Source organism: Lissotriton helveticus, chromosome 2_1 (genome assembly GCF_964261635.1).
Source record: "Lissotriton helveticus chromosome 2_1, aLisHel1.1, whole genome shotgun sequence".
Classification (NCBI taxonomy): Eukaryota; Metazoa; Chordata; class Amphibia; order Caudata; family Salamandridae; genus Lissotriton; species Lissotriton helveticus.
The window spans coordinates 1,301,062,651-1,301,134,739 of NC_136059.1; positions in this window are offsets into that span (position 1 = coordinate 1,301,062,651).

Consider the following 72,089-nt stretch of genomic DNA (forward strand, 5'->3'; position numbering starts at 1 on the left):
TGTCGGTGTATATGGTAGGCAGTATTTTAATTATAAATATTTATTATTTTAAAATTATTATGAATTATTAAATTCATAATTATGTAAACTGTGCAAATAATGTGTTTTTTAATTTTTGTTTCAGGTGAGGGCTGTGGGTTTTTTATGGGTACAACATGGGTAGTAAATCATTTTAATGAATGAATAATTGATTATTTAACCCCTCATGAGTCCAACATTTTCGCTACTGTTGCACCGACTGGAATAGGAATAGTACATGTAACCCCTCCTGAGTCCTATGCTTTCCCTACTCTTGCAACACTGGAGTGGGAACTCTAAATTTGACCCCTCCTGAGTCCAAAACGATTCCTACTGTTGCACTGTCTGGAGCGGGAATAGTAAATGTTACCCTCCCTGATCCAATGCTTTCCCAACTGTTGCACTGACTGGTGTAGGAATAGTTAATTTAACCTTTAAAGAGTCCAATGCTTTCACTACTGTTACACCTAATGGAGTAGGTATAATAAATGTAATCTCTCCTGAGTTCAATGCTTTCTCTGCTGTTGCAGAGACAGGAGTGGGAATGATAAATCTAATCCCTTCTCCGCCCATTGCTTTCCCATCTGTTGCCTCGACTGGTGTGGGAATAGTTTATTTAACCCTTAGAGATTCCAAGGCTTTCAATACTGTTACACCTAGTGGAGTAGGTATGATAAATGTAACCTCTCCTGAGTCCAAGCTTTCACAACTGTTGCACACACTGGAGTGGTAATGTTAAAGATTACCCTTGCTGACACCAATGCTTTCTCTACTGCTGTACACAGTGGAGTTGGGAAAGTAAATGTTACCCCTCCTGAGTCCTATGCTTTCCATACTGTTTCACACACTGCAGGGGGAATAGTAAATTTTACCCCTTCTGTGTCCACGCTTTCCCTACTGTTGCACCTATTGCAATAGGAATAGAACATTTATTATTCTTGGAGTTTAATCATTCTTTTAGTATTGTTTACTTATTTATTATTATGTGATTATGCATGTAATTTTATAGTATTAGCTATATAAATGTATGCAATTTTTTATATATTTTCAGGGAAACGTTTTTAATTTGCATGTATTGGCAACTGTTTTATGTATAACTAAATTAGAAATATTTTTCATTTTTGGGGAGTTTTTTTATCATGTTTATTAATTATTTTATATGCATATGTAAAAATATATATATTTATAGATGTTATATATACTTGTTATATTGGTGTATTTAAAAACCATTAACAAATTACAGTATAGATTATATATACGTTTTTGTGTTTGTTTAAATAAGTTTGCACTTATATATGTTGAAATATTACTTAAACATATTTAGTTTATATTACATTAATGTTATATGTTAAAATATTTAATATTTACTGTTTTAACTATATATATACATATATCCATACTAATATTATAAAGAGAGAGCCAAAACTTTGAGGCGGGTAATCTCAGTAACCACAGCACCAATCACAACACCCAATACAGCGTTGGAAAGGGCATTTGCAGCAGAAGGACATAGGCTATGCAGATGGCGACCATATATATATATTTTTTTGCAGAGTTTTATATAGCGCAAACTTGACCCGAACTGAATCAGGTATCAGAGCGCTTTACATAGCACCAGTTACGTTACATGAGGACACACATTAATTTTTGTAACGGGGAGATTAAGTGATTTTCCCAGAATCACAGGATGTTTGGCGTCGTTACCAAGACTCGAACCCAGATCCCCAGGTCCGAGGTCGAGCGCTTTAGCCGTTAGGCCAACTCATCTATACATTTAAAAGGTAAAAGAACCGTGCCAGCAAAGTAGTCTCTTGTCGGCGTGTCTGTGTTGTGCTGTGGGCATGGGTTGGGGGGAGACTAACGCTTGGGGCGTGTGGTACGGCCATCACATCGTGGGCTGTGGGTGTGTGCTGGGGGCATGACAAACACTCGGGGCGTGACAAACGCTGGGGGCATGTGTCCGCCCTTCATGCCATGTGAGTCGTACATACACGCGCCAATTAAGTTGCTTCGCAGCATCAAGGGGCACGCTGGGGGCATGACACACTGGGGGCGTGAGAAACGCTGGGGGCGTGTGTCCGGCCTTCATGCCATGTGAACGCAATTGCGCTGCATCAAGGGGCATGCTGGGGGCGTGAGAAACGCTGGGGGCGTGTGCTACGTTCCTCCCTTCATGCCATGTGGGACATACATTAATCAGAAGATCGTCTGCTGTGGCCGTGTGCTGGGGGTGTGACAAACACGTTCACCTGGAGGCCTGGTAAGTAACGTCACAGCAGCCTCTCCTGCGCGCCGTTACTGAACTCTCTCATTCAACGAAATTACACGCGCCTGCTACCATCAACCAGGGCTCTAGCCGGGCTCAGGTGACGGATCAGTACACTAATTGCGCGCGCCTGATAACATCAACCAGGGCTGCAGCTGGGGCTCAAGCGTGGGAACACGCGCCTGCTAATATCAAACAGGCCTGCATCTGGGCCTCAAGCGGGGGAACACGCAAATGAGCATGTCTGCAGGGCCAATTACTGCAGCCTCTCCTACTCGCTGTCACTCAACTCTCTCATTCAACGACATTACATGCGCCTGCTAACATCAACCAGGGCTGTAGCCGGGCTCAGGCGGCGGATCACTACACCAATTACACGCGCCTGCTAACATCAACCAGGGCTGCAGCTGGGCCTTCTCCGTCCCTATACTAATGAAACAAAAAATGTTGTCTACCGCAAGATTTTAAAATAAATTGCCCTTGCCAAATACACACATTACACACATTCTATTTCATACCTGGACAACGTCGGGACGGGCTGCTAGTATATATATATATAAATATATTAGTTAGTGAACAAGGCGGGAGCAAGCCGCCGAAACGCGTCTGAGCAGAAACTGAGATAAAGAAATAAATCGTTTGGATTGAAATTCACGGAGTCAGCGCCTTCTTTGATTTGAAGTTTGGTGTGGTAAAGAATATAAATATATATATATATATTCCCCGGACGAAACGCGGCATGTTGCCGTTCCCATCGATGGAATAAAGCACTTTATAATCCATTAATTCCTTTGCTGTGGTCTGTACCTGTCTTTGTGTTGGTGCTGCCGGCGGGTCGCACACAATGCAGGATTGTGGAATCCTATATATATATATATATATATATATATATATATATATATATTACCTACTGGCGGTCGCCAGTAGGTATATATAGTTAGGATTTTTTCTCTATGGGTTTTTTGAAAATTCTATGTCTAATAACTTTGGCGTTTGTGGACGGAATTGGCTGAAATTTTCTGGAAAATGGAACATTTTGTTTCTGAGCAGCCCCTGGAAATTTGGGGGGGGGTTCGTCCAGGGGGGGCCGAGAAAAAAGGGGGGTCCCAAAACGTGTTTTTAACATTGAGTTTTCCATAGGGCGGTCTGTCGCACTTTTAGCCCGAACGGCTGAATGGATTTGCACGAAACTTGGCAAAATTGTAGAGACTGGTAGCCCGATGTGCCTTTTGTAGGTCTCAATATATGTGCTCCAGTGGATTTTGAGAAATTAACGTTTAAAAAAAGATATATATCTGTAACAGCGGACTGGGCAGCTCCCGGTTCGCGGACCGGGGCGCGTACCAAAACTTCGCGTAGCGAAGCTGATTGGTTATCCGGCGTCTGTAAACATTCCAAACAGTCCGGAGCGGCCGCCATCTTGTCTCTCGGTAGGATTGAGAGACAAGAGGAGGCCAAAACAAAGGGGGAAATAACCATAAGGGGGCATAGTAGATCCTCCCTGACCCCTTAGGTTTAATGTGGAGGCTTTAAAAGGGCCCCGCGGGGCAAAAAAAAAGAAAAACATTTTTTTGTTTTTTTGCGTGGGTAGCGCCCGGTACGCGAACCGGGAAGCGTTCTGGGCAGCGTACTGCAATGAAAAATGAATGATAGACTTTTCAAATGCTGTATGTTAATTGATTGTTGGTTTTGTTGATTATTTTTTATTTTTTTTTATTTTTTAAGCATTTTTTATTGTGTTTCATAATTTATTAAACTTTCTAACATTTCATTGTCAGAAATTTCAAAATTATCATGGAATATACATTGTAGTCTCTGAGGTTGTAAAATGTCCTCATTTGCAAGGAGGTTATCTACTGCTTGTACACATTGCAGTAGTTCTTGGTCCCAAGTTTCATCCATAAATTCAATCTCATTTGGATCAATGATTTCTGTGTTGGACTCTGGAAGGACAATTTCAAATGAAATTTTTTGTTCGCTTTCCATTTTCCCTGAAATTTGCATAAAAAAAATATATATTAGTAGAGGTAGGGCACTGTTGGGATTAATTTTAGATAGGCAGTTTTTAACAGTGAATTTATCTTTGGGCAGTGTATAGTATCAGAGTGGAAGTAGGAATATAAAAAATTGTATCTAAATTTATAAGTACTACAGAGGGATAGTATATAACTAACAGAAAAAGTTTGCCATATTAACTTAAAGTGCACAATATACTTCAGTTTTAAAAATAACAACTTACCTTTAAAAAGAAGTTGAAGTTATTAATGAAAATCCTATTGAAATGTACACCAGGAAGTAGTAGTCAAAATGGCTGTGTTTCCTTCTCTTCCTTTATATATATTCGGGTACATAACCAATCAAATGTCAGGTAAAAAAAGTAGAAAATGAAAGTAACATTTTAATTGGTTGTCAATTCCAACACTTCAGATGTGTTTTGTGAAGTAATTTACCTCACGGTATTTAGAGAGGTCTACAGGCTAAATGGCTAAATGGAATTCCAATCAAATTTGTGAAAATGGTAGGGATTGGTATGTAGTATGAGCTAATCTATATTTGGTGAAATTGTCTCAAGTGGCTTTTGTGTGAACTACTTTCCCACCTTTTTTGATGGTGCGCTTCCCAGGGAGCGACCCGGTACGCGAACCGTTGAGCGCCCCGGTTCGCGGACCTTAAGCGTTCCAGGAGTCCACCATTTTGTGTTTCGGTCGAATTAAGATACAAGATGGAGGGCAAATAATGTTCAGAATGGGTAGAAGGGGGCACGGTAGAGTTATCTTGACCCCCTAGGTTTTCTGAGGGTGGCTGAGGAGGCTTATATGTGCGAAAAAAAAAAATTTCAAAAAAAATTTCGCGAGGTTAGCTCCCGGTTCGCGTACCGGGTAGCGGCCCCGGTAGCGTATTTTGTTGAAAATTAGTGAAAAATGTTAGAGTTAAATAATAATTGTGAGTGATCAGATGTAGGGTAGCTCTGAGAAGAGCTTTTGGGTTTATGGTACATTTAGGTACTTATAAGTAGGTACCAATGCACATTCTTAAATTCAGAGTGAAAATTCTGTTGCCCTCATCTGAGAAGTGAACTCCATCTCCTCTGTAGATATCTTGCATGTAGTAACGCAAGTTATTGTTGTACAGGGAGCCCATTCCATGGTCTCTCATGTAAGCTGAAACAGATTTGTTTACATGCTTCCTCGATTTCTCAATTTGTGGACAAAATTGGTTTGACCACCTCCATTTCTGTCTTTGGCATATATTTGAATATACCAAGGCAGTCTGAGGAAAAAGTGCCATCAATTGCTCAAAGGTGTCCTTTAAAAGCATTTCCAGACCTACCCCAGTCAAAGTGCCCAAGTCATTACCTCCACAGTGCACAATTAACAGGTCAGGTTTGGGCAAATGCATAAAGGTTTTCACCAATGGTATCAATTGGTGACATTTTAATCCTCTGTGGCCAAACCACTTAATTTCCACATCTTGTAAATTGAGGTTAGGTAAATTCCTGCTTTCAACGTACCTTTGAGCCCAGTGAATATAACTATGACCAACAATCCAGACAGAAAACATGGTGAGAGAAGGTTCTCCTGCAGTCAGATGAAGTGTGGCAATGAAATGGCAGTTGAAAAAATGAGAGTTTGAAATGAAAAAAACTGTGGAGTTTCTGTGTTCATGAAGCAGTAACAGTGATTGGTGGATTTTGATTGCTGAAAACAAAAAGTTAGGGTGCACGGATGTGTTCTTTGAAAGATGTATTTTGAGTGGTCAATAAAAAGTCATTAAATGAAAGAATGCACTGGATATGCAGGTGCACTGAGAGTTCAGAGTTCAATTGCAACATTGTTGTGTGAACTTGCAAACAACAGAGTTCTTCCAGGAGGTGGTTGCCATGCAGATAAAGCAGAAAGGGCAGAGGGGGGATGGGTTTTCATTTGAAAAAAGTGAGGGAAGACTTTTGATTGGGTGACATGAGAGATATGTGTGAAGAATTACAGCATTTCTGTGCTTTTCATAGCTGCAGACTCTGGAGTGCATACCTTTTGCTCTGCTGCAGACAAATTGGTGTGTTTCTGAGACTGTTTTCAAACTCAAAGTATTTGCTAAGGTGAGAAAATATTTCTTTACTTTAGATAGAGAATAGTGTGTTTTAAGGAGAAAATTATGATTTATGTGGCGCAAATTGCTTGTAAATATGCTCTCACATGTGTATGGAAAATTTTGATTTTGAATGTTTGTGTTACATAGCCATGTTAAAAGTGACCCAACCATGCTGGAAAGGCAATCAAAAAATGCTTTCATGTGTTTTATTGACATTTTAAGTCATTTTCCCATGTGCAGTGTTTAGAAATTATGATTTGAAAATCGTTTTTGGGGAAAAGGAATTGTTTTTAAAATCATGACAAGGAGATAATGGTGTATACTTCTTTATAAGGCTATTGACTGTCCTTGATGTTATTTTTTTCATTTTAGTGTAAGACCTTTCTCTGTGGCGCAAATTGCTTGTAAATATGCTCCCACATGTGCATGGAAAATTTAGAGTTTGAATGTTTGTGTTACATAGCCATGTTAAAAGTGACCCTACCATGCAGGGAAGCCAATCAAAAAACGCATTTATGTGTCTTAAGGACATTTTAAGTCATTTTCCCATGTGCAGTTTTTAGAAATTATGATTTGAAAATCGTTTTTGGGGAAAAGGAATTGTTTTTAAAATCATGACAAGGACATAATGGTGTATGCTTCTTTATAAGGCAATTGACTGTCCCTGATGTTATTTTTCTCATTTTAGTGTAAGACCTTTCTCTGTGGCGCAAATTGCTTGTAAATATGCTTCCACGTGTGCATGGAAAATTTTGATTTTGAATTTTTGTGTTACATAGCCATGTTAAAAGTGACCCAACCATGCTCGAAAGGCAATCAAAAAACGCTTTCATGTGTTTTAATGACATTTTAAGTCATTTCCCCATGTGCAGTGTTTAGAAAATATGATTTGAAAAACGTTTTTGGGGAAAAGGAATTGTTTTTAAAATCATGACAAAGACATAATGGTGTATGCTTCTTTATAAGGCAATTGACTGTCCCTGATGTTATTTTTCTCATTTTAGTGTAAGACCTTTCTCTGTGGCGCAAATTGCTTGTAAATATGTTAAAATTTATGTGCGCCATATGACCCCAAATTTCTTTTTCAGGGGTGCAGCAGGGTGTTCTTGAGATACCCCTGCACGCTTGAAAAAAATCCTATTTTGTGATGAGCTAATTGCTAATCACAAATTGCAACCTTCATTCCTATGAGCCTCCTAGCCCATGGAAATGAATGGTTAATTTGCAATTAGCAATTTGCTCATTGCAAATTAGGAATAGTAAAGAATTGCTATTTATTCCTTAAAATTTGCTATTTAGGAAATGCAAAATAGTTTGATGGTACATATGGTGGTTCATCTGTAACAAGATAAGAAGCTTAGGGATACATTTATGATGACTAGCGCAATAAAGTGCACATTACTTACTTCATTGGTAGGCCTTTACATGTATTATCTCCTCTGTATTCTTCATCAAGCGTAACTTTAATCTGCAATCCTGAGTAGGCCTCACCTTAAACAAACCTCTGGATAGGACACACTTTATTGTCATCCTGGATTAATCATTTAAAATGGTAGGGACAGATTTATGATAGGTGTATGCCTCTTTTGTGCCACTGTGCGTCACTTTTATGATGCAGCGGTGGTGCAAAAGATTTGCTATGAGGCGACAACATTACAAATTGATGCATTTAGGCAGATATGTCATGGTGTAAAAAAAACGTACCACATAAAACCCAAGCAGCAGTGATGCAAAAGATGCACCATGCCGCAAGACAGGCCTCACTTGGGGCCATATGTATGAAGGTAATTAGCATTTGCAAAGATCAAAATTCTACGAATTTCAGCCTTTGTTAATGTTAATTAGACAAATGGTATGTATCAAACAAGTTTGATGCAAAATAAGGAGTAGCAAAATTTGCTATTCCTTATTTTGCAATTGCACTGAAGGATTTGCAAATTTTGTGATTCCTTAAATGCAATGTATCAAACAAAAAATATGTAAAAAATGACATTAAGGATTTGGAAACTATTGTGGTAAATTGGTGGTAATTTGTGAATTCTTTTCAAAAAGCTTTTTTTCAAAAAAACAAAAGGTGCTATATGACGCCAACACATGCCCTTAGGGCATGTATGTGTGCCATATGCCCCCAATTTTCTTTTTCAGGGGTGCAGCAGGGTGTTCTTGAGACACCCCTTCACCCTTGGAAAAATTCCTAATTTGTGATGAGCAAAATGGTAATCGCAAATTAAACCTTCATTCCTATGAGCCTCCTAGCCCATGGAAATGAATGGGTAACTTGCAATTAGCAATTTGCTCATCGCAAATTAGGAATGGTAAAGAATCGCTATTTATTCCTTAAAATTCGCTATTTAGGAAATGTAAAATATTTTGATGATACATATGGCAGTTCATCTCTAACAAGATAAGAAGCTTAGGGATACATTTATGATGACTGGCGCATCACCAGGGATGTGACAGTCATCCTGCGCCGCTGTTCCGCCACCCATGGTGTGCTGCATTTACAATGCGGCGCAGCATGGGGCAAAAATGGCACAGATGCGTGACGCATATGTGCCGTAAAGGTGGCGCATTGCTGGAGTTGTATTGCAAGTGCGATGCAGCTCCAGCAAGGCTCAGGGGTGCCGCATCTCCACAATGCTGCGTCAAGACCTATGCCAGCTTCAAGCAGGCGCAGGGTTTTGACGCAGCTTTCTCCTATCTGATTGTAAATGCGGCACACCATGGGTGGCAGAGCAGTGGTGCACGTTAACTGGTGCATGCCTGGGGATGTGCCATTTAATATAAATCTGCCCCTTTACATTTAAGTATGTGCAGGGGACACAGAGTCGGTGAGGCTTATCCAAGGTTAAGAAGAGATGAGTCCTGTTCAGTGAATAATTAGACATAGGCTTCACCTGCTCAGCATTGCTGGACATGGCTAAATAATAGCTGCTAAATGTTAATCTTGTTAAACAATTTTACTAATATAATCTCTGAGATTTGTCTCTTACTCTGCAACATCTCATTGTTGTTATCTTTCTTTAAAGATAAAGACAACCTCAACATGAGCGACAATCTGCAATCAGTTGATTTTGACCTCATCATTGAACTTGTAATTGAAACATCAGTGGATGTTGATCCTTTGGATGATTTAAATGCTGAGGATGAAGAAGAGCGTGATGAGGATGCAGATTTGTCCGAACTATATGATATAGGATGGGAAGCTGACCTGCTTGAGCCTTTGGAAATATAAACATTTATTTTTAAAATTTATAATTAATAAAAAGTAAAAAGGTAAACCGTTTAATTTAAAAATAAAGACACCTTCAAAAACAGGTTATGTGTAGTGTCTTCAATAAAATATTAAAATATGTTCATAAAATTAGATCAGATTCACATATAAAATAGCATAGATTCTTTTCTGGTATTTTTGTATTGTAAGATTGCCAATGACTAAAAAATCTTCAAATTAAAATGTCAAGTAGTGTGTTAAGTTTTTGATCACTGTTACTGATTTACTGTTTGGTAATAATGTTTATTAACATTTTTTATTATATTTTTCCTCAGATTCAACTGCAGATCATTTCAAGATTTTACCATGCCTACAATACAAAGACAGATTAAGGCTGCAAAACGTCAAAGACAGCAGGTGAAAACAAAAACCCAGCAGTCCTCTAACAAAAAGATTTCTCAAGCCACGAAGAAAGCACCGGGTAAGAGCTCTAAATATTTCATAAGAAATATTTGTAATAAAAAAAATATTACTACAGAAAATGTTTCAGTCCATAACACGAGAAGGAAATCAAATGGAAAGAAAAGGACAATGAAAAATGTTACTGCTAGAGCAAGAGATAAATCTGTGCATGATAGTAGAAGGAAACAACAGTTTAGGGAGATTCGTAAACGAATGTTCCGCAACAGGATAATTGGCAATTTGTTAAAAAATATTAAGAAAGGTCAACAGAAACTAGTTTTTTATAAGAGAAAAAAAATAGTTGAGAAAGTTATTGATCAGGCATTTGAAATTAAACGTAAGTTATTTATTTTGACAATCAATAGAATTAGGAAGCTAAACAAGGCAATTTTTGATTTCAAAAGAAATAGTAGATGGAAGAGAATAGTTAATCGTAGTAATTTTTGTGAAGTTTTTTCTGGAGAATGGATGCATAGTTCAAGCTCAGGCATTTTTTAATGAGGAGAGTTATTTCCAGGATAATGATTTGGTGCATGCAGTTGACACCAGTGGTCGTGCTTATGAAGTGAAAGATGGTTGTCCAGTTGAAAAAGAAAAACTTGTGACAACAGAGGCAGAAGAGGTGTTAGGTAATGAGGTTTTAGGAAGACGTGCTAAGGGTCCTGTGTACACCTGGAAGTGTAGTAGTATTTGCAGTGTGCGACAGGATTCCATCAATTTGCTTTGTGATTTTGTACGGTCATTTAACAAAAAAAGTTTGAAGCAGAAAATGATGTTGTTGCAAGAATTAGATCCTTGCAGAGTAAGAGAAGTGACAGGTTTGCATGGTCATTCACTGGCTTGTCTTTCCAGGAGAGTATGCCAGAGTGTTTTTCATCATTTCAGGATGCTAGCAGTGCATCATAACAAAGTGAGGATATTAGTTAGAATGTTGTATTATGCTAAGAGTCCAGCAATTATGCTGAAACAATTATGCGCTGCTCTTTTGCATGGTTCTGAAATAGATGTGAAGAATATGTGTGAAGAAATTGAGTTTTGTTACTTTGGAAGTAAAGAGGAGAATGTTGAAATTGAGCAAGAAGTAGAGGGTCATGTGGAAGATAGTGTACAGGTTTCCAGTACAGATAATTTCCAGAGGGAAATTGCGACGTTTGAGGTGAAATCAAGTGAGAGGCCTAATTTCACTTGTGTGTGTTGTCGACGCACTTATTATAAGAATCAGACTAAGTTAGTGGATTTATATGCAAAAAGTGAAAGGGAAAATAATAGTGAATGGAAGGATTTTGCAACATACTTGATGGTAGAAAATTGTTTTGATTTGGGATTGGATCAACGTGTGTGTACTTATTGTTGTAACAAATTAAAACAAAACCAGATGCCTGCTAGAGCAGTTCATAATAATCTGGAATTGGTTGAGATTCCTTCTGAATTGAAGGACTCAAATACTTATGAATCTATTTTGATTCAAAGTATCCATCCCTTTCAGGCTATTGTAAGAATGGAGCCAAAGACAGGGAAATTGCCTCCATCAGATTTACAGAGAGGATTAAAGGGAAGAGTTGTTTATTTGCCTCTAGATTTCAAGAAAAACATTAACACAATTGGAGTAGAAAAAGTGGAAGAGGAACCTCTGGTTATCTTAGTTAATGGGGTTCCGACAAAGAATAAGAAAATATGGCAAGATTTAGTAGATGTTAGGAAAGTTAAAAAGGCAACATTGTATTTGAAAAAAAATAATAAATACTATAAGAATGTATATGTTGCAGAAGAGGAAGTAAGTGAGGAAGAGGATAGCGATTTGTGTGCTGGTCAAATTGAGAAAGTAGAAACCTCTACTAGTGAAGAAATATATGAACATTATAGTGTTCATCCTTTGCATTCCAAGGAAGTCATGGGGAATGCTATTGAGTTGTTTCAAATGAAACAAGCCAAAGGGAGTCCCATTAGTGTTTGGGAGGAAAGTTTGGAAGCTCGGTGTTTCCCACAGCTTTTTCCAACAGGTCAGGGAGGAAGATATGATGAGCGACCTCATCAAATTCCTGCTTCTGAATACCGGACTTTGCGATTGTATGCAGGAGATGCTAGGTTTCGACAATGCATTCCCTATTTGTTTCATCTCCTGTTTGAAAGCGATCTGTCTGGACTGTCATATGCAGTGAACCACATCTTGAAAAGTGGTATACACATGCAAAACATCTCGGCAAGTGACTTTATGGATAAAGTCAATGTCCAAGATAGTATTTTGGATTCTCACCTGATTAATCTCATGGCGTGTCAGCGTGGTACTAATGAGTACTGTTACCGTCGTCATGGTGATTTAAAATGTATGCTGAGGAACTTAGGTACTCCCACATGGTTCCTCACTCTGAGCTGTGCCGAGTATGGCTGGGAAGACTTACTTGAATTTCTACGAGAGGCAAATGCTAACGTAGATAACATCGAATTCAAGACACCCGGAGAACTGTGCTTTTTGGATCCAGTCAATGTATGTAGGTACTTCAATCATAGATTTGAAGCTATGATGTCTTTCATCATGAATAAGAAGAATCCACCTCTTGGAGAGGTGTTGGATTTCTTCTGGAGAAAGGAGTACCAAGCAAGAGGTGCTCCTCATATACATATGTTGCTGTGGATCAAGGATGCACCTAAATTTGGAACGGATCCAGAAGACTCAGTGATGAGTTTCATCCAACAGTATTCTACGTGTGCTGTTCCAAACGCAAAGGAGAAGAAAAGCCTAAGAGAAAAAGTTCTGCGTTTCCAAAGCCATCGATGTGGAAAGTACTGCCGACGTAAATTCCGAAACAAAGACAAGTTCTACACCAAATGTCGTTTCGGCTTTCCACGACCGGTGATTTCTAAAGGAAGAGTAAACAGTTTGATGTCTTCGCTGCGACACAATGTGATGAAGAAATCACCTAAAAACACATACAATTTGAAGAGGAACGAAGAGTCCAAGTACATCAACGACTACAACCCGGTGATTTTGTCCATGTGGAATGCTAACATGGATATACAGTTTGTGGCTGATAACTGTATGGCTGTGGCTCGGTATGTGACGTCTTACATCACCAAAAAAGAGAAGACAGAATTGAAGGATATGTGGGAGGACATTTCCCATGAAAAGAGCCTCAGCAAGAAGTTGTACAGTTTCAGTCTGAAGATGTTGTCGCATCGAGAAATCGGAGCGTACGAATGTTCTGACCGGTTGTCTTCAGCAAGTCTCTATGCCAAGTCCAGGAGTATCGTTTGGGCGAGTCTTGGTCTTGCTGCAACGCGTAATAGAGTTCTCAAACCTGTGCGGGAAATTGAGTATTTGGCGGAAAAGGAGCCAAACAGTACCGACATTTTGAAGACAAACATGTTGGATACATATTATCCAAATCGAAGCAGTCACCTCGAGAATGTTTGTCTGTATGAGGTTCTGCAAAATTACATATTCAAGAGGAACATCAAAGAAGATACTGAGAAAGGAGTGTATGCTGTAATAGGAAGTGAGGGATGTCTGGTCAAGCAAAGAAAATGCCACTTGATAAACCATCGAAAATTGAGTGGCGAATCTCCTGAAAAAAAGGAGTTTTTCTATTTAGCACTTTTGCAACTTTTCAAGCCTTGGCGTGCAGAAGAGGAACTGCTTGGAGATTTCCTCTGTTACGAAGACTCTTTCAATGCCGCCAAGGAGACCATAGAATGTCCTGCTTTTCCCAAATATGTAGAAATGTTGAATGCGGAAATTGAGCAGGAAGCAACAATTGCAGCCGAGATTGCCAGAGACAGTTCTCAGGACAGTCAGAGTTCTGCTTCATTGAGTCAGGATCCACTAGGAGGACCTCTTATCGAAAATGAAGCTGCCACTGCTATGAATGAAGTGGAAAGAGCCATGGCACATGCTCAAGAGGATGCGGTTAACTTAGAAGAGTTGGAAAGGCAACTCAACGTTGAGCAGAGGAAAATATATGACGAAGTTACCATGCAAATTGATCATGGATTAAGTCATGATAAGAAAGAGTGCTCATGTACGTCGTTGAAGCCTGTCCGACTGTACGTGAGTGGAGAAGCGGGAACTGGAAAAAGTTTCCTCATTAAAGCAATTTCATGCTATTTGCAGGAAAAGACAGAGTCATCGCTGTCTTGTGTTGTCACTGCTCCAACTGGACTGGCAGCACATAATATTAAAGGGATTACTTTACATCGTTTACTGATGCTGCCAGTGGAGCATGACAACAAATTAGAATATCACAAGCTATCTGGAGATGCTTGTTTTGAAGTTTCAAGAATCTTGAGGAAAATGAAACTTCTTATCATTGACGAAGTAAGCATGGTTTCCAATGTCATGCTTGCCTTTGTGCATTTGAGGATGCAAGAAGTTCTCAAAACAGAGTATGATGTGTTATTTGGTGGCAAACACATCATTGTTTTCAGAGATCTTTTGCAGCTGACACCAGTGAAAGGGCAACCTGTGTTCAAAATGCTCACGCATGAAGATACCAGGAAGTGCCTAGGCAGCATTGGCAACGTCAATATATGGTTAAACTTCAATTATGCTGAACTGCATGAAAATATGCGTCAGGCGAAGGATGAAGTTTACAAGACTATTCTACAAGATGTTAGAATTGGAAAAGTGACCGAGCATGGGAAAGAAGCTTTACATGCACGATTACTGTCAAATTAATATCCAGAACAAGATGTTGTGCCTGAGAATATTTTTCAGAAAATTACTGAAAAGAAATCTGGAATATGTTTGATGCCAACTCTTGCAGAATGTGCCAAATTTAACAACAAAATGTTGCATTTAGAAAAGGAAGAGATTGTGAAACTGGAAGCTATTGATAGAGTAGAGCATATGGGATCAACAATTATTTTGTCTGAGAATCTGAAAACAAAATTGGATTCATTAGAGAAGAGTATATCTAAAACTGCAGGTTTTGAAAAGACTCTGAATGTGTGCTTGAACTGCCGTATAATTTTAAGAAGGAATTTACATGTTGAAAGAGGTCTGGTAAATGGATCAATGGGTAATGTTGTTGATTTTGTGAAATACAGAAATAGAGATGGAATTGAATTTTTAAAAATTAAATTTGATGGCATTGAGGAAGTACAGCTAATTGCTCGTTGTTCTGCTAGATTTTTGCTTGTAAAAGACTTATATGTTCGCCGTAAGCAGTTTCCAGTTTGCTTGGCATATGCGGTGACAATCCATAAATCGCAAGGTTTAAGTGTAGACAGTGCATTGGTGAATATTGGCAGTTCTGTGTTCAAGGAGGGTATGGCATATGTGGCATTGTCACGAGTTAGAACTTTATCGGGATTGTACTTGATTGAGTGTGATGTCACAAACATTTGTGCAGATCTAGATTGTGTTAAGGAATACAATAGGTTAAGAAGAGAGTATGCGCCACATTTGCCTCAGTTTCCTTTGTTTGAGAAACGTCTGGTAGGCCGGAAACGAAGAAATGAGAACAATACTGGGGAGGTTATAGCAAAAAGACAAAAAGTGAATGAACCTAAAATTACAAGCAGAAACAAAAAGGATTCTGTTGAAGATGTTGTTGGTTTTCAGTTTGAAAACAGTTCTGGTGTCAACTGCTATGCTAATGTAGTAATTAATGTTTTGTTTTCTCTAAAAAATGTAAAAGAAGAGATTGTGGTCAATTCTGATCAAAGATTTTGCGGTTTGTTAAATTCTGTGTTAGAGAAATGTACCACTGATAGAAGAAACATAGAAAGTGTGTCTGAAATTCGAAATCTGTTAGACAGATGTTCAGGCCAAACACAATTCTCTCAAAATATTCAGCAAGATTGTCAGGAGTTTTTAATGTATATGCTTGATGTATTACATGCTGAAGGTGTAGATGTAGATCAGCTGTTTGGGCTTTCTTATCAATGGCAGCATGACTGCGAGAACTGTATGATATCAAGTACTACTAGTGTAGACTCAGAAAGATTTATATATTTAACTTTGCCAGACAGTAAATCAGTCTCCTTTAATAAGCTAGTAAAAGCTGCTAATCACAACATGGAGTGTAGCCAATGTAAATCTGAAATGATGTCCACATTATTTATACGAACATATGGCCAGTACGTCATTTTAATGTTCCAACGATGTAGGCCTGATGGAACAAAATTGACAACTTTAATAAAAAAATTTGTAGCTTCGCAGTTGTCAATATCAGGAAGGACTTTTGTAACTACAGCAATTATATATCATGACGGCCCTTCAATATCATCAGGACATTACACAGCTTATTTAAAGTCTAGAAATGGCTGGTCATTCTGCAATGATTCTGTTTTAATTTTGAAAAAAAAATTGCCGTATGACCTTAAAAACTCTTACCTGGTGTTTTTAAAACCAAAATTTTAGGGAAATAATCTCGGGATGTGCTCTGTGGAATTTCAAGAAGTTCTAATGGCTCCTACACAATTTGGCCTTGAGGATAAGTGTAGTTCAGAGACACAACTTCTAATCATAGGACTGGACATCATGGAGATATATGTGCACTTTGAATGAGTTCAGAAAAACTGTTTCTTTTTATAAGCTAATTGAAGCAGCCAATCAAAACATGGAGTAGAGGGAATGTAAGTCTGCAATGCTGTCTACTGTTTTACATTGCTTTGTGATTAAAAGTGATGTAGAGAATTAAATAATTGTTGTAGTCATAGAGGTAGTGTAAGTCTGCTTCATATTAAGCAGTATCAGTGTCATAGGAAATGTAGAACATGACTGAGCAAGAAGGGGAAGATATTACTATTCCAGGATTGTGAAAATGATCTTCAACATTTTAATTCTGAAAGTTGCGGGAATGCCAAATGATGGGATTGGCTAACAAGAAATCCAAGAGTTATACATGGCTCTGACAAGATTTGGCCTTGTGGAATCTTGTGGTAGAGAGCAAGAAGTCATTTATTGTATGTAACATGTTTTTAAAAACGATGGAGATTTTCTTTCAGAAAGTGGCGGGCTGAAAGTAATAACAGCACAAAAGAGTGTAAGCTATTCATAGGACATCCTTGGACGTCATGGAAAGTAAGTTAACTTTAAGGAGTTCTGATTTTTGATTTCTGATGTTGTATGGGTTTTTTAAACACAATCATTTTGATTGTGTTTTTTTTTCCCCGCTGTTACATGATGAATACCTTCAAGTCACTGTTTTTAGTGAATTTTGATACATTCTGAGAACAGCAAAAATAAACCATTTAACATGTATAATTAATTCTGTACTGTTTGCATTTATGATGTATATGTAGAACTGTGTAGGAGGCATGGAGAAGGTGAGGCTTCTGTAAGTGTCAAAGTTGTTGCATGCAGTGCTGCACTTCTGCGTATTCTTTGATATGCTAGACTACATCTGCACAATGAGATACCTAAGCAAAGGAAACACAAGTGATGTGATTGTGAAATGAGCAAAATAAATTGCATGTATTTCAATTACATCATGTGTGTTTCCTATCATTACGAATCACATTGTGCAGATCAAGTTTAGGTCTGTCCAGGGAAACATAGGAGGTTTGGACTTTGTTGAAGATTGCAGTGGACATGACTCACTTCATTGGTAGACCTTCACATGTATTATGTCCTCTATTCTCTTCAACAACTCGAAATTTCATCTACAACCCTGAGTAGGCCTCACCTGAAACAAAACTCTGGATAGTAGACATCTTATTGGCATCCTGAAGCATTTATTTTAAATTTTAGTGTCTTGCGACACTTTTCTGACACAACAGCAATGCAAAAGATGCACCATGTTTTAAGATAGGCCTCACTTCATCTGCATCAAGATAGTGTTAGTTTAAAATGTATATCTTTAGGACTGTGTAGCTTCTGTAAGTGTCAAAGTTATTGAAAAACTGTTTGTCCTTCAATCTTTGCCCTTGTCTTTTGTAATTTTTTAATACATGTTTTTATATTTTTCAAATGTTTGTTCTCTCTTTCACAGATTGAAAGTATAAAAATAAAAAGTGAGGAATTTAACGACAATTATAAGGTAAGTATTTTGTACTCTTTTCGTTACATTTCTATCACATTGAACTACTATTAGTTCCACTGCTTCATTTCTTTAATCCTCAGTTTCCTGCCTTTGCTACTTCCCTCATTCCTTTCTCTATTACCTACTTACTCAACTCCTTCCACTCTTTTTCTCAGTCCCTCTCTTCTCATAGTTCCTCACTCTTGTTCACTCACTCCGTCTCTATTACTCTTAGTGTCTTTGACTGATCACTGTATCACTATTTGTTCATAATGCTTTCTCTGTGTAGTTGAAGCACACTAAGGGGCATATTATGAATGCAGCCAATAAAATTATTGCTCTTTTTATTGGCAGAAAACTGGTGCAAAAGCGGCTTTAGCGGCAGTTTTCTGCCGCAAAAGCAGCTTTAGCGACACATTTCTGCCGATAAAAGCTGCAAAACTTTTATTGCCTATGTTGATAATATGCCCCTATGTTATTTACATTAGGGCTATATTGTCCAGTATAACAATCAAAATTGCTCTCCAAAGACACCAGGCAAAGCAGACGCTCCCTCAAACAGATCACCAAGCGCAATTTACCCTACTTACAATCTAGCCTGTTCTCTGTCGAGACTTTAGCAATCTTTAGAGCACAAGATAAGATTTTTTTACATGGAAGAGCCATACGTATTGCAATTCTACTTAAGAAACAAGCATTGGCATAGACAATAGGTCTCGCCTTTGGGACCTTATACGTGTTTAGCCATGCAACAGTTGATGTTGCTGCACCAAGGATATTATGCTGCATAACTAAATACTTAGAAGGTCCCAAAGTCGATACCTATTGGCTATGCCAATGCTTGTTTTTCTTTCACTTCGTTATCTATTTTGTTTTTCACAATTATACCCTCTTCTGTCTGTTCTTTGGTAAATAGATCTATTAAACAGTATCTCTTCTTTACTCCCTATAGCTGTCTTTCTTGAAACATCACTCTCTGTTTACTTTCCTTATACTTACTCTTTTTTTTTTTTTTTTTTAATTTTTTTGGTTAGCTCCCGGTCCGCGTACCGGGAAGCTAACCCGGGAGCGAACCAAAAGAAAGAGAGCTTGCCAGAGTGCTAAACATGATAGCAATTTTTTTGGAAAGGGAAGGTAGTTCTGAAAAGAACTTTTTTTTTTATATTTTTGTTGTTTTATATTTTTTTTGTATTTTTTGAACATTTTTTGTTTTTTTTGTATTTTTTGAACGATTTTATATTTTTTTTGGTTTTTTTGGGGGGGGGAAACAACAAAAAACAGGCGTTGAAAAGGGCTCAACAGGAGCAAAAAAAAATTACTGGGGGCGGTTAGGGCAATCATGGTGTTCATACGCCAGGTTCAGTGCATTGATGCTCATGTTGCCACAAGCTAATAATGCACGACAGCGCATACATAAGTGTATCATGTTCCCAAAATTGGGTTGGATATTTGGCACAGTTTCCCGTGCCTCCTCTGGTGATAAAGAAACCGATGTTGCTGGTCTCGTCACAGGAGTTGGTCGAGGATTGTCCATCATATCCCTTAATTCCGCCCGGCTGTAATTTAAGGGATGTTTCCTCGTCATGTGCCTATGCATGGTATGATTACCGTAGCTGTATTTTTTGTCCGTCCCTCTGGACAATTGTTCCTTGCATATGAGGCATGTTGCGTACCTGGCATTGACCTTTTTTTGGCCACGAGGGATGGAAAAAAACTGCCAGATGAAACTGGGTTTCTTTCTTGAAACCCGGGGCAACTCTTCAAGAAATTGTGTTTGTTCTCCCTCCTCATCCATCTCTTCATCTTCCTCCTCAGTGTTGGTAACCACCTGGGGAGGTGGTCCTCTCTTCCCATGAGGAGGTGGAGGTGGTGGTGGGGGTGCACCAGCTGAAGCAATCAGTGAAGCCATTTTCATACAATCAAAATAGGTCTTCCAAGAAGCAAAATAGGTCTTCCTTTCACAATAATGAAAGTCAGAGTGAGGAAAGAAGGAGTGGTTTTCATCATTTGGAAAAAACAATACTTCTCAACCAATGAAAAGTGTTATTTTTAGGTCACCTGACCTAGCCTTCCATAATTATGAAACTAAAAGTGAAATGAACCAATGAAAAGCTTTATTAACAAGTCACATGACCTCTAACTTTCATGTTACGCGCTGCGGAACGCTCCCCGGTTAGCTTCCGGTTCGCTGCGCTTCGCGCCTCGGTCCGCGCCCCGGGACACTTCCGGGTGCGCTAACGCGATACGTCACAAGACGCATTTCGCGGCAACGCGATACGTCGCGCTTTCGCGCCGCGGATCGCTTCCGGGGAGTTGCGTTTCGCGCCTCGGTCCGCGCCCCGGGGCACTTCCGGGTGCGCTAACGCAGTACGTCATAAGACGCATTACGCGGCAACGCAATACCGTCACTATGTTGATTTGTTACCGGTTCGCGGACCGGATCGCGGAATCGAATTGAGCTAACGGGAAGCTTCCCGGTTAGCGGACCGGGAGCGAAACAAAAAAAATATTTAAAAAAAATTATTAATAAACATATAAAATATATTTTTGGATTTAAAGAAGAATACATTTTACTTCTGTAGATATTAGCTTTTAAAAAACCAATGAAATTCACTGAAAAAACCATAGGTTATAGACCATATATAGTTAGGAATTAGCATTTACAAAACCTTGAAAATTCACTGAAAAAACCATAGGTTATACACCATATATAGTTAGGAATTAGCATTTAAAAAACCTTATTTTACTCACACAAAACCATTGAAATTCCATATATAGTTAGTTGTACTAACTATATATCGCGCACCCGCAATCCACTGCTGATGATGTCACATATTACATCATTCATGACATGGTCAGTGACATCACTGATGACATCACTGATGACATCTCAAATGACATCACTGATGACATCACTGATGACATCTCAAATGACATCACTGATGACATCACTGATGACATCTCAAATGACATCACTGATGACATCACTGATGACATCTCAAATGACATCACTGATGACATCACTGATGACATCTCATTTGACATTACTGATGACATCACTGATGACATAATTCATGTGATAATACGATGAAGCTCTTCAGACTCTAATATAACCTTAGATACAGTAAGTGTAAACAGACACTCACAGACTGTCACTCATCCATAGAGTTACACACACACCTAGTCAGTCATGCAAAGAATCAATCACACATCCATTTTCTCAACTATACAGTTATACACACCTTACTTATTCAAAGATATACTAACACATATTTACTCTCTTATACAATCCCTGATACAAGTTCACAATGATCCATACAGCCACTCACACATTCACTGGCTCTTATGCACAGTTATTTATATATGCCAACTCTCACATGTACTGTGTTTTACATATGTACTTACTTTGACATGTAGCACTGAGATATCCATTCACTCACCCATACACTCATGCACACAGTCAACCGCCCATACAGCTGTTTCCACATGCACTTTTGAACCCATACATCTAGTGAATCAACTGCTCACACATCTATGCACAGTCATACACCTCCCAGCCACCCATACACACTCTCAGTCTCCCATACAAATACGTAGGCAACCAATCAATAACGCATATAGTTAATCATATAGCTAATGATCAACACATGCAGCAGTTTATAGAACAACAAACATAATGATGCACAAATTGAGACAGTTTAGTCACTAACCCATGCACTCAGTGAGACACATTTAACCACTCACTCATACAGTCAGTCATGCACCTAATAAATCCTTCATCCAGACATTTATACATCCACTAATTCTTAAATATGTAAGACATATTTTAACTTTACAGAATTATACAGTCACTGGATGACGTCATCAGTGATGTCATCAGTGATGTCATTTGAGATGTCATCAGTGATGTCATCAGTGATGTCATTTGAGATGTCATCAGTGATGTCATCAGTGATGTCATTTGAGATGTCATCAGTGATGTCATCAGTGATGTCACTGACCATGTCATGAATGATGTAATATGTGACATCATCAGCAGTGGATTGCGGGTGCGCGATATATAGTTAGTACAACTAACTATATATGGAATTTCAATGGTTTTGTGTGAGTAAAATAAGGTTTTTTAAATGCTAATTCCTAACTATATATGGTGTATAACCTATGGTTTTTTCAGTGAATATATATATATATATATATATATATATATATATATATATATATATATTACCTACTGGCGGTCGCCAGTAGGTATATATAGTTAGGATTTTTTCTCTGTGGGATTTTTGAAAATTCTATGTCTAATAACTTTGGCGTTTGTGGACGAAATTGGCTGAAATTTTCAGGAAAATGGAACATTTTGTTTCTGAGCAGCCACTGAAAATTTGGGCGGGGTTCATCAAGGGGGGGCCGAGAAAAAAGGGGGGTCCCAAAACGCATTTTTCCCATGTTAATTTCCATAGGGCGGTTGGCCTCACTTTTAGCCCGAACGGCTGAATGGTTTTCCACCAAACTTTGCAAAATTGTAGGGACTGTTAGCCCGATGTGCCTTTGCTAGGTCTCAAGATATGTGCTCCAGTGGATTTTGAGAAATTAACGTTCAAAAAAATATATATATCTGTAAGCGCGCTCCGGGCAGCGCCCCGGTTCGCGTACTTGACGCGTAACGGAACTTCGCGAAGCGAAGCTGATTGGCTCTCCGGTGTCTGTCAACATTCTAAACAGTCCGGAGCGGCCGCCAACTTGTCTCTCGGTAGGATCGAGAGACAAGAGGAGGCCAAAACAAAGGGGGAAATGACCATAAGGGGGCATAGTAGATCCTCCCTGACCCCCTAGGTTTGATGTGGAGGCTTTAAAAGGGCACCGCGGGGCAAAAAAAAAAAAAAAATGTTTGTTTTTTTTTGCGTGGGGAGCGCCCGGTTTGCGCACCGGGAAGCGCTCTGGGGAGCGTACTATAAGGAAAAAAGAATGATAGACTATGATATTTTGAAATATTTATTGATTGTTCTTTTTGTTGTTTTTTTTTGTTTTTTTTTTAAGTAGCAGTATTTATGATTATTAAATATAAATTTATTTTTGTGATTGTGCACAGTATACTATAAGTCTGACCTTACATTATAATCAATTTGGTACTAGTTTATGAATTACATTTAAAAATGATTAAAGACTCAAACAATTTTTTAATATTAAATATAATTTTATTTTTCTGATTCTTTTTCAAAATTTAATAGAACGTCTAACATTTGACTGTCCGATATGTCCTCTTGTTGAGTGAACATAACTTCCCACATTTGACCGTCATCATAATGAAGTAAATAATCCACAGATTCTACACATTGTAGAAGTTCATGGTCTCGTGATTCATCCATGAATTCCAAGTCAATGGGTTCAATTATTTCCTCATTATTCATGTCTAGGACAATTTCAAAGGAAACGTTCTGTTCTCCTTGCATTTTTGTGCTGAAATTTGAATAAAAAATAAATATATCAGTAGAGATAGGGCACTGTTGGGTTTAAGTTCTGACAGGTACTTTTGAGGCATGAAGTAGTACTATTAAAAAGTGCCTGTGAAAAAGCCTATGTAAATTCAAAATTATACCACAGACACCTAAATCAATCCATAATTATAATAAACAAGCCTTTCTCAATGTCTAACTGTTACAGAGGGATATTATATAACTATCTGAAAATGTTTTGAAATTTATAAAATAATATCTTACCTTTTAAAAACAAGTTTAAGTTGTGAGTGAAAATGATCTTGCAATGTAGTTCAGGAAGTAGTAGTCAAAATGGCTGTGTTTCTCTCTTTTTTTATATATATTCAGGTACATAACCAATCAAATGTCAGGTAAAAAAAGTAGAAAATGAAAGTAACATTTTAATTGGTTGTCAATACCAACACTTCAGATGTGTTTTGTGAAGTAATTTACCTCAGGGTATTTAGAGAGGTCCACAGGCTAAATGGCTAAATGGAATTCCAACCAAATTTGTGAAAATGGTAGGGATTGGTATGTAGTATGAGTAATCTATATTTGGTGACATTGTCTCCAGGGTTTTTTCTGTAAATTACTTTCCCACCTTTTTTAATGGAGCGCTTCCCAGTGAGCGCCCCGGTACGCGAACCGGCAGCGTTACGGGAGTCCACCATTTTGTGTTTCGGTCGAATTAAGATACAAGATGGAGGGCAAATAATGTTCAGAAGGCCTGTCTTGCAACATGGTGCATCTTTTGCATCACTGCTGCATTGCTTTCATGTGGCACAGGATTTTACAGCACGACACATCTGCCTAGATGCATCAAGTTGTAAATATGTCGCAACATAACGCATCTTTTGCGGCGCCGCTGCATCACAAAAGTGACGCACATCGGCGCAAAAGAGGCACACGGCTATTATAAGTCTGTCCCTAACATTTTAAATGATTTATTCAGGATGACAATGAGGTGTGGCCTATCCAGAGGTTTGTTTGAGGTGAGGCCTACTCAGGGTTGCAGATGAAATTTAGGCTTGTTGAAGACTACAGAGGAGATAATACATGTGCAGGCCTACCAATGAAGTGAGTCATGTCCACTGCACTCTTGAACAAAGGTCAAATCTCTTCTGTGTCTGTGAACAGGCATAAACCTCATCTGCACAATGTGATTCGTAAAGTTAGGAAACACAGGTGATGTAATTGAAAAATGTGGAATTTCTTTTGCTCATTTCACAATCACCTGTGTTTCCTTTGCTTAGATATCTCATTGTGCAGATGGAGTCTAGCATATCAAAGACTACGCAGAAGGTGAGCACTGTATGGAACATGGCTATGTGACTCAAAGAATCAAAATCTAAATTTGCCAAGCACACATGGGGGTGTATTTACAAGGACCTTCCACCACGGGGAAATGTCTTTAATTAAAATGGGAAAAATAACATCAAAGGGACTCAAATGCCTTTTAATATACCCCAAGCAACCTTTGAAACTCTAGCACTACATATCAAAAAACCTAATTGATTTAAAAAAACGTTTTTAAACACATCATGTAAATCAATTATATACCTACATTCAAGGGGAAATGACTTAAAATGCCCTAAGACACATGAAAGCGTTTTTTTAAGGCCCTTGCACCATTTTTGGGTCACTTTTAACATGGCTATGTAACTCAAAGAATCAAAATCTAAATTTGCCAAGCACAGATGGGGGCGTATTTACAAGGACCTTGCACCACGGGGAAAGGTCTTAAATTAAAATGGGAAAAATAACATCAGAGAGACTCAAAGGCCTTATAAATATGCCCCAAGCAACCTATGAAACTCTAGCAGTACATATCCAGAAATCTAATTGATTTCAAAAAACGTTTTTAAACACATCATGTAAAGCAATTATATACCTACATTCATCAGGAAGTGACTTAAAATGCCCTAAGACACATGAAATCGTTTTTTTAAGGCCCTTGCATAATTTTTGCGTTACTTTTAACATGGCTATGTAACTCAAAGAATCAAAATCTAAATTTGCCAAGCACACATGGGGGCATATTTACAAGGACCTTGCACCACAACGAAATGTCTTAAAATAAAATGGGAAAAATTACATCAAAGGTACTCAAAAGCCTTTTAAATACACCCCAAGCAACCTATGAAACTCTAGCACTACATATCAAGAAAACTAATTGATTTCAAAAAACGATTTTAAACACATCATGTAAATCAATTATATACATACATTCAAGGAGAAATGACTTAAAATGCCCTAAGACACATAAAAGCGTTTTTTAAGGCCCTTGCACCATTTTTGGGTCATTTTTAACATGGCTATGTAACTCAAAGAATCAAAATCTAAATTTGCCAAGCACAGATGGGGGCGTATTTACAAGGACCTTGCACCACAGGGAAAGGTCTTAAATTAAAATGGGAAAAATAACATCAGAGAGACTCAAAGGCCTTATAAATATGCCCCAAGCAACCTATGAAACTCTAACAGTACATATCCAGAAATCTAATTCATTTCAAAAAACGTTTTTAAACACATCATATAAATCAATTATATACCTACATTCAAGGGGAAATGACTTAAAATGCCCTAAGACACATGAAAGCGTTTTTTTAAGGCCCTTGCACCATTTTTGGGTCACTTTTGGCTATGTAACTCAAAGAATCAAAATCTAAATTTGCCAAGCACACATGGGGGCGTATTTACAAGGACCTTGCACCACAAGGAAATGTCTTAAAATAAAATGGGAAAAATTACATCAAAGGAACTCAAAAGCCTTGTAAATATGCCCCAAGCAACCTATGAAACTCTAGCAGTACATATCAAGAAACCTAATTGATTTCAAAAAACGTTTTTAAACACATCTTGTAAAGCAATTATATTCCTACATTCATGGGGAAGTGAGTTAAAATGCCCTAAGACACATGAAAGCATTTTTGTAAGACCCTTGCACTATTTTTGCGTCACTTTTAACATGGCTATGTAACTCAAAGAAACAAAATCTATTTGTAAAACACTTGACACAAAGCAACATTTTAAATACACAACTTTCTTCATACTTTTCTCCCTAAAGCATACTATTCTCTATCTAAATTAAATGAATCTTTTCTCACCTTAGCAAATACTTTATGAGTTTCAAAACAGTCTCAGACACACACCAATTTGTCTTTAGCAGAGCAAAAGGTATGCACTCCAGAGTCTGCAAGCAACAATGCCACAGAAATGCTGTAATTCATCACACATATCTCTCATGTCACCCAATCAAAACTCTTCCCTCACTTTTTTCAAATCAACACCCTTCCCCCCTCTGCCCTTTCTGCCTTTTTTTCCATAGCAACCACCTCCTGAAAGACCTCTGATGTTTGCAAGTTCACACAACAATGTTTCAATTGAACTCTGAACTCTCAGTACACCTGCATATCCAGTGCAATCTTTCATAAAATGAATTTTTCTTGACCATTCAAATTACATCTTTCAAAGAACTCATCCATGCACCCCAACTTTCTGTTTTCAGCAATCAAAATCCACCAATCACTGCTACTGCTTCATTAACACAGAAACTCCACCGTTTTTTTCATTTTAAACTCTTATTTTTTCAACTGCCATTTCATTGCCACACTTCATCTGACTGCAGCAGAACCTTATCTCACCATGTTTTCTGTCTGGATTGTTGGACATAGTTACATCTATTGGGCTCAAAGGTATGCTGATAACAGAAATTTACCTAACCTCAATTTACAAAATGTGGAAATTAAGTGGATTGGCCACAGAGGATTAAAATGTCACCAATTGATACCATTGGTGAAAACCTTTTTGCATTTGCCAAAACCTGACCTGTTAATTGTGCACTGTGGAGGAAATGACTTGGGCACTTTGACTGGGGTAGGTCTGGAAATGCTTTTAAAGGACACCTTTGACCAATTGATGGCACTTTTTCCTCAAACTGCCTTGGTATATTCAAATATATGCCAAAGACAGAAATGGAGGTGGTCGAACCAATTTTGTCCACAAATTGAGAAATCGAGGAAGCATGTAAATAAGTCTGTTTCAGCTTACATGAGAGACCATGGAATGGGCTCCATGTACAACAATAACTTGCGTTACTACATGCAAGATATCTACAGAGGAGATGGAGTTCACTTCTCAGATGAGGGGAAAAGAATTTTCATTCTGAATTTAAGACTGTGCATTGGTACCTACTTATAAGTACCTAAATCTACCATAAACCCAAAAGCTCTTCTCAGAGCTACCCTAACTATGATCACCATAAACAAATTTTAAATGTAAATTTTTTTTTACCAATTTTCACAATTTACGCTTTCTGGAGCGCTACCCGGTACGCGCACCGGATGCTAACCGCGTGAACTTTTTTAAAAAATTGTATTTTTTTCGCACATATGGACCTCCTCAGCCACCCTCAGAAAACCTAGGGGGTCAGGATACGTCTACTGTGCCCCCTTCTACCCATTCTGAACATTTTTTGCCCTCCATCTTGTATCTCAATTCTACCGAAACACAAAATGGAGGACTCCCGTAACGCTGCCGGTTCGCGTACCGGGGCGCGCTCTGGGAAGCGCTCGATCAAAAAAGGTGGGAAAGTAATTTACAGAAAAACGACTGGAGACACTTTCACCAAATATAGATTAGCTCATACTACACACCAATCCCTACCATTTTCACAAATTTGATTGGAATTCCATTTAGCCATTTGGCCTGTAGACCTCTATAAATACCCTGAGGTAAATTACTTCACAAAACACATCTGAAGTGTTGGAATTGACAACCAATTAAAATGTTACTTTCATTTTCTACTTTTTTTACTGACATTTGATTGGTTATGTACCTGAATATATATAAAGAAAGAAAGAAAAACACAGCCATTTTGACTACTACTTCCTGAAGTACATTGCAAGATCATTTTCACTCACAACTTAAACTTGTTTTTAAAAGGTAAGATGTTATTTTATAAATTTGAAAACATTTTCAGATAGTTATATACTATCCCTCTGTAAGAGTTACACATTGAAAAAGGCTTGTTTATTATAATTATGGACTGATTTAGGTTTCTGTGGTATAATTATGAATTTACTTAGGCTTTTTCACAGGCACTTTTTAATAGTACTACTTCACGCCTCAAAAGTACCTGTCTGAACTTAAACCCAACAGTGCCCTATCTCTACTGATATATTTATTTTTTATGCAAATTTCAGCACAAAAATGGAAGGAGAACAGAACGTTTCCTTTGAAATTGTCCTAGACATGAACAATGAGGAAATCATTGAACCCATTGACTTGGAATTCATGGATGAATCACGAGACCATGAACTTCTACAATGTGTAGAATCTGTGGATTTGTTACTTCATTATGATGACGGTCAAATGTGGGAAGTTATGTTCACTCAACAAGAGGACATATCGGACAGTCAAATGTTAGACGTTCTATTAAATTTTGAAAAAGAATCAGAAAAATAAAATTATATTTAATATTAAAAAATTGTTTGAGTCTTTAATCATTTTTATATGTAATTCATAAACTAGTACCAAATTGATCATAATGTAAAGTTAGACTTATAGTATACTGTGCACAATCCCAAAAATAAATTTATATTTAATAATCATAAATACTGCTACTTAAAGAAAAAAAAAGAAAAAAAACAACAAAAAGAACAATCAATAAACATACAATATTTCAAAATATCATAGTCTATCATTCTTTTTTCCTTATAGTACGCTCCCTAGACCGCTTCCCGGTGCGCGTACCGGGCGCTCCCCCAAAAAAACAAACAATTTTTTTATTTTTTTTGCCCCGCGCGGCCCTTTTAAAGCCTTCACATCAAACCTAGAGGGTCAGGGAGGATCTTCTAGGCCCCCTTATGATCATTTCCCCCTTTGTTTTGGCCTCCTCTTGTCTCTCGATCCTACCGAGAGACAAGATGGCGGCCGCTCCGGACTGTTTAGAATGTTGACAGACACCGGAGAGCCAATCAGCTTCGCTTCGCGAAGTTCCGTCACGCGTCAAGTACGCGAACCGGGGCGCTACCCGGAGCGCTGTTACAGATATATATATTTTTTGGAACGTTAATTTATCAAAATCCACTGGAGCACATATATTGAGACCTAGCAAAGGCACATCGGGCTAACAATCCCTACAATTTTGCCAAGTTTCGTGCAAATCCATTCAGCCGTTCGGGCTAAAAGTGAGGCCAACCGCCCTATGGAAATTAACTTGGGAAAAACACGTTTTGGGACCCCCCTTTTTTCTCGGCCCCCCCTTGACGACCCCCCCCCCCAAATTTTCAGGGGCTGCTCAGAAACAAAATGTTCCATTTTCCTGAAAATTTCAGCCAATTCCGTCCACAAACGCCAAAGTTATTAGACATAGAATTTTCAAAAATCCCATAGAGAAAAAATCCTAACTATATATACCTACTGGCGACCGCCAGTAGGTAATGTGTATATATATATATATATATATATATATATATATATATATATATATATATATATATGTTCATCCAAACGCTCTGCAACGAAGAATCACTCTGCAGCAGATAGGTACCAACACCTTATTTTATTTTCCATAAAGGTGAATTTCCATCTGTAATTCAGTTCCTTTCCCCAACGCGTTTCAAAGCTGTGCGCTTTTTCTTCAGGGGGCTGAAGCTTTCGCAGCTGTACAAAGTCTCACGTGTATTAATGGCTTCTCTGCTTAGTAGCATGCATTGTGGGACTTGTATTATATCAATTCACCCACGGTGGGTTCTGCAGTTTAGCTTCACTTTTGCAAAGGTTCACAGTGATTTATCCCCACCTCACCGTGATATTCAAGCCCCCAGTGGGCCCCAGCATGAAAATATCACCTTTGTTAATTGCTCGTACTGCTGCTCCATCTCGCACTGGAAAGTTCGTGTGCAGACGGCCCCATACTCCAGCGGCTCCGTCCTCATTAGCTGGGTGGTGCTCCTTCCACGACGAAGCTGTCGTGTAAATATATATATATATATATATATGTATATATATGTATATATATATATATATATATATTCACTGAAAAAACCATAGGTTATAGACCATATATAGTTAGGAATTAGCATTTAAAAAACCTTATTTTACTCACACAAAACCATTGAAATTCCATATATAGTTAGTTGCACTAACTATATATCGCGCACCCGCAATCCACTGCTGATGATGTCACATATTACATCATTCATGACATGGTCAGTGACATCACTGATGACATCACTGATGACATAACAAACAACTACAAACTTAGGGGTCTAATTATGGATTCAACCGTAATCCTCTGCTCGTCATCACCTTATCAATAGTACAAGGGTACGAACACAATAATACTAACAAACCAAAACACAAGATGTGAAGAACCAGTAACGTGAGTCACCCCTGGTATAGGATTCCCATCAACAGTCTTGTAATGATCAATATTATCATTTGGTAGTCCTTATCGGGTATTGTGTCACTAGATCATTGAGACCGGCATACCCCGATAACCAGATACGGGGTAGCGACCCACAATCACTCGGTACTACCACATGGTGTTGATGTGATGGGAAGTGCAGTGTAAATAAAAATAAGTGGTGATCTTAAAAAAGGATAGGGAACTCAACCCAAAAAACTTTAATGATTGTTGGCCCCTTCCTTAATAAAAACAAGAACAGTATAATATCATCATCGCAGTCCACACAAATAGCTGCGAGGAGACCAACATGTTTCAGCCACTAAAGGTTAACTCTTTCGGCTTTCGTCAGGGTTTCTGTTCTGTAATAATACTACTGCATTAGATGTGATTAAAGTGTGAAAAAATATGGAAAAACACACAAGTGAAAACCAGTAAAGGATATAATGTTCCTTCGACTGTGTCAAATCCTCTCTTCGGCACCTGGTTGAATATGTACCAGTATGTCCGGGGAGTGGACCTCACCTCTTCCTGTCACGGCTCGAGATACCGACGGACAGAGCGGGGTCTCATATATCCTGAGCCAGGTCCAGGAAGAGGTGAGGTCCACTCCCCGGACATACTGGTACATATTCAACCAGGTGCCGAAGAGAGGATTTGACACAGTCGAAGGAACATTATATCCTTTACTTGTTTTCACTTGTGTGTTTTTCCATATTTTTTCACACTTTAATCACATCTAATGCAGTAGTATTATTACAGAACAGAGACCCTGACGAAAGCCGAAAGAGTTATCCTTTAGTGGCTGAAACATGTTGGTCTCCTCGCAGCTATTTGTGTGGACTGCGATGACGATATTATACTGTTCTTGTTTTTATTAAGGAAGGGGCCAACAATCATTAAAGTTTTTTGGGTTGAGTTCCCTATCCTTTTTTAAGATCACCACTTATTTTTATTTACACTGCACTTCCCATCACATCAACACCTTGTGGTAGTACCGAGTGATTGTGGGTCGCTACCCCGTATCTGGTTATCGGGGTATGCCGGTCTCAATGATCTAGAGACACAATACCCAATAAGGACTACCAAATGATAATATTGATCATTACAAGACTGTTGATGGGAATCCTATACCAGGGGTGACTCACGTTACTGGTTCTTCACATCTTGTGTTTTGGTTTGTTAGTATTATTGTGTTTGTACCCTTGTACTATTGATAAGGTGATGACGAGCAGAGGATTACGGTTGAATCCATAATTAGACCCCTAAGTTTGTAGTAGTTTGTTGATTCCTACGGGGGATAATACTTAGGCATGGTCTATAAATATCCCTCCAGCCCTGCAAGAGATTGTGTTTTTATCACTGATGACATCTCAAATGACATCACTGATGACATCACTGATAACAACATCCAGTGATTTTATGTTTCTGTAAAGTTTAAATATGTCTTACATATTGAAGAATGAGTGGATGTATAAGTGTCTGGACGAAGGATTTAGTAGGTGCATGACTGACTGTATGAGTGAGTGATTAAATGTGTCTCACTGAGTGCATGGGTTAGTGACTAAACTGTCTTAATTTGTGCATCATTATGTCTGTTGTTCTGTAAACTGTTGCATGTGTTGATCAATAGCTATATGAGTAACTATATGGGTTATTGATTGATTGTCCAAGTATTTGTATGGGAGACTGAGTGTGTGTGTGGCTGGCTGGGAGGTGTGTGACTCTGTGCAGATCAATGTGTACTTATATCAATGATTGTATAACAAGGTAAGTATGTGTTAGTATATGTTTGAAAATATAAGGTGCTCTATGTTTAACTGTATAGACAAGAAAATGGAAGTGTGATTGATTCTTTACAGGACTGACTAGGTGTGTGAGTAACTCCATGGATGAGTGGCAGAGTGTGAGTGTCTGTATAGGTGTATGAGTGCATATGATAGTGTTGTAAAGATGAGTGATTGTATGTATGAATGATTGTATGGGTGAATGAGTGAATGTGTGTGTAGACGTAGGAATCAGTGAGTACATATGTAGTAACTAGTATTGGTGTGTCAATGGTTTCAAAAATTATACTCTGTATTTAACACTGGGTGAAACAGAGGTTATATTAAAATATGAGGAGATGCATTGTATTGTCACATGAATGATATCATCAGTGATGTGGTCATTGATGTCAAATGAGATGTCATCAGTGATGTCATCAGTGATGTCATTTGAGATGTCATCAGTGATGTCATCAGTGATGTCACTGACCATGTCATGAATGATGTAATATGTGACATCATCAGCAGTGGATTGCGGGTGCGCGATATATAGTTAGTGCAACTAACTATATATGGAATTTCAATGGTTTTGTGTGAGTAAAATAAGGTTTTTTAAATGCTAATTCCTAACTATATATGGTCTATAACCTATGGTTTTTTCAGTGAATTTTCAAGGTTTTGTAAATGCTAATTCCTAACTATATATGATCTATAACCTATGGTTTTTTCAGTGAATTTCAATGGTTTTTTAATAGCAAATATCATAAGCTGTCGAATGTCAAGTACGTGGTAAGTGAAAACATTTTCGTGTTTATGCACACTGATCTGCTTTGAATGGTGCCCCCCCCTCATTTCTATTAGGAGTACTCTCTCTTTGCACATAGTTAAGGGTAGTCAACGCAGGCCTTTGCCCCCGTTGTAATACGTCGTGCCTGCTTCTCTCTCCATTTGATTGATTGTTATCCAAGTATTTACTGTTTTAGAATTGGTTCTCTTTGGTTCATTCTCTATTTACAAACAAACACAGAGTCGCAATACTCTGTTTAGTCTTTGCAGATAACGAAAAATCGTGTAAAAAAAAAAGAAAAGGAATCGAGCAAAATCAGTAGGCCACTAACGGGATCTCTTTTTGACCTCGCTAAAATAGAAACATTAGGAACAACCCCTCATGACAAATACAAAACTAGTGAAATGAACTGAACTCCACACAATGATGGCTGCAAAACAGCTCGGCTCCGCCACCCACCCCGCCCAAAATAACGATAAAGAGCGGCTGCCATGATTGGTTGCGGAATGGCCACGACGGAGCTACGAAATGGTACTGCTCTCATGCTAACCCCAGCTTCAGTCTGAAACATCCAGAAACACTGTAGACTACCAATTCGATCAGTTCCGGTAGCGCCCCAATGTAACCCGGTAGAGAAGAACTAGCCCTCCCCTCTTTGACTGATGTTTCTTGTTGCCTGTCCCTTCTGTTGTCATTTAACAGAACTATTTAGCCTGCTGAAAGGGGTTGTGTTCCGACCGCTGGTTGGTGGAGACATTTTGACTATATTCTGGACCTGCATTGTCGCGTAATGCATCATATGACGCGCCGCGTTAGCGTATCCGGAAGTCATCCGGGGCGCGCAGCACGTAACGTAAGCATAACAAGTCATGTGACTTGTTAATAAAACTTTTCATTGGTTCATTTTACTTTTCTTATTCTAATGATGAAAGGCTTGGTCATATGACCTAAAAATTACGCTTTTTATTACTTCCGAACATTATTTTTTCTTAAATATATGTTATAATGTTCCAGGCTAATGTACTTTCCCGGAAAATTTACAACTGTCCTGCAAGTAAAATATATTCTTTTTTCGAGAAAAAGAGCGTTTCTTCGTCCCATGACGGAGCCGTTGAGCAAAAGAGGGTCGACCTGCTGTCTTAGTCGCCGATACGCCTGAATATGAGATTCTTATCGATCACTTTATGTTGCAGGAATAGAAAACACAACAGCCCTTGACCATTTATCTTTACTGCGTTCCTTCGTATTATACCTTTTACCCTTCATGTAATTGGTCTGCTTTATTTCACTTGCCTTTTAATGATTCTAAAACAGTGACTATTATTAAAAACTTTACCAATGTATATACTACTACCATGTTTTCTTTTAAAAACCTTTATTGTGAAAATTTCATTATACAAATACGAGCCTATAACCACGTGGGCCGGCCACGGAGCAAACTGTAATCGTATATGATGAGTAGACATTTACACTGTAGAGGAACGTAACGGGCGGGCCATTAGGTTGCAAGAACTAAGGTGTCTAACAGTTACGGAATCGGTGGACGTACATTTTATAATTAAAATACGACAGGGCCAGTTACAATAAAATTATCTAGATATACATTTGCGGGCAAGTACCATGGGTGACGTTAATTCGAACTTTCAATAGTACAGTAATCAATAACACATCAGAACTTAATATCAATAGGGATGTCGAAATATTCAATCAATTCTCGTCCCCGCCCGCCATGTGCTTCAAAACTGCATACGTATCTCGTGATTTCAAGGTTCTGCAACCAGTACACAACAAGGAGTTACGAGTCCCATTTATTCTGGCACCATTTTGGGCGAGGACGGGCAGGTCCAGGATATAGTCAAAATGTCTCTACCAACCATCGACTATGATGATGTTCATATGCTGTATTTATTAGAGTAACACTCATCTGTCCACATGACATTAATTTGCCACAATCTAAACATGTCATTTTAATCTTTCCAAAGTTCTTCTAAATATTTGGGACCGTTTCCCTTGCCTCTGATGCTGTCAGTGCCACTTCTTTGATGAATGTACTAGCAGGTCAGGGGTTCTCCTCCAAATCTCTCTTTTATGCAGCACTATAATTAATTGGTGCCACCTCTCCATATGACGATGCATGGTATAGTTACCATAACTATATTTTTTTTCGGTTCCTCTGGAGAGTTCATCGTGGCAGATGAAGCGTGTAACGTACCGGGCATTTACCTTTTTTTGCATGTACAGGAAAGGAAAAAAAAATCGAGCGTCCGAGTTCTAAGGTGTCCCAGGGCCATTTTAGTGGACCAGGCCCAAATCCAAAGAACAGGCCGCCATTTTGAGAGTCCTGTTGCAGCCGCCTGTCGCTGTAGCATCAAGAGCAGCCGAAACTCAGCTGAATGGCAACTGAAACGGTAAAGGGGCGCCCCACTACAGCAGACGAGCCTCCACCTAGGAAGGCCCGTTCACGCCGCCTCCCCCCACCCCCCTTCGGGCACCCCACGCCGTTATTCGGAGCAGTATTGTAGGATGGCCACACCAGTGCGGCAACTTGCTAGACATCACCTCGGTGGTAACCGAATCTCAACGCCTTGTGGTGTCTTCTATTCAGAAAACATTGTTATGCTGCCTTCGACCTATTCGCCGCAAGTGCGCACACAACTCAACTGCATAGCTTGCTAGACACCACCTCGGTGCCATCCGGATCTTGGAATCTCAGCGCCTTTTGGTGTCTTCTCTTCAGAAAATATTGTTGCGCTGCCTTTGGCCCCATTCGCACATCGGTCCGCTACTGACGCCATCTCACAGGCTAATGGGGCGCCCCACGCCGAGTTTCAGCATTGTAGGATGACCACACCAGTACAGCAACTTGCTAGACATCACCTCGGTGCCATCCGGATCTCGGCGCCCCACTGCAGATGAAGTGCCTCTCAACTATGAAACCACCACGGTGACATCCGGATCTTGGCGCGTTGTGCTGCCTTCGGCCTATTCGCACATCGGTCCGCTACTGACGCCATCTCACAGGCTAATGGGGCGCCCCACGCCGAGTTTCAGCATTGTAGGATGACCACACCAGTACAGCAACTTGCTAGACATCACCTCGGTGCCATCCGGATCTCGGCGCCCCACTGCAGATGAAGTGCCTCTCAACTATGAAACCACCACGGTGACATCCGGATCTTGGCGCGTTGTGCTGCCTTCGACCTATTCGCACATCGGTCCGCTACTGACGCCATCTCACAGGCTAATGGGGCGCCCCACGCCGAGTTTCAGCATTGTAGGATGACCACACCAGTACAGCAACTTGCTAGACATTACCTCGGTGCCATCCGGATCTCGGCGCCCCACTGCAGATGAAGTGCCTCTCAACTATGAAACCACCACGGTGACATCCGGATCTTGGCGCGTTGTGCTGCCTTCGGCCTATTCGCACATCGGTCCGCTACTGACGCCATCTCACAGACTAATGGGGCGCCCCACGCCGAGTTTCAGCATTGTAGGATGACCACACCAGTGCACCTTACTAGACACCACCTCGGTGCCATCCGGATCTTGGCATCTCAGCGCCTTGTGGTGTCTTCTATTCAGAAAATATTCTTGCGCTACCTTTGCCCCATTCACACATCGGTCCGCTACTGATGCCATCTCACAGGCTAATAGGGCGCCCCACGCCGAGTTTCAGCATTGTAGGATGACCACACCAGTACAGCAACTTGCTAGACATCACCTCGGTGCCATCCGGATCTTGGCATCTCAACGCCTAGTGGTATCTTCCATACAGAAAATATTGTTGCGCTGCCTTTGGCCCCATTCGCACATCGGTCTGCAACTGACACCATCTCACAAGCCAACAGGGCGCCCCACGCCGACTTTTACCATTGTAGGATGGCCACACCAGTACAGCAACTTGCTAGACATCACCTCGGTGCCATCCGGATCTTGGCATCTCAACGCCTAGTGGTATCTTCCATACAGAAAATATTGTTGCGCTGCCTTTGACCCCATTCGCACATCGGTCCGCAACTTAGACATCACCTCGGTGCCATCCGGATCTTGGCATCTCAGCGCCTTGTGGTGTCAGTCAGAAAATATTGTTGCGCTGCCTTTGGCCCCATTCGCACATCAGTCCGCTACTGACACCATCTCACAGGCCAACAGGGCGCCCCACGCCGACTTTTACCATTGTAGGATGGCCACACCAGTGCCACAACTTGCTAGACACCACCTCGGTGCCATCCGGATCTTGGCATCTCAGCGCCTTGTGGTGTCTTCTATTCCGAAAATATTGTTGCGCTGCCTTTGGCCCCATTCGCACATCGGTCCGCTACTGCCGCCATCTCACAGGCCAACGGGGCGCCCCACGCCGACTTTCAACATTGTACGATGGCCACACCAGTGCGGCAACTTACTAGACACCACCTCGGTGCCATGCGGATCTTGGCGCGTTGTGCTGCCTTCGGCCTATTCGCACATCGGTCCGCTACTGACGCAAACTCACAGGCCAACGGGGCGCCCCACGCCGACTTTCAGCATTGTAGGATGGCCACACCAGTGCTGCAACTTGCTGGACACCACCTCGGTGCCATCCGGATCTTGGCGCGTTGTATTGCCTTCGGCCTATTCGCACATCGGTCCGCTACTGACGCCGCCTCACGTGCCAACGTATTTTCTCCGCATTTTATACCCTATGCCGCATAACAGGTCATGTGACTTGTTTATAAAACTTTTCATTGGTTCATTTTACTTTTGGTTTCCTAATGATGGAAGGCTTGATCATATGACCTAAAAACAACACTTTTCATTGGATGAAAACTTTTTTTTTTTCCCAAACGATGAAAGCCCCACCTTGTTTCTGGATGTTTCAGACTGAAGCTGGCTTCAGCATGAGAGCACCACCATCTCGTAGCTCCGTCGTGGTCATTCCGCAAGCAATCATGGCAACCGCTCCCCACCAGAAGCCTACAGGAGTCGGGGGCCCCCAAAACTTTTGATAAATCCTCAAGGCGGAGGGGACGCTTTCGAGAATGGGGTCCAAGACCTAGCAGACAAGCGTCCGATTTCCAAGGTGTCCCAGGGCCATTTCAGTGGACCAGGCCCAAAAAGGAAAGAGCCTGCCGCCATTTTGAGAGTCCTGTGACAGCCGCCTATCGCTGCACCGCAAGAGTGGGCGCAACTCAGCTGAATTGCGGCTTTGACACAGTGGACCAAAAACGGACGGAATGGCAACTGAAACGGTAAAGGGGCGCCCCACTACAACAGATGACACTCCACCTGGAGAGGCCCGTTCACGCCGCCTCCCCCGGGGCGCCCCACGCCGTTATTCGGAGCAGCATTGTAGGATACCAAAACCAGTGCGGCAACTTACTGGACATCACCTTGGTGCCATCGTTCTGCTGCCTTGGAACTATTCGCACAACAGTTTGCTACTGATGACCCACCCCGCGCGACGCCCCACGCCAGAAATCTGGACGTTGTGCTGCGTTGGGACTATTCGCACAGCCGACCGCTACTTCGTTGTTTTTCCCTAAAAATGTTTATATGTTATTACTGTTTTTGTTTTCTTGTATATATTTATAAGTTATTAAAGTTTTATAATCTTACTACTTTGTTGGAGTGCTATATATTTTTAATGTGACACATAATTGTAAAAACTTTGATGTACTAAGAGTCATCCCTGGAATCTTCCGCTTCAGGCTCGGTCCCCTCCCCAATCACAATACAGGATGGTTTTCAGATAATAGGAACGCGTCTGCTGTGACGGATCTCATCGAGTGTGGGCCTTGATCTACTATAACTCCTTTGAAGAGGGGTGATTCTTTACAGCTGGGGCCATAAACTACATCTGCAGGGCTAGCTGATACCCTAGGACCGGCCTGGACAATCGGACACAGAGGAAAAGGAGTGTCAGAGGGTGCGGTAGTGAATAGGGCGAAAGGGAGGTGTCGGGCGGGCACAGGGTGTGATTCTCAGGGAAGAGCAGCGCAGATGGGGGGTGGTTTATTACCCATGCATAAGACAGAGAGCGGGGTAACCACTGCCTGGGGGAGATGCTTGCGAGGGTGGGGAGTCATGCTAAGGATCGACAGCGTTCACAGAGTGGGTCTGGTCAAGGCATCTAAAATGACTGCCGTGCACGACAAACGTGTGGCATTTGAAAAAAGGCAAGATGGCGCAGACAATGTTTTTCAACACTTCCTGATTTCCTTCGAATCGAACGTTAACAGACGTTGGGGCATATTACCAAAGTTAAGCGATATTTATCCCTAACGATGCTTAGCAACGATTTTTTTACCGCTAAGCATCGTCAGAAATTATCGCAGATAAACCTTGCTATTATCAAGGTTTATCGCAAATACGATAAAAAACGACCGCAATGCATTAATATCGCTGAAAACTCAGCGATATTCATGCATTACCGAGCTAATGCTCTTAGCCATGTTATCCACCTCCCATTGGATAACATGCCTTAGAACTGCTCAGGGCAGGTGCTAGCTTTTGGAGATATTCGCGCTTATCGCGAATATTTCCAAAAGTTGATAATAGGAGATAGCGATGTTAGCGACTGTTTCCAGTCGCTAACATCTTGGCATGCCCACTTTGCATGTCATTAGTGATAAATATCACTCACATGCAAAGTGGGGCCCAAGATGGTCGCTATCTCCTACTAGCCGTCGCTAACTGGTGTTAGCAACAGCTAGGTAATACAGATATAATTTTATCTCCGCGAAGCGGAGCGCTGTTACAGATATATATCTTTTTTTGAACGTTAATTTCTCAAAATCCACTGGAGCACATATATTGAGACCTAGCAAAGGCATATCGGACTACCAGTCCCTACAATTTTGCCAAGTTTCGTGCAAATCCATTCAGCCGTTCGATTATTATTATTTTTTTTTTTGCCTCGCGGGGCCCTTTTAAAACCTCCACATCAAACCTAAGAGGTCAAGGAGGATCTACTATGCCCCCTTATGGTCATTTGCCCCTTCGCTTTGGCCTCCTCTTGTCTCTCGATCCTACCGAGAGACAAGATGGCGGCCGCTACGGACTGTTTGCAATGTTTACAGACGCCGGAGAACCAATCAGCTTCGCAAACCTCCGTTACGCGAAGCGGAGCGCTGTTACAGATATATATCTTTTTTTGAACGTTAATTTCTCAAAATCCACTGGAGCACATATATTGAGACCTAGCAAAGGCACATCGGGCTACCAGTCCCTAATATTTTACCAAGTTTCGTGCAAATCCATTCAGCCGTTCGATTATTATTATTATTATTTTTTTTTGCCCCGCGGGGCCCTTTTAAAACCTCCACATCAAACCTAGGGGGTCAGCGAGGATCTACTATGCCCCCTTATGGTCATTTGCCCCTTCGCTTTGGCCTCCTCTTGTCTCTCGATCCTACCGAGAGACAAGATGGCGGCCGCTACGGACTGTTTGGAATGTTTACAGATGCCGGAGAACCAATCAGCTTCGCTTCACAAAGCTCCGTTGCGCGAAAAGTACGCGAACTGGAGCGCTGCCCGGTCCGCTGTTACAGATATATATCTTTTTTTGAACGTTAATTTCTCAAAATCCACTGAAGCACATATATTGAGACCTACAAAAGGCACATCGGGCTACCAGTCCCTACAATTTTGCCAAGTTTCGTGCAAATCCATTCAGCCGTTCGGGCTAAAAGTGAGGCCAACCGCCCTATGGAAAACTCAATGTTAAAAACACGTTTTGGGTCCCCCCTTTTTTCTCGGCCCCCCCTTGATGAACCCCCCCCAAATTTTCAAGGGCTGCTCAGAAACAAAATGTGCCATTTTCCTGAAAATTTCAGCCAATTCCGTCCACAAACGCCAAAGTTATTAGACATAGAATTTTCAAAAATCCCATAGAGAAAAAATCCTAACTATATATACCTACTGGCGACCGCCAGTAGGTAATATATATATATATATATATATATATATATATATATATATATTACATTTATATATATATATATATATATATATATATATATAAATATATATATATATATTCACTGAAAAAACCATAGGTTATAGACCATATATAGTTAGGAATTAGCATTTACAAAACCTTGAAAATTCACTGAAAAAACCATAGGTTATAGACCATATATAGTTAGGAATTAGCATTTAGAAAACCTTATTTTACTCACACAAAACCATTGAAATTCCATATATAGTTAGTTGCACTAACTATATATCGCGCACCCGCAATCCACTGCTGATGATGTCACATATTACATCATTCATGACATGGTCAGTGACATCACTGATGACATCACTGATGACATCATCTAGTGTCTGTGTGTTTTTGTAAAGTTTAAATACGTTTTACATATTGAAGAATGACTGGATGGATGGAAGACTGAGTGTGTGTGTGGCTGGCTGGGAGGTGTGTGACGCTGTGCATATCAATGTGTACTTGTATCAGTGATTGTATAAGAGAGTAAGTATGTGTTAGTATATGTGTGAAAAGTATGGTGTTCTGTGTTTAACTATAGATGAGGAAATCGAAGTGTGATTGATTCTTCACAGGACTGACTAGGTGTATGAGTGCATATGATAGTGTTCTAATAATTGACTGTATGTATGAGTAATTGTATGGGTGAATGAGTGAATGTGTGTGTAGACGTACGAATCAGTGAGTGCGTATGTAGTAACTGGTATTGGTGTGTCATGATGTCATCAGTGATGTCATTTGAGATGTCATCAGTGATGTCATTTCAGATGTCATTAGTGATGTCATCAGTGATGTCACTGAAGTATGGTGTTCTGTGTTTAACTGTATAGCTGAAGAAATGGAAGTGTGATTGATTCTTTACAGGACTGACTTGGTGTGTGAGTAACTCCATGGATGAGTGGCAGTGTGTGACTGTCTGCATAGGTGTATGAGTGCATATGATAGTGTTGTAATAATGAGTGACTGTATGTATGAGTGATTGTATGGGTGAATGAGTGAATGTGTGTGTAGACGTAGGAATCAGTGAGTGCGTATGTAGTAACTGGTATTGGTGTGTCATGATGTCATCAGTGATGTCATTTGAGATGTCATCAGTGATGTCATCAGTTATGTCATCAGTGATGTCATCAGTGATGTCACTGACCATGTCATGAATGATGTAATATGTGACATCATCAGCAGTGGATTGCGGGTGCACGATATATAGTTAGTGCAACTAACTATATATGGAATTTCAATGGTTTTGTGTGAGTAAAATAAGGTTTTCTAAATGCTAATTCCTAACTATATATGGTCTATAACCTATGGTTTTTTCAGTGAATTTTCAAGGTTTTGTAAATGCTAATTCCTAACTATATATGGTCTATAACCTATGGTTTTTTCAGTGAATTTCATTGGTTTTTTAACAGCTAATATCTGTAGCTGTCAAATGTATTCTTCTTTAAATCCAAAAATATATTTTATATGTTTATTAATAATTTTTTTTTTAAATATTTTTTTTTCTTCGTTCCCGCTTCGCAAATCGGGAAGCTTCCCGTTAGCTGACCTTGATGCCGCGAAATAGACCGCGAGCCGGTAAACGTTTCTTTACCGCAACTGCCGCGTTAGAAAACAACATCGTGACGCCTCCCGTCCGCATGACGTTTCGCGTTGTCGCGTGATACGTCATATGACGTGCTACGTTAGCGAACTGGTACGCTTACCGAGTCGCAAAGCACAGGTTTCTGGAAGCAAACCGGGAGGCCCTGCAAAGCGCTTAACGTAAACACAGCAGGTCATGTGACTTGGTAATAACACTTTTCATTGGTTCATTTCACTTTTGGTTTCCTAATGATGTAAGACTAGGTCATATAATCTAAAATGAACACTTTTCATTGGTTGAGAACTATTGTTTTTCCCAAATGATGAAAATCCCTCCTTCTTTCCTCACTCTGACTTTCATCATTGTGAGAGAAAGACCCTTTGTTACCAGTGAGCAATGGCTTCTTTAGTAGCTTCAGCTGGTGCTTCCCCACCACCTCCACCACATCCAAGGAAGAGTGGACCACCTGCTCAAGTTATAATTCAGCAAGAAGAGGAAGAAGAGGAACAGGACGACGAGCACGAAGAGAGACACTTTTTGCCTGAGGAGCCCAGGACGTCTCACCGGAAAGAAAACTTCATTTGGCAATTTTTTAAAATTCCCAAAGGTCAGAAAAAAGTAAATGCAAGATACGTAACTTGCCTTATATGTCAAGATAGACTGTCCAGAGGGACCGACAAAAAATACAGTTTCGGAAACTACACAATGCATCGCCATATGACTAGGTGGCATCCTAACAACTACAGTGCTGCACAGTTTCGTAACGACCTAGATAATCTCCCTATTATGGCCAGAAGATCTGTTGTACCGGAAGTAACGGGACCAGAGGGCAGGGAGATGGTGCCAAATATTCAAACGAGATTTCATGAAGTAAAACACGTCTGCGTATATTGCAATGGATTCATTTGCTACGGAGAAAGAAGCATCACTCTGATCAACAGAGCTATTGACTATCATATGCAAGTTTGTACGAAACGCCCCAAATAATAAATACTTTTTTTTTGTTTTGTTGCTCCTGTTGAGCCCTTTACAATGAATCGTTTTCATTGCCCCCTGCAAGAAAAACCCCCAAAAATATAAAACTGTTCAGAAAAATTCAAAAAAAGTAAAAAAAAATTCAGAAAAATAATAAAAAAAATATAAAACAAAAACAATAAAAAAAAAGTTCTTTTCAGAACTACCTCCCCGTTATTAAAAAATTGGTACAATATTTGGAACTGTGCCAACCTCTATTTCTCGTAGTTCGCTTCCCAGTTCGCTCGCCGGTACGCGAACCGGAAGTGAACCAAAATTTTTTTTTAAAAAAAAGAACAGTAAGTATAAGGGAAGGAAACAGACACTTATGTTAAAAGAAAGACAGCTATAGGGGAGTAAACTAGAGATACTATTACCCGTAATCCACTGCTGATGATGTCACATATTACATCATTCATGACATGCTCAGTGACATCATCAGCAGAGGATTGCGGGTTTTTTGGCAACGTGCCTTATCCACGGTTTAATAACGCTGCCTTTTGCTTTATATAAGTTTTCAAATTGTATGAAATATATACCAATAGGTCGTTATGAACCTTTAGGTAGTGCTTTTCTTCATGAGGTCTGGTCGCTTCCATACACATACAGATGTTTCAAAGATGATCAAGAAGTTTATCTGAATGGAGAGGAATGCACTGAGACGCCAGATCATTCACTAATGTGTAGGCACATACAGTTACACGGTTCATGCAACAAACACCGACCAAATATGGCTTGCGTGTTGCAAGGCACGCCAGTTCCTGCTATCATCCCCACGTTCAAGTTGTTGGAAAATGGTAGTTATTTGATGCTCAATAATGAAGATTGTTCTGGGTTAATTAAAAGTATTCCTTTTATCGTAACAGTAAGTGAACGGGTTATTTGCTGCAGAAATGTTCTATTTCCTCCCACACATGAACATAGGGAGTTTTCAATCTGGCCACAAATACCAACCTTGGGAGCAGATTTCAACGGCATGGCAAGAATAAGAGCTCTTTTGTCTCAGAGAGAGGTGGCCTTGAGTTCGGCCCGTGAAACTTTCGTGCTTCACATAGCGAACACCCGTACAGAGGTGCAGACCCTTTTCAATACAGATTCGCCTTTCCATTTCAGCAAGATGGTTCGGACTATCTTTAACGCGTCCTCCACAAAGGGCCTGGCGCACTTTTTTAAAGTTGTTACCAGTGGTCTCGTGACTTCATTTGAGAAAATCTTTGGAGTCATCCCTGCTTTCTTTCATTCTATTTTTTTCCACTGTGCTTCGTGGATTCCCATTTTTACTTGCATTACCAGCGGACGCTCTTGTGCTTTTTTACATTTTTAAATATGGATGTCCCTCCTGTGCAAGCTCCCGCCCTGCAGCTGCTGACACTGTTCCGCAATCGCATGCTAGAATATTATGGCACAATGCCGTTGGCGATATTAAGCACGGCATATGGATTATCTTTTCGATTCTCCTACTTCACCTGTGTCCAGCCTGTATTTCACTGCCTGACCTGTGATTTCGATTGGGCCATTGATTTGTGTCTCTGTGGACCGGTTTCTCCTGACGTCGACTTTAATCAGCTGATGACTCCTATCATTACTCACGAGTTGGTTTGTCCTGGCGAAAGGATTATGGCTGTGGCATTGATGCATGGACTAATTGGTCCCTGGAATTTACTGGCGGCAACACAGTCTTTCTTGGAACAGAGCTTTCTTGAAAACCCACCGAGCTGTCCTCTGATGGTGATAGAGGATCCGGTGCTGGGAGAGCACGTATGTTCTTTTCCGCTTTTAAATTGGATGGCTGAACTCTTTTCGGATGAAGACGGTGACTTCCTATTGGAGGCTGTTGCAGCTTATTTTGCATACACAGTTATGTCATAGACCTTTTTCATGTTTGATATGCTGAGTACTAGCATTTCATTGACAATTCATTGACTTATTTGTCAAGTTTTTATTATTTAGCTTGCCTATTGGCTTAAGACTCGATAAAGTACTTGGCTGTTTTTATTTTTCTTTAGCATTAAATTTTCCTAGTTTTTAATGTTTTACCTTGCGGACCGTCCACATATAAAGTTGCAATCTGCTCTCATGAGATGGCACTTCTATTATCTTATTCAGTTCGTTTCCGGATCATGGGGAGGTGTCATCTAGGTCCTGGATATCTTTACACCGTGTTAAGTTAGCATGGGCTCATTACCGGTTTAAACGCTATTTTTCCTTTTTTGCAACTTCTGCACACGACACTTAGTTGTTGCTTTAGCTTTCAACCTAGTAGTTCATCGTGGTTTACATGAGAATAATATGTTATTGCTCTACTATCTGCTTTGCTTGTTAAACTATATCTGTACAGCGAGTGCTGAAGTTTCAAGAACAACACGATACAGAATTGTTATGAGGTCTGATCTCCACGACTTCATACTCATAACATAAGTGCAGCTTCTGCCAATTCTGGGCATGAGGCGGGTTTTATATTGCTTTGCCGAACACACATACACAACAGTTGATGCGGTTCACATGAAGAGAGTGCTGGTGTATGCTGATGTGATTCCTTCAAATCTAAGACACTAAAGTATGGGCACGCCCTAAACCAACACAAACAGACCTTCTTAGCAAATAATATAATATGTGTATTAGGGAGGGTGAGATATAAGCAGCCGCGGGCCGTGGAGGGAGTTACGGTGGGGCAGGGAGGCGGGGAGGGGGAGGGGCAGGGTGGAGCCCTCTCCACCCTGCCCCTCCCCCTCCCCGCCTCCCTGCCCCACCGTAACTCCCTCCACGGCCCGTGGCTGCTTATAAGTGTTGCTAACTCTTATTCATTTACAGCATGTTAATATACTGTCACCATTCGCTTTTTATGTACTAGTAAATATGCTGGTAATTTTGCTACTGATAATATGTGTACTTGTATTATCTAAGATACTACGCCTGCGAAGACGGCATTAGTAAATAAACATTTCAAATACACATGTGTTCTTCTTAACTCCATGTTCTGGTTTCTAAGAAATATATAACGACCGACTGTTCATGAGTTCCACGTATCCTGAGGTACTATAAGTTCATATTCTGGATTGTCTAAACATTGAGAGTTTGTTAAATCCAATGTGACACTGTACCTAGCTTGCTAAGGGGTTTTTTGATTACTAAGGTGAGTTTTGGGGCACCCTAATTCGCTGAGGTTCCAATCCTCTGTCCACAGTTCTGTGTGAGAACAGAAACCCTGCGACAGGGGCACCCCCGACCCTTGCTGGAGCTTCATCACACTTGCGATACAACTCCAGCAATGCGCCACCTTTACGGCACAGATACATCACGCATCTGTGCTGTTTTTGCCCCATGATGCGCCGCATTGTAAATGCAGCACACCATAGGTGACGGAACAGCGGCACAGAATGACTAACACATCCCTGGTGATGCGCCAGTCATCATAAATCTATCCCTATGCTTCTTATCTTGTTAGAGATGAACCGCCATATGTATCATCAAAGTTTTTTGCATTTCCTAAATAGCGAACTTTAAGGAATAAATAGCGATTCTTTACCATTCCTAGTTTGCGATGAGCTATTTGCTAATTACAAATTACCCATTCATTTCCTTCATTTCCATAGGGCGGTTGGACTCACTTTTAGCTCGAACGGCTGAATGGATTTCCACGAAACTTGGCAAAATTGTAGGGACTGGTAGCCCGATTTGCCTTTGCTATGTCTCAAGATATATGCTCCAGTGGTTTTTACGAAAATTAACTTTGAAAAATATATATTGGGCTACATTGGCCTATATATATGTTGGAGCCCAAATGTAGCCCAATGTAGCCCAATGAAGCCCAATGAAGCCCAATGTAGCCCAATGTAGCCCAAAGATGGCCGCCAGAGACAAAAAAAACAAATGTAGCCCAAATATCAGCCAGATGTAGCCCAACTATAGCCCAGTGACAGAATGACCAATCAGCTTCGCAAACCTCCGTTACGCGAAGCGGAGCGCTGTTACAGATATATATCTTTTTTTTAACGTTAATTTCTCAAAATCCACTGGAGCACATATATTGAGACCTAGCAAAGGCACATCGGGCTACCAGTCCCTAATATTTTACCAAGTTTCGTGCAAATCCATTCAGCCGTTCGATTATTATTATTATTTTTTTTTTTTGCCCCGCGGGGCCCTTTTAAAACCTCCACATCAAACCTAGGGGGTCAGCGAGGATCTACTATGCCCCCTTATGGTCATTTGCCCCTTCGCTTTGGCCTCCTCTTGTCTCTCGATCCTACCGAGAGACAAGATGGCGGCCGCTACGGACTGTTTGGAATGTTTACAGACGCCGGAGAACCAATCAGCTTCGCTTCACAAAGCTCCGTTGCGCGAAAAGTACGCGTACTGGAGCGCTGCCCGGTCCGCTGTTACAGATATATATCTTTTTTTAAACGTTAATTTCTCAAAATCCACTGTAGCACATATATTGAGACCTACAAAAGGCACATCGGGCTACCAGTCCCTACAATTTTGCCAAGTTTCGTGCAAATCCATTCAGCCGTTCGGGCTAAAAGTGAGGCCAACTGCCCTATGGAAAACTCAATGTTAAAAACACGTTTTGGGACCCCCCTTTTTTCTCGACCCCCCCTGGACGAACCCCCCCCAATTTTCAGGGGCTGCTCAGAAACAAAATGTGCCATTTTCCTGAAAATTTCAGCCAATTCCGTCCACAAACGCCAAAGTTATTTGACATAGAATTTTCAAAAATCCCATAGAGAAAAAATCCTAACTATATATACCTACTGGCGACCGCCAGTAGGTAATATATATATATATTTATATACATATATATATATATATATATTATATATATATATATATATATATATATATAGATATATATATTACCTACTGGCGGTCGCCAGTAGGTAGTTATAATTAGGATTGATTTCCATAGGGAAATCACAACATTCTATTGGGAATAACTTTGGCGCCGGTTGAGGAATCTGCCTGAATTTTTCAGCAACTTTGCCTCGCGGCGCTCCGGTCCTTCCCTGCAAGTTTGGGGGGGATTCGTCAAGCAGGGACCGAGATAAAAGGGGGTCCCAAAACATGTTTTCCCCATGTTAATTTCCATAGGGCGGTCGGTCGCACTTTTAGCTCGAACGGCTGAATGGATTTTCACCAAACTTGGCAAAATTGTAGGGACTGGTAGCCCGATGTGCCTTTGCTATGTCTCAAGATATGTGCTCCAGAGGATTTAGAGTAATTTATGTAAAAAAAAATGTATATATCTATAAGCATGCCCCGGTACGCGCACCGGGGAGTGCTCCGGGAGCGCCACGCGACTTGCGCACGGAAAGCTGATTGGCTCTCGGGTGTCTGTAAACATTCGAAACAGTCCGGAGCGGCCGCCATCTTGTGTCTCGGTAGGATCGAGACACAAGAGGTGGTAAAAACAAAGGGGGAAATAACCAAAAGGGGGCAGGGTAGACTCCCCCTGACCCCCTAGGTTTGATGTGGGGGCCATAAAAGGGTCCCTCGGGTAAAAAAAACCTATTTAATTTTTTTCGGTTTTTGCGGGGGGAGCGCCCGGTACGCGCACCGGGGAGCGTACCAGGGAGCGTACAATGGGGAAAAAAGAATGACAGAGGTTTTAAAAAAATTTAGTATTTTTTTAGAAATTAGAGGTAGTTCTAAAAAGAACAGTTTTTTTATTTTTGTTGTTTTATATTTTTTTATTGTTTTTTGAACATTTTTTATTTTTTTGGCTTTTCTGAACAATTTTTTATTTTTTTTAGTTTTTCTGGGGTCAAACAAAACACAGGGAATTGCAAACAGCTCAACTGGAGCAAAAAAAATAGAAAAAAATTAAAGTTGCTTACTGCAGTGATGGTTGTCTGCAGCTCGATTGAGTAAAGTGATGCTTTGCTCACCATATGAAATTGTTTTGTTGCAATATATGCAAACAAATTTAAATTTTGCAAACTTGATTTGTACATTAGGGACCATCACCCTAGCCTCTTCACCCAATGGAGGGGGTTGATTGGAGGCGCTTGAAGAAGAAGGATGGGGAGGGTTCCTGGTCAGTTCCCTGACCTCTGCTGCCGAATAATTGATCTGGTGCTTCCTCTGCATATGTCGGATCATAGTGTGGTTCCCAAAAGAGTACTTCTTCTTTGGGTTCCCTCTTGACAGTTCTGCGCCACAGATGAGGCAAGTCACCTTAGCTGCATTCACTTTTTTTGCACCCCTTGGCATCTTGTAAAACTGCCAAATAAAATGTTCCTTGGGTCTGTATGGGGGATTGTCCTCACGCAGAAAGTGCCTCTCCTCCTCCTCCTCTTCATCCTCCTCTTCTTCTTGACCACCAATGTAGTCTTGTGGTGATCCTTGTGGTGGTGGTGGAGGTGGTGGTGGTGCAGATGCACCTGCAGCTGCTACTAGTGAAGCCATTTCTCACAGAATGAATGCAGGTCTTCTTCACTCAAACAACAAAGTGAGAATAAGGAAAAAGGAGGGGTCATTTGGAAAACAAAACTCTTGTGAATAAATCAAAAGTGTTATTTTGAGGTCACATGACCCGACGCGCTTATGCTACACGCCCCGGGGCGTGCCCGAGGGTGCGTCACGTAAGCGCATCAGGACGTTGCGCGATCGTATGCGCTCGCGTGCTTCCGGGTGCGCTTACGCAGTGCGTCATATGACGCATCACGCGTTTACGCGAAATGTCACGATGTTGTTTTCATTCGCGAGAATAGCGCTAACGGGACGCTCCCCGGTACGTGCCCCGGGGCGCGCCGTAACATTGCGCTTACCTGTGCATTCACCGGTACGCGCCCCGGGAGCGCTCCGGGCAAAAAATATTTAAAAAAATAAATAAAATTACATAATTATACAATATAAAATTCGTTATAAAAAACATTATTTTTCATACCTATAGAGATTTGCTATAAAAAAACATTGAAATTCACTGAAAAAACCATAGGTTTCACACCAGTTATAGTTAGGAATTAGCATTTAAAAAACCTATTAAATTCACTGAAAAAAGCATAGGTTTCACACCAGTTATAGTTAGCTGGAAATTTTACTGGCGTTACTTGTGATGGTGAAACACCTCCGTGCAAGGTTGGATGCTGGTCAAACGGCGGCGCTTATATTGTTAGACCTTAGCGCCGCCTTTGACACGGTATCTCATAGCATCCTCCTGCATCGGCTTGAGGAGTATGGCATTGGCGGTCTGGCGTTGCAATGGTTCCGCTCCTTTCTTGATGACCGCTCCTTTTGTGTTGCCATTCCTCCCTTCAAGTCCAAAATCCAACCGCTGGCCATGGGGGTTCCGCAGGGGTCCTCGCTGAGTCCCACGTTTTTCAATCTCTACGTGAGACCGCTGGCTGATGTCGCTAGGCAGTGGGGCCTAACTTTGGTCTCATATGCCGACGACACACAGCTGGCGGTTACTCTCAGCGGGGATGCGGCGACTGAGGCCCCTAGGTTTCAGTCTGGACTGAAGGCGGTGGCTAGCTGGTTGACAGGTAACTGTCTCCAGCTAAATGCCACTAAAACAGAGGTGATGGTTGTCGGTAAGGGAGTGGAGCTGTGGGGCGACCAATGGTGGCCTTCAGAGCTGGGACCCACATCGACCCCGGTGTCGGAGGTGAAAAATCTGGGGGTCTGGCTGGATGCGGGCCTCACCTTTGTAGGGCACACCAAAAAAACTGCTGCCTGCTGCTTTGGTCTGTTAAGAGGCTTGAGACCTGTTCTCAAGTTCTTCGACGCCCCGACCAGGCAGCTGATGATCCAGGCAACTATCATCTCTCGCCTGGATTATGCTAGCTCTCTTCTGGCCGGGGCCAACCAGGCCGAGTTAACTCGCCTGCAGCGGGTTCAGAATGCTGCGGCTAGGGCGATTGTCGGCCTGCCCAGATTCTGTTCGGTGACAAATGTTCTGTGCTCCCTACATTGGCTTCCCGTAAGGAAGCGTATCCTCTTTAAGGTTTTGTGTCTTGCTTTCAAGATCTTGAGAGGTATTGGTAGTTGTCTTTCCTTTTATGTTCCCACCCGTACCCTCCGTTCTCAGGGTTTGGCCCTTGCTGTGGTCCCCAGATTCAGACTTAGCCGTATGGGTGGCCGCTCTTTTAGTGTAAAAGCTGCAGCAGCTTGGAACTCCCTCCCTGTGGAAATTCGCCTGTTGGAGGACCTTTTGACCTTCCGGAGGGCTATAAAAACATTCCTGTTTTAAGGTTTTTTCTGTATCATCATTTTCTTGTTGTGTTATGTACTACCTTGTCTCTGCGCCGGGACGCTCCTTGGCTGGAGTATCTGCGCGCATAATAAATTAATATAACATAACATAACATAACATAACATAAAACCAATGAAATTCCCACGTTATAGTTAGTTGGACTCACTATAACTTGCGCGTGTCATGAGTGATGTAATATGTGACGTCATCAGCAGTGCATTGTGCGCGCAAGTTATAGTTAGCTGAGCTAACTATAACGGAGGAATTTCAAAGGTTTTGTATGAGAGAAATGTCCAGCTAACTATAACATGGGTGAAATTACACTTCTGCAAAGAAAGTTCCTCACTAAATTTATTACAGCTTCAGTTTTACCACCGTTTAATCAAAAAGAACATACTGCTGAGTGGCTCACTACAATACTAAGTAACAATGAAGGAGGCCCCCTACTGGTAATGATTATGGACCAGGGGAGAACAGAGAGCAAAAAGCAAAAGAAATGGGGTCCTATGGGGAGCCACAAAGAGTGGTATCCGTGAAAAAACTACCCGTACTTAATCGCACCTTAGTCAATGATACCAATCACACAATGGACAAAGAAACCTCAAAATGTTCAGTTGTGTTTACCTTCTAGTGGTCAAAGTAAAACATTTGGTTGGACCTGTTATATAATATTCAAAGTGATGCATGCAGCAGACTTAGTAAAAATTAAGTACATAAGTAACAGTAAAAACAACAAAAATATTTATCCGGCAAGAATATTTTTTAATCATAAAGGGTTGATTCATTTATACAAAAAAGTACACAGTAGAAAAATCAAACACAAGGCATCATATTTAAAACGGATGAAATAATGTAAAATACTCAAGATGCACACTACAGAAAGAGAAAATGATAAAAATTTTCAAGAGGAACAGTTGTCGACGCGGCGTTTCGGTACAGTGTTAAAAACCTTCATCAGGACAGTTTCTGTTAAAGAAACAACAAAATTACTGTGTGTTTGGTTTACATATATCATCATTTTTTTTAAAAATTACAGACAAGCTGTTATAACCCAAAACATAATTCCAAACTGTTTGTTTTACATTTTTTTGTCTCGTTTATTCTTCACATTATTGCACTGCAACAAGGGGCCAATGCTACACGCCCCGGGGCGTGCCCGAGGGTGCGTCACGTAAGCGCATCAGGACGTTGCGCGATCGTATGCGCTCGCGTGCTTCCGGGTGCGCTTACGCAGTGCGTCATATGACGCATCACGCGTTTACGCGAAATGTCACGATGTTGTTTTCATTCGCGAGAATAGCGCTAACGGGACGCTCCCCGGTACGTGCCCCGGGGCGCGCCGTAACATTGCGCTTACCTGTGCATTCACCGGTACGCGCCCCGGGAGCGCTCCGGGCAAAAAATATTTAAAAAAATAAATAAAATTACATAATTATACAATATAAAATTCGTTATAAAAAACATTATTTTTCATACCTATAGAGATTTGCTATAAAAAAACATTGAAATTCACTGAAAAAACCATAGGTTTCACACCAGTTATAGTTAGGAATTAGCATTTAAAAAACCTATTAAATTCACTGAAAAAAGCATAGGTTTCACACCAGTTATAGTTAGCTGGAAATTTTACTGGCGTTACTTGTGATGGTGAAACACCTCCGTGCAAGGTTGGATGCTGGTCAAACGGCGGCGCTTATATTGTTAGACCTTAGCGCCGCCTTTGACACGGTATCTCATAGCATCCTCCTGCATCGGCTTGAGGAGTATGGCATTGGCGGTCTGGCGTTGCAATGGTTCCGCTCCTTTCTTGATGACCGCTCCTTTTGTGTTGCCATTCCTCCCTTCAAGTCCAAAATCCAACCGCTGGCCATGGGGGTTCCGCAGGGGTCCTCGCTGAGTCCCACGTTGTTCAATCTCTACGTGAGACCGCTGGCTGATGTCGCTAGGCAGTGGGGCCTAACTTTGGTCTCATATGCCGACGACACACAGCTGGCGGTTACTCTCAGCGGGGATGCGGCGACTGAGGCCCCTAGGTTTCAGTCTGGACTGAAGGCGGTGGCTAGCTGGTTGACAGGTAACTGTCTCCAGCTAAATGCCACTAAAACAGAGGTGATGGTTGTCGGTAAGGGAGTGGAGCTGTGGGGCGACCAATGGTGGCCTTCAGAGCTGGGACCCACATCGACCCCGGTGTCGGAGGTGAAAAATCTGGGGGTCTGGCTGGATGCGGGCCTCACCTTTGTAGGGCACACCAAAAAAACTGCTGCCTGCTGCTTTGGTCTGTTAAGAGGCTTGAGACCTGTTCTCAAGTTCTTCGACGCCCCGACCAGGCAGCTGATGATCCAGGCAACTATCATCTCTCGCCTGGATTATGCTAGCTCTCTTCTGGCCGGGGCCAACCAGGCCGAGTTAACTCGCCTGCAGCGGGTTCAGAATGCTGCGGCTAGGGCGATTGTCGGCCTGCCCAGATTCTGTTCGGTGACAAATGTTCTGTGCTCCCTACATTGGCTTCCCGTAAGGAAGCGTATCCTCTTTAAGGTTTTGTGTCTTGCTTTCAAGATCTTGAGAGGTATTGGTAGTTGTCTTTCCTTTTATGTTCCCACCCGTACCCTCCGTTCTCAGGGTTTGGCCCTTGCTGTGGTCCCCAGATTCAGACTTAGCCGTATGGGTGGCCGCTCTTTTAGTGTAAAAGCTGCAGCAGCTTGGAACTCCCTCCCTGTGGAAATTCGCCTGTTGGAGGACCTTTTGACCTTCCGGAGGGCTATAAAAACATTCCTGTTTTAAGGTTTTTTCTGTATCATCATTTTCTTGTTGTGTTATGTACTACCTTGTCTCTGCGCCGGGACGCTCCTTGGCTGGAGTATCTGCGCGCATAATAAATTAATATAACATAACATAACATAACATAACATAAAACCAATGAAATTCCCACGTTATAGTTAGTTGGACTCACTATAACTTGCGCGTGTCATGAGTGATGTAATATGTGACGTCATCAGCAGTGCATTGTGCGCGCAAGTTATAGTTAGCTGAGCTAACTATAACGGAGGAATTTCAAAGGTTTTGTATGAGAGAAATGTCCAGCTAACTATAACATGGGTGAAATTACACTTCTGCAAAGAAAGTTCCTCACTAAATTTATTACAGCTTCAGTTTTACCACCGTTTAATCAAAAAGAACATACTGCTGAGTGGCTCACTACAATACTAAGTAACAATGAAGGAGGCCCCCTACTGGTAATGATTATGGACCAGGGGAGAACAGAGAGCAAAAAGCAAAAGAAATGGGGTCCTATGGGGAGCCACAAAGAGTGGTATCCGTGAAAAAACTACCCGTACTTAATCGCACCTTAGTCAATGATACCAATCACACAATGGACAAAGAAACCTCAAAATGTTCAGTTGTGTTTACCTTCTAGTGGTCAAAGTAAAACATTTGGTTGGACCTGTTATATAATATTCAAAGTGATGCATGCAGCAGACTTAGTAAAAATTAAGTACATAAGTAACAGTAAAAACGACAAAAATATTTATCCGGCAAGAATATTTTTTAATCATAAAGGGTGGATTCATTTATACAAAAAAGTACACAGTAGAAAAATCAAACACAAGGCATCATATTTAAAACGGATGAAATAATGTAAAATACTCAAGATGCACACTACAGAAAGAGAAAATGATAAAAATTTTCAAGAGGAACAGTTGTCGACGCGGCGTTTCGGTACAGTGTTAAAAACCTTCATCAGGACAGTTTCTGTTAAAGAAACAACAAAATTACTGTGTGTTTGGTTTACATATATCATCATTTTTTTAAAAAATTACAGACAAGCTGTTATAACCCAAAACATAATTCCAAACTGTTTGTTTTACATTTTTTTGTCTCGTTTATTCTTCACATTATTGCACTGCAACAAGGGGCCAACACAAAAAGTAATCGGGCAACGATTCGAGAGAGGTTTACGTTATTGGTATCATGAAAAAGGTGGGGGTAACTAAAGGAGTGCTAAGCACTACTATTGTGGAGTTACATATATCCTTATTCTCAATATACATGGTAAGGGAATGCTTACCTCGGTCATTAAGAGGTATGATGATCTTAATGATGCACTGAAATAGCGTGCAGGGTATTGGGTATGAGAAGTACAACCAAATTCATAAATTTTTGGCTGGGCTTGAAGATAAAAACAATCTAAAAAATAAAGAAAAAGGCCATCAGCAAATTGTATTGGGTGGCCCCTGTTACTCCAGTGTGAGCTTGCTCTTTAACTAAGAAAGGTATTGATTACGGGTGTATTTTCAGTCTGCCCCTCAAAACGCATTGTGCCAGCAACTATACCTTCAATTACAATTTGCTGATGGCCTTTTTCTTTATTTTTTAGATTGTTTTTATCTTCAAGCCCAGCCAAAAATTTATGAATTTGGTTGTACTTCTCATACCCAATACCCTGCACGCTATTTCAGTGCATCATTAAGATAATCATACCTCTTAATGACCGAGGTAAGCATTCCCTTACCATGTATATTGAGAATAAGGATATATGTAACTCCACAATAGTAGTGCTTAGCACTCCTTTAGTTACCCCCACCTTTTTCATGATACCAATAACGTAAACCTCTCTCGAATCGTTGCCCGATTACTTTTTGTGTTGGCCCCTTGTTGCAGTGCAATAATGTGAAGAATAAACGAGACAAAAAAATGTAAAACAAACAGTTTGGAATTATGTTTTGGGTTATAACAGCTTGTCTGTAATTTTTAAAAAAATGATGATATATGTAAACCAAACACACAGTAATTTTGTTGTTTCTTTAACAGAAACTGTCCTGATGAAGGTTTTTAACACTGTACCGAAACGCCGCGTCGACAACTGTTCCTCTTGAACATTTTTATCATTTTCTCTTTCTGTAGTGTGCATCTTGAGTATTTTACATTATTTCATCCGTTTTAAATATGATGCCTTGTGTTTGATTTTTCTACTGTGTACTTTTTTGTATAAATGAATCAACCCTTTATGATTAAAAAATATTCTTGCCGGATAAATATTTTTGTCGTTTTTACTGTTACTTATGTACTTAATTTTTACTAAGTCTGCTGCATGCATCACTTTGAATATTATATAACAGGTCCAACCAAATGTTTTACTTTGACCACTAGAAGGTAAACACAACTGAACATTTTGAGGTTTCTTTGTCCATTGTATGATTGGTATCATTGACTAAGGTGCGATTAAGTACGGGTAGTTTTTTCACGGATACCACTCTTTGTGGCTCCCCATAGGACCCCATTTCTTTTGCTTTTTGCTCACTACAATACTAAAGCAGCAGTGTCAGGGTGTTTGGTGGAAGTCATACAGACTGGGGAATTGAAGGCATAAAACACAAGTTTGCACCTGCATACAAGACTGCATGTATACTCCAAACGGATTTTAAGCAACCGATACCCTCAAATCCACTTTGCATATTTTAAATCAATACAAACAAACATTTAAAGAATATATAACTGAAGCTATAACTGCTTCACTTTTAGTACAATAAATACATTAGTAGATAGTGCTCAAACCTTTATTATTTTTCAACAATAAATGTATTCTTGTAGCATCTCATAATTTAACAGACATTCCAATACAACTTCATCAGATATGTCATTCAGATCAATTTCCTCGTCAGCAGGTTCTGATTTAATGTGTTCTAAAATTTCAATATAATTTAAAACTTCAACGAAATCTGCATCAAACCTTTCATCTTCAAAATCACAATTCAAGTCTGCAGCACTAATTCCCCCCTCTTCACTCTCATTGCCTGTGACAGATACGATTAGTTCTTCAATTACACTCAAGGTAATATCCAAAATCTCCTGAGTATGACGCTGTTCTCTTTCCATAATTTTTACTTTATTTTCTTGTTCCTTGAATAAAAATATAAACAGTTAATTTTATCACTTTTTGTAATATATAATACAAAATTACAGTTTTCACCTATTTTGGCCTACAAAAAATACTATATAAATACCATTATCTAATAACATTCCATTAGTAGGCTTTTTATCCTTTGCAAAATTATACAACTATAATTACTTATAAGGATATCCTGTTCTTAGCTTTCCTTACATTTTGAAAGCAGTCACACCTTATGAGTATAGGAAAAGACCCAGGCTGTTATATTAAAATACACTACTAAAAAATGTAGAATATGTCTATTCACCTTACCCTTACCAAAATAGTAAATGTGTTTTGCTATAATGGAAAAGATACTATTCATTGTCCTGAACAACACTGTGTATCTGTGTATATGTAGACATCATTATCATACTACTTTTTGAATACTTCATGTGTTAACTCTATCTCTATTCCTCATCTATAACTTAGTCTAACCCTACTAATTACCTACCCCTTCCAATTTCGAACTAGCCTCTCCTCTAGTATTTGTCTGCAAGCTTGTAGCTTACGGTTCTTTATTTTTCTCACTGCTTTTAACCTATAATTACCTAACATTCATTAACCTAGGCCTCTTAGTTTATTGTCTAATTTTTATATTATTCATTTCCTTCTGTTCTTCTACTAACTTTTCTTCATGCAGTTGCTTGTTATCTATTCTGTCAATCCTTCAATATCTTGTGTTTGTCATTAATGTTCCTTCTTAATTCAAAAGTCTTTCTACTATTCCTAACTCAATGTGTTCTTTTCCCTTAAGACCTTGCTTAACGCGAATTTTATCGTTTCTCCTTTTAAATTAGAGGAAATACATCGACAGAGTACATTCAATATTGTCTATAATGTCAGGTAAGTTTACTTACTCACTAACTTGTCCAACAACGTCCTTTAACTCTCACAGAAATATTTCCACTTTCTCTTCACGAATGTCTAAAGAGCAACTGAAAACGGGTCTGAACTCCGAAACGTCTTCGGTGAAGTGCGCACTCGTTAGTGTGCACGCGCCTCACCAATACTTCCCCACAACTCTGTGGTAAATGACTAGATCGCAACCGCGTCTCAGCCACGGCCCATGCAGGGACTTGCGATGAGGTAGGCAGGGCGGGCATGGGAGGGGCAGGGTGAGGGGTGATAAACAACGGAATATGCATGATTACAGGTAACTAAACAATTACATTAATAAAACAAATTTTGGGCCATATTATCAACAAAACGCGATATCAACAAAAGGCGACACATTATCCCCGCTGTTATCAGCAGTAAAGTGCCGATAAAGCGGCGATAATCCATCTCGTTTTGTTGATAATATGACCCGAAATGCATGCTAATGGCTTTGTGGTGATGATCACGAGTGGTTAGGGGGTCGTACATGCATGTTTAGGCTCTATTTTTTATTTTTTTTAAAGAAAAATCTCAGCATACGCGTACAGAAATATGTACAATTATGAGCAGGAGCTGCATGCTGATTGGCTGTCAATACTCCAAACCGGAAAGTGCTGCAAGCCATCTTATTTGTCACGGCAGCCGAGTCAGAAGGAAACAGTAAAGCAAAGTTGACAAATAAGGAAAGGGGGCACGAAAGAAACATTCTGAACCTATAGTGTTGCTCAGGGGGTAGTAGATTTATTGTACGCGTACCAACCACGTATGGACGACGTAAAGCTGTAATGTTGAAAGTCGTCACGTAAGAGTACGTAAGCAAGAACACTAAAAATAATTTTAGATATTTATGAAGTGTATTTGTGTATGTGTTGTGTGGCTCTAAAAAGAGCCGTTGTGTTTATTACGAGATCTTAGTACCTACAAGTAAGTACCGATGCAGAGTCTTAGGTTTATAAGGAACACTCTGTTCCCCTCATCTGTAAAATGTACACTATCTCTCCTATAGATGCCATGCATATTGAAACGCAGATTATTGTTGTAAATGGGCCCCATTCGGTAGTCTCGGTGAAAGGCAGTAACAGATTTATTCACGTTTCCTAGCTTTTTCAAACTGTGGACAATAGTGGTTGGACCGCTTCCATCTCTGCCTTTGGCATATATTAGAATATACAAAGACAGTTTTGGGGAACAGTGTCATCAATTGGGCAAAGGTGTCCTTCATGAGCATTTCCAGAGCTACCCCAGTCAAAGTGCCTAGGTCATTGCCACCACAGTGCACAATTATGAGGACAGGGTGTTGGAGATGCATAAAGGATTTCACCAATGGCATCAATTTCACCAATGGCATCAATTTCACCAATGGCATTAATCCTCTCTGTCCAATCCATTTAATGTCTACATTTGGTAAACCTAGGTCCTTGTGATTTCTTTTCTGTTGTGCGTACCTTTGACTCCAGAAAATATAGCTGTGTCCCACAATCCACACTGTAAGCATTTTGAAGAGAGGTCTGGATGCACTCTGATGGTGTCTGTAAATGAATTGCTAGTTTCAAAAGTAAGATTTTTCTAAAATGGTGGACAACACGGAGTTTTCAAAAAAAGAAAATAAATGATTGGTTGTTTGACAACATTTTACAGAAAACTAGGTTCCATGTTTCTGTTTTTTAAAAGCCTTGTTTTTATTGGTTAAGTAAAAGTGATAAAAAAGAACGTTACATAAGATAAGCTGTTATATTCTCCAGTCTAGCACACTTGCTGTTTTAATTTGCAACAATGTATGATGAACTTTTCACCTGTGTGCTGAGTTAGGTGTTCCCTGAAGTGTTTCTATTGTAACTGGCAGATTCTGGAACGGGGGAAGGTTTGAAAATTCAATTAGTTCGAAAGCTTTTGGAATGTTAAAGCAATATAAATGTGTGTTTTCTTTTGAATTAATGTGAACAGGATTTTAATTGGTGATTTATATGTATGTATGCGTAAAATGAGAGTGAAAATGTTAAATTTGACGGTTGTGCTGCAAACACTGAACTCCAGAGATTTTGTAGAAGAATATCCACTGTGTGAGTGGTATTCTTCTTAATCTAGAATTAAATTTGAATGGTGAGTTGATAAGTTGTATGCGAGTGCGTGTGTGCGGTGTATCTTTGTACATTAACGAATTATGGGGTATATTATCAAGACTCGACGATACAATTATCGCCACTTTATCGGCAGGAAACTGCCAATAAAGTGTTGATAATGTTATCGCCTGTATTGATAATATGCTCCTATATTCATCCGTTGTTAAACGTTTCATAGTAGTAAATGTGTTTTGCTACAATGCATGCTGTTATGTTTTTTTCTTTAATATCATTTTGTGCCTCTGTACATTAAGGGATTATTTTCGTTTTTATCGGCAGGAAAATGCCGATAAAGCGACGATAATGAGCTTGATAATATGCTCTTGAGAATTCCCATACCAGCCCAGGTTAACACTAGGACTTGGGCTTCTATAGCAATTTACCAGAATCTGTTATCAAGCCCATTTTCGCTGTTTTATCAGCAGTTTCCTGTCCATAAAATGTTGATAATTTTAACACTGGTCCTTAAGAATATGACCGTCAGTGCCATATTATCAGTAAAGGGCGATACAATATCGCCGCTTTTACAGGCAGGAAACTGCCACTAAAGCGGCGATAATGGTCTTGATAATATATCCTTGTGAATTTCCATAGAAGCCCAGGTTAACACCATAACCTGGGTTTCTATGGGAGTTCACAAGGATATATTATCGAGAGCATTATCACTGCTTTACCGGCAGTTTCCTGTCGATAAAAGCGGCGATAATGTATCGTCCTTTATTGATAATTTGGCCCATAATCTATCGCCTTTTGTTGATAATATGTCCCAAAATTCATTTTATTAATTTAATTGTTTACTTACCTGCAATGATCCAGGGGGCATATCATCAAGAGGGGGCGATAGGCAATTATCACCGATTTAGCGTCCGTTTTCGACCGCTAAGCGGCGATAATTCTATAGCCCTATTAGCAACCTGTCGCTAACTGATGTTAGAGACAGCTTTTAGGCGATAGCGAGCAGTTTGGGGCCCGCTTTGCATGTCAGCAATGTTTATCGCTAATGACATGCAAAGTGGGCGTACCCAACCAGTTAGCGACTGAAAGCAGTCGCTAACGTCGCTATCGCCTATTAGCAAGGCAGGTGTACCGTTGGAAATATTTGCGCTAACCGCGAATATCTCCAAATACTAACACCTGCCCACACTAGTTCTTAGCCATGTTATTCAATGGCAGGTGGATAACCTGGCTAAGACCATTTTGTCTCTAATGCGTGAATATCGCTGTATTCTCAACGATATTCACGCATTTCACCGCTATCGCTGGATATTTTAGCACAATGGAGAAAAATGTTGCTAATAGCATGTTTTCTCCGCTAACTTATCCAGCGATAGGCAGCGATAAAAAAATTGTCGCTAACCCTATTTAGCGATAAATATCGCTACTTGTTGGTAATATACCCCCAGATTCCGTTGTTTATCACTCCTCACCCTGCCCCTCCTCCGCTCCACCTGCCTACCCCATCACAATTCCCTCCATGGGCCGCGGCTGTTACTATATTCCGTTATATTGTACTGTCTATTTATACTCTCATTTTTTATTAAATTTTCCTTGCTTCATACTCCTTGTTCTTTTCTTGTAAGTCCTCTTATTTTTATACTCCGAGGTTTGTCCTCATACTCCTCCCTCTGTTCTTGTAAGTAATATAATAGAATATTATATATATTTTTTCTGTAATGTTATATATATTTTTTTATTATAGGTTGTGTTTATCGATACTAAAAATACTGCATCATGCCAACGAAGTACCAAAAGAGAAAGCAACGAAAGAAAAGTGTGTATTTAAAGAGAATTCACCAAGAAGATTTACATGAAGATAGATGTCTTAACAAACAGAAAGAAAGTCCTGGTGAGAGCAGGAGCACTTTTCTGAGGAAAAAACTAAAGATTAGGGGGTTTATTAGGATGGCGGGCAGGCTTTGCCCGCCCGCCACACTTTCGGTAATGTGGACCACCCGCCTACAGGACGGGGGTCCGGATTTTGGCATTAGGATGCGTCCGCCACACAGGCGGGCGCATCCTGTATATTTACCATTGCGGCGGGTGGAGCTGAAATCTCCGCCCGCCGCAATGATAAAAATGCACGTTATGCATTTCAAAGCACAACAAGACAGGCACCGCGCGGTGCCTGCCATGTTGCACTTTGAAATGCGGGGGGTACCATAGGTACTCCCCATGTGCACCCCCCAAGCCCCCAACTCCCAGGGTGCCCGCAGGGAGTCTCCGCATGCCTTTCCGTGACGGCATTGCCGCCACGGAAAAGCATTTGTAAATGCCCATAGTAATATGGCGGGCGGTGTCTAACAGACACTGCCACCATGTTACTCATTTTCCGCCCGGGCCGCAAGGCTACCGGGGCAGAAAACAGGCGGGCGGTGTTTGACACTGCGGTGGTCCCCCCCGCCATCCAAATATGGCGGGGGGGGAATTGGGCAGTGAATGTCGGGCGGATTTCCTCCGCCAGGCTGGCGGTGGCCACCGCCAGCCTGGCGGAGGAAATCCGCCTGACATCGTAATGACCCCCTAAGAGTAGTGTTCAGAAACAGAAAAATGTCTTTAGTGTATCAGCAACGAAAAAAAACTACTAATAAAGAAAAGCATAATGGAAAATCAAGTGCAGACAAAACTGTGTATAGTACAAGGAAGAAAAAGCAATTCATGGAAATTAGGAAAAAAATGTTTCATAATAGATTGGTATCAAATTTAATGAAAGAAATTAAGGTATATACAAAAAACAGTATTTTATAAGAAGAAGAAAGCTACAGAAAATGTAGTTGAGAAAGCTTTGTAATTGAAAAGAAAACTGTTTATTTTAATATTCAATATAATTAGATCACTGGATAAACCAATCCATGTAATGAAGGGCAAAAGTAGGTGGAGAAGACTAATTATCAGAAGTAATTTTTGTGAGTTTATTTTGGTGAATGGAAGCATAGTTCAAGTTCTGAACCTTTTTTTAATGAAGAAAGTTATCTTCAGAGTAATGATTTGTTGCATTCAGTTGACACTACTGGTCGTGCTTATGAGGTTAGAAATGGTTGTCCTATTGAGAAAGAGAAAATTGTTCCTAGAAATGCAGAAGTGGTGTTAGCTGGTGAAGTTTTAGGGAGACGTCCTAAAGCTCCAGTGTACACTTGGAATTGTAGTAGTATTTGCAGTGTGCGGCAAGAATCTATTGATTTTTTACGCAATTTCTTACGTAATTATACCAAGAAAAGTGTTAAACAAAAGATTAAGATGTTACAAGGACTAGACCCTTGCAGAGTGAGAGAAAATACTGGTTTCCAAGGTCATTCTCTGCCTTGTGTTTCTTAAAAAGTATGTCGAGGTGTTTTCCACCATTTCAGGATGTTAGCAGTTCATAATACTCAGATGAGGAAATTAGTCAGAACATTGCATTACGCGAAAAGTCCTGCACTAATGTTAAAAAAGTTGAACAGTGCTCTTTTGCATGGATCTGTATCAGATGTAACAAATGTTTGTGATGAAATTGAGATTAGTTACTTTGGTCTTCAGGAAGACAGCGCAGAAAGTGAGAGATTAATAGAAGAAAATGTGGAAGAGAATGTAGGACAGTGCAGTGTAGAAAATTTTGAGCAAGAAATTATGCAGTTTAAGGTGATTTCAAGTGAAAGGCCAAATTATTCTTGTATCTGTTGTCGACTAATTCATCATAAAAATCAGACCAGGACTGTTGATCTGTATTTAAAAGATGAAAAGGAAAATAATAATGAGTGGAAGGATTTTGCAACTTATTTGTTGGTAGAGATTTTTTTGATTGGGTTCTGATCAGCGTATTTGTAAATATTGTTATAACAAATTACAAGAGAACCAAATGCCTGCTAGAGATCTGCATAATAATCTTGAGTTGGTAAATACTCATTCTGAACTGATGGATTTAAATACCTATGTGTCTATTCTTATTCAATGTGTGCTTCCATTTCAGCCTAAGACAGGAAAATTGCCTCCTTCTGATTTACAAAGAGGATTAAAGGGAAGAATTGTATATTTGCCTCTAGATTTAAAGAAAAATATTGAAATTATTGGTGTAGAAAATGTAGAGGATGAACCTTTATTTATTCTTGTTAATGGCGTTCCTACTAAGAGTGAGAAAATCTGGAAAGAATTAGTGGATGTTAGGAAAGTGAAAAAGGCAACGTTGTATCTGGTAAAAAATAATCAATATTATGTGGGAGAAGAAGAAATAACTATACAAGAAGATACTGACTTGCCATCTGGACAAATTGAAAGAGTGGATGTGTCCAGAACTGAAGAAATCTACGAACATTACAGTGTTCATCCATTGCATTCCAAAGAAATGATGGGGAATGCTATAGAGTTATTTCAAATGAAAGAAGCAAAAGGAAGTCCGATTAGTATATGGGAAAAAAGCTTGGAAGTTTGTTGTTTCCCTCGTGCGTTTCCTACAGGAAAAGGAGGACGATATGATGAACGACCTGTGCAGATTCCTGCATCTGAATACCGGACATCAAGATTATATGCAGAAGATGCAAGATTTCAACAATATATTCCATATTTGTTTAATCTTTTGTTTGAGAGTGATTTGTCTGGACTTTCTTATGCAGTAAACCACATATTGAAAACAGGTGTACATCTGCAAAATGTTTCGGCAAAGGAATTTATGGATAAAGTACAGCAGAAAGATAATGTTTTGGAAACTCAGCTGATTAATCTGATGGCATGTCAGCGTGGTACTAATGAGTATTGGTACCGTCGTCATGGAGAACTTAAATGTATGCTAAGGAACTTAGGAACTCCTACATGGTTCCTTACTCTAAGCTGTGCTGAATATGCTTGGGATGATTTACTTCAATTTCTTCGAGAGGCAAATCCAAATATACCAAATATCGAACACAAGACACATGGAGAATTGTGCTCTTTGGATCCTATTAATGTATGCAGGTATTTCAAGCATAGATTCGAAGCTATGATGTCTTTTATCACCAATAAAAAAAAATCCTCCTCTTGGAGAGGTTCCGGATTTCTTTTGGAGAAAGGAGTATCAAGAGAGAGGTGCTCCTCACATGCATATGCTATTATGGATCAAAGATGCTCCCAAATTTGGAACAGACTCAGATGATACTGTGTTGTCTTTTATTGAAGAATATGCTACATGTGAAGTACCCGAAAGTACACAAGATAAGGACTTAAGACAACAAGTCTTACAATTCCAAAGCCATCGTTGTGGCAAATACTGTTGTCGAAAGTACAAATCTAAGGACAAATTCTACAGCAAATGCCGTTTTGCATTTCCTCGACCTGTAATATCGAAAGGAAGAGTGAACAGTTTTATGTCATCTTTGCGACATGATATCACAAGAAAGTCTCCAAAAAATACCTACAACTTAAGAAGAAATGAACAGTCAAAATACATAAATGACTATAACTCAGTCATTTTGCCTATGTGGAATGCTAATATGGATATTCAATATGTTGCAGACAATTCCATTGCTGTTGCTCGATATGTGACATCGTACATAACAAAGTCAGAAAAGACAGAATTGAAGGAAATGTGGGAAGAGATTTCCCATCAGAAGAGTCCAAGTAAGAAATTATACAGTTACAGTTTGAAGATGTTATCTCATCGAGAAATTGGAGCGTATGAATGCTCGGATCGCTTGTCATCTGCAAGTCTATGCTCCAAATCTAGAAGAATCATTTGGGTGAGTCTAGGTCTTGCTGCAACCCGAAACCGAGTTCTTAAATCTGTACAAGAAATTGAATATTTAGCTGAAAAAGAGCCAGAAAGTACTGATATTGTGAAAACAAATATGTTGGATACATATTATCCAAATAAAAGTCATCATCTTGAGAACATTTGTCCCTATGAAGTGCTGCAAAACTATATTTTTAAACGGAATATTACCGAAAACATTAATATTTTGTATATATGCTGTTATTGGTTCTAAAGGATGTCTGGTGAAACAAAGAAAGGGACATTTGATTAATCACCGTAAACTGAGTTGCGAAATACCTGACAAAAGGGAATTTTACTATTTAGCTCTTTTGCAGCTTTTCAAGCCATGGCGTTCAGAATTGGAATTACTTGGAGATTTTAAGAGCTATGAAGATTCCTTCAATGCAACTAAAGATACTATAGAATGTCCTGTTTTCGCTAATTATGTCAAAATGTTGAATGATGAAATTGAGCAAGAAGCTGCAATTGCAGCTGAGATTGCTAGAGACAGTTCTCAAGACAGTAAAACTTCTGCTCCGTTGAGTCAGGACCCACTGGGAGAACCAATTGTTCTAAATGAAGCAGCAACTGCTATGGAAGAGGTGGAAACAGTAATGTATCAAGGTCAAGAACATCTAACAAACTTAGGAAACTTGGAAGAACAACTAAATCTTGAGCAGAAAGAAATATATGAGCAAGTGAGAGAACAGATTGACCATGGATTTCTTCATGAGAAGAAAGAGTGCTCTTGCTCATCATTTGAACCTATCCGTATGTGTGTGAGTGGACAAGCTGGAACAGGAAAAAGTTTTTTAATTAAAGTAATCACAAGTTTTCTACAGAAAAGAACTGATTCGCAATTGTCTTGTGTTGTCACTGCTTCAACTGGGTTGGCGGCACACAATATTAAAGGAATTACTTTACATCGTTTATTAATGCTACCAGTACAGCATGACTACAAATTACAATACCACAAGCTATCTGGAGAAGCTTCTTATGAAGTTTCAAGAGTGTTGAAGAAAATGAAGCTTCTCATTATTGATGAGGTAAGCATTGTCTCAAATTTAATGCTTACCTTTGTGCATTTAAGAATGCAGCAAATTCTTAAAACAGAGTATGACTTATTATTCGGGGGAAAACACGTCATAGTTTTTGGACATCTTCTACAACTTACTCCTGTAAAAGGATAGCCAGTGTTTAAAACACTGGTGCATGAAGATACTAGAAAGTCTTTGGGGAGTATTGGCAATGTAAACATTTGGTCATATTTTCAGTATAAGGAACTTACAAAATTATCAGGAATGGGCAATTCAAGATATTTTATTCAGAGATAAAGGCTCGAGAATATCTGGTGTGGATAAAAGAAAATGGAGCACGGCCAGACGCGCTGGCGTTGGTGGCTCAAGGCAATAGAAAATCACAGCAGTAGATTTAAGAAATGTATAGATGGTGATGTAAGCAAAGTAGAGAAGGAAATATGGTGTGCCAGCAACATCATGTGGGAGGGAGACAGCATTTTCACGAAGAAGGAGTTAGCATAGGGAGAGAACGGGGGAGCGACAAATCCGGGGCCACAGCTGTCACACATAGGTCCGATGGACCTATTTGCCTGTAGGGGGGGGCACGACAGGGTGGGACCCATTGGGGGGGCGAGGTTTAAGGGGGAGGGTACGGGGCACAGCACAGCGATAAAACACATGAAACACAAAAAAATACACAGGGGTACATGCAGTAAACAAGTTAAGAATGCACACGTCTTTTTGAACTCTTTGAGAATAATTTGTGGACTTAAGTGGCTAGGTCAGACGCCTGATGTATTTTAATGGGTATTCGTATTTTGACATGGAATGTCTGTGGACTAAACGACAGACAGAAGAGGCAAAAAGTATCCATTTAATAAAAAGAAGATGAGGGTTGATTTCCTGCTTCTTCAGGAGACGCATATAATGGTAACAGAAGTGGCACTATTGGATCAGTTGGGGTTCACGGTCTTAGCCTCCTCGAGAAAAGGCACTAGAAATAGGGGTGTCGCATTGTGACTGGAAAAAAACTGGAGGATGCATGCGGTAGGTGGGCCCTCGTAGAGTGCCTAATTGGTGGGGAATGGATTACTCTGGGCTCAGTCTATGGTTCGATGGGGGATGACCCGGAGATTTTCGAATTTCTGGATCTTGAGTTAGCCACTTGGGCCCCACGTATTGTATTAGCAGGGGATTTCAATATCAATGGGGCTGATGGGTTAGGTTTGGGGGTAGGAACGTGCTTTACTCATCAAGGAAGGAAAAGGAGGGTTCTCCGAGCAATTCGTGATCTTGCAAGAAATAATGCCTTAACAGATGTCTGGGACAGCCTGAAGCCAGGGGAATAGGGGTTTACTTATTATTCAGCACCGCATAGGGTGAGTGTGCGATGAGATTATTTCTTGATCTCCAGGGTTTGCCTATCTACATCTGAAATCGAGAGGCTACCACGTATAATCTCTGACCATAATCCCTTAATTTTAAGTTTATCATTAGTGGCAACCAACAGTGGGGCAAGAGTATGGACCTTTGAGAGAGGACTCTTTGAAGATGAGAAATATATCCAACATATGACACAGTGGATTGAAGGCTTTTTAGAGATAAATAGGGGGAGTGCAGCAGTTGGCATGGTTTGGGACAGCCTTAAGGCGGGAGTAAGAGGGGAAACTCTGAGCTATAATTGTAATAAACGAAAGCAGGAGCAGTTGAGAAACCTGGCACTAAGCCACGCGTTGTTACAAGCGGAGGGGGAACGGAGTGATTGCGCTGCCGCGGGTGGAGCATTGGAGCAGGCTCTTAACAAAGTAGCAAAAGCAAAAATGGATGCCGAGCAGGATATAGCAGTAAAAGCTGCAAGGATATACGCAGCAAATAGGGAAAAATGTTACGAGGTTAGTGAAATGGTGGGACGTACACTAGCAGTAAGGGCAAGGCAAAAGGCTGCGATAGGGGAGGTAAGGGAAATTAGGGATAGGTCAGGGAATTTAGTAACGGATACTGAGGGGGTCAGGGAGGTATTTAGGCAATTTTATTCAGATTTATATGATGAGCAGCAAGGGAAGGACCTTGGGACAATAGCGGCATACTTGCATAATATTCCCCTGGTGACTCTAGGTGAGATAGAACGACAGTCGTTAGATACGCTGTTAGAACCAGAGAAGATAAAAGAGGCTATGATGAGCCTCCCTTCTGGAAAGGCAGCGGGGCCAGATCAAATTCCATTAGAATTTTTTAAGATGTTTTGGAAGGTATTGGGTAAAAATCTGATCAATACAATACAGCAAGCACAGATGGGGGTATCTATTCCTGGGCCGGGGCAGAGATAGTTATTATACTAAAAAAAGGGAAGCCTGTAGTGTTTTATCTAGGAACCTGAATTGATATTCCTATTTTTATGCCCTTGTCCGGTTATAATCAATAATGTCCATACAACAGCATAATAATCATATCCATAATTCAGTCGTAGCACATGCTGTCACATTAAGCAAGGAGCCACCAGCCTACTTGCTTTTAGAAAAGGTCTCAAAACCTGGTTGTTCACCCAGTAGGCTGTATAAATTTGGTCTGCCCTTTTTTTCTTTGCTCCCTTTCTTTTAACTGTGTTATGTTATTGTGCTGTAGTCCTCCTTACTTAAAGCGCCGGGACACTCTTTTTGAGTAGCCGTGCGCTATACAAAAATAAATATAACATAACATAACATAACATAACATAACATACTTCTCCGGCCCCCTAGTAAGCACACCGAGTTCTCTAAACAAAACCAAGCCTCCAGCAACCTGAGAAATCCCCCTTGCTTTTGTTTTGATTTCGTCCTAGAACTCCTGTAAAGCACTGTAAGAACGGCCAGTTCTTAGTGACATCTTTATTGAGTCTTATGTCCAACCTTACGTCAAACCGAGGCACCTTTCAGGTATAAATATACCAACGCTGCCTTAAGCAAACACATGGTGGTGATTCTGGAGCAGAGCAGCTATCTACTTGCCCGAGAGCCCAGCTGCTGCGAGAGCCCACGGACGCTGCCCCTCCTCCTTGACGCACTGAGAGAGACGCTGTCTTTTCTCCTGCCGAGAAATCCAGCTCCGGTGTTTCCAGATACCTTCGCGGGTTACTGGAATATCGAGTCCTGAGAAAGAGATACAAGACCTCCTGCTTTCTATTACCCAGGTACGGTACTGACTAAACCCTTACAGAGAATTCTTGAGTCAGATTCTTGGCAAAACAAACTTAACTTAAACTGCTACTTACTTACTCCCTCCCACGTATTATGCTTAGATCAGGTACACCGGGGTAGGCGTATTTAGAAGCACCAGTTGAGTACGATTAGTCAATGTATATATGTATGTATATATATTATCTATTTTAAAGTATCATATGGCTAAGAAACCATATCAAAGCTTTTACAGTATTATTTTATAATCCTCCTTTTACTGTACGCACTTTACTTTAGCATGAGCATTACAATCGTGGCAATTCATTTCTCTTGTATGAGGAAGAAGACTGCTCAATAAATAACACCTTTTATTGAAAACGCCCGTCTCTCTTTTCTCTGCATTCTGGTGAAACTAAGTAGGCACATTTGACTGAGTGAAATAGCTGTCTATTGTTTTCACACGACTCTAGAGATACACTCTTATTCAGGGAGAGCAAAGTTGTCATGTTTTATGGTTGTCAGAAGTTAATCCCTTCTTGTCTATCCAGGGAGGTTAAACTCCTCCTCGTTTATTCGAGAAAGTTTCTAGTGACCTCTGAACTAGCTGGCAAACCTTAAGTCTAATATAGTCAGTAGAGACCTAGATAACCTCAGTCCTACGTCTACACTGTTGAATATATTATTCCAATGCGCAGAGCCTATTGGGAATATAGGAACTACACTACAAGCCACCTAATGAGCCCGGATCCTATAGACCAATAATGTTAATGAACGCCGATACAAAGATCTACTCAAAGGCGTTGGCAATAAGATTTGCAAGGGTTATAGCTACATTAGTTAGTAGTAACAAACATGGTTGTATACCAGGGAGAGGTACCACTCACCACACGCAGAAGTTGATTACCTTATTTGACACCATGGAGGTCACAGGGGCCCCGATGGCGGCAATGCTTTTAGATGCTGAGAAGGCGTTTGATCGGGTCTCCTGGGATTATCTGTGGTGTGTTTTAACAAGGGCAGGGTTTGGGGAGGACTTCGTTAAGGCAATCAGAGCACTTTATAGAGCCCCGGTAGCAGCTATCAGG